This window comes from Lissotriton vulgaris, chromosome 6, assembly GCF_964263255.1.
Source record: "Lissotriton vulgaris chromosome 6, aLisVul1.2, whole genome shotgun sequence".
NCBI classification, from domain to species: domain Eukaryota; kingdom Metazoa; phylum Chordata; class Amphibia; order Caudata; family Salamandridae; genus Lissotriton; species Lissotriton vulgaris.
This window is the reverse complement of record NC_141694.1, coordinates 1,840,258,086-1,840,330,174: the sequence shown is the minus strand read 5'-3', so window position 1 is coordinate 1,840,330,174 and position 72,089 is coordinate 1,840,258,086. Positions and strand designations below refer to the sequence as shown.

At 47.3% G+C, this 72,089-nt stretch overlaps 1 protein-coding gene across 1 annotated transcript; it reads left to right on the top strand.

The window, feature by feature from the left end:
- The first annotated feature begins 43,354 nt into the window (after window positions 1–43,354).
- On the top strand, window positions 43,355–47,797 carry LOC147709610 (uncharacterized). Its single transcript, XM_086925516.1, has 2 exons — window positions 43,355–43,646; window positions 47,184–47,797. Exons 1-2 carry the CDS (start codon window positions 43,355–43,357, stop codon window positions 47,795–47,797), a joined length of 906 nt encoding a protein of 301 aa, XP_086781642.1.
- Window positions 47,798–72,089: the final 24,292 nt, after the last annotated feature.

The window sequence follows — 72,089 nt, the reverse complement described above, 5'->3', positions numbered from 1 at the left end:
TCTCCCTGGTGCCTTAGCTTTTATCAGTCTTCCTCTTGATATCTCTTCATTAAAAACCACCCTAGCACTCACAAGAGGATTGAGACTTATTTGTTCTCTGCAAACTGCTCATTTTACCTCATTAGCCTTTGACCAAGAAGAGAGTGACAAGGGGAGAAAGCAGGATACAAAAAGATCCCTAGTGAAAAAAAAGACAAACAGTGTAGGGTGGTAGAAGAAGGATACATGAGGTGCAATCGAGCCTAAGCAGATATAGCATTCTCCAAAACTGCATGCAACAGTTTCCGCGGTAGGCACAAAAGAAATATTTGGGGCACAGCACTTATGGTTTTTAACAAGTTAAGTGCCACCCATCCTTGTGTCTTGTACTTCGGGGGTCATTTTGATTGTGGAAGGACTGCCACCGCCGGGCCAGCGGTGTTGGTCCTTCCGCCATCACCAAGCCTATTACCCACCACCAAATCAGGATGGCGGTGGGTACCGTGGCGGACACAAAGTTCATCTGCCGCTTGACCACCAACGACAATGGCACCGATTTTGTGGCAGACAGTTCAGGGCTCCTAAAATTGTGGCGATGCAGCCATGGAAAGGCTGGCAGGGATTGGGGTTTGGGGCATGTCGCGGGCCCCTTGTTTAGGGAGGTTGCTGCACTGGGGAGTACCCATAGTACCCACCTGCATTTCCACGCATGAAGTGGCAGGCACCGCGTGGTGCCTGCCACGTAGTGCAGGGAAATGCAGTGCAAGCATTTTTAACATTGCGTACGGTGCTGCAGCCAGTAGCACCACCCGCAATGTTAAAAGCCCAGAATGTGCCCGCTAGTATGGCAGGCGCATCCTAATTTGTGTGGTGAGGCCGCCGCACGTCTGGCGGGCAGTCCCAGCACCACAACGATGGCGGGCGGACTGATGTCAGGCCGCCATCGTAATGAGCCCCTTAGCTTGGGCCAATATAGTCTACCATGCCCCATCCTAGCCCGGTCAATGGAGTCTACCATGCCCCATCCAAGAGTCTACCATGCCCCATCCTAGCTCGGTCAATGGAGTCTACCATGCCCCATCCTAGAGTCTACCATGCCCCATCCTAGCTCGGTCAATGGAGTCTACCATGCCCCATCCTAGCTCGGTCAATAGAGTCTACCATGTCCCATCCTAGCTCGGTCAATGGAGTCTACCATGCCCCATCCTAGCTCGGTCAATGGAGTCTACCATGCCCCATCCTAGCTCGGTCAATGGAGTCTACCATGTCCCATCCTAGCTCGGTCAATGGAGTCTACCATGCCCCATCCTAGCTCGGTCAATGGAGTCTACCATGTCCCATCCTAGCTCGGTCAATGGAGTCTACCATGTCCCATCCTAGCTCGGTCAATGGAGTCTACCATGCCCCATCCTAGCTCGGTCAATGGAGTCTACCATGCCCCATCCTAGCTCAGTCAATGGAGTCTACCATGCCCCATCCTAGCTCGGTCAATGGAGCCTACCATGTCCCATCCTAGCTCGGTCAATGGAGCCTACCATGCCCCATCCTAGCTCGGTCAATGGAGTCTACCATGTCCCATCCTAGCTCAGTCAATGGAGTCTACCATGCCCCATCCTAGCTCGGTCAATGGAGTCTACCATGTCCCATCCTAGCTCGGTCAATGGAGTCTACATGTCCCATCCTAGCTCGGTCAATGGAGTCCACCATGGCCCATCCTAGCTCAGTCAATGAAGTCTACCATGTCCCATCCTAGCTCTGTCAATGGAGTCTACCATGTCCCATCCTAGCTCAGTCAATGAAGTCTACCATGTCCCATCCTAGCTCTGTCAATGGAGTCTACCATGTCCCATCCTAGCTCAGTCAATGGAGTCTACCATGCCCCATCCTAGCTCGGTCAATGGAGTCTACCATGCCCCATCCTAGCTCAGTCAATGGAGTCTACCATGTCCCATCCTAGCTCGGTCAATGGAGTCTACCATGCCCCATCCTAGCTCGGTCAATGGAGCCTACCATGTCCCATCCTAGCTCGGTCAATGGAGTCTACCATGTCCCATCCTAGCTCGGTCAATGGAGTCTACCATGTCCCATCCTAGCTCGGTCAATGGAGTCTACCATGGCCCAGCTCGGTCAATGGAGTATACCATGCCCCATGCCCCATCCTAGCTCGGTCAATGGAGTCTACCATGTCCCATCCTAGCTCTGTCAATGGAGTCTACCATGCCCCATCCTAGCTCGGTCAATGGAGTCTACCATGTCCCATCCTAGCTCGGTCAATGGAGTCTACCATGCCCCATCCTAGCTCGGTCAATGGAGTCTACCATGTCCCATCCTAGCTCGGTCAATGGAGCCTACCATGGCCTCCAGGACTCCTGTTTAAATAATTCTCGATGCATCTATGTTCAATTATATGTTTTATTTTTTTAGAATTGTTTGCTCTTTGTCTCCATTGCTCCCTTATTTTGCTTTGTATCTTCTCTCTTCCTGTACACCTCTTTCTTCAGTCCTGCCATTCTGCTCTCTTCCTTCAGTCTTTTCTTTACAGATGTAATGCATGCTGAGCATCATGTATTTGTAATGGCCGCAGTGTCCTGGAGGGACCTGCCAGCCTCCTCTTCAAACCCTCTGTCATCCGCCTCTGCCTCCCTCGCCTCCCCATCTTCCTTCCACCCCATGCCCGTCCCGCTGCGCCCCTATCCTGCACCCTAAGTGCTCATAAAGACTTTACGAGCGCGGCTTGGCCCTCTCGCCATGTTTACAGGAAATGATTAGGTTCAGAAGTCTGGGATTTCCACACGTGCTGATATAAGTCACTGCACAGCATGGCCGCGAGAGCTCCTGATTGGTCAGAAGACCTGGAGCCGGGATGAGGCGGGAAATTCCCCTACCTCCGCGTGGCATTAACAACAGTATTTACAAGACACTTTTCAGTTCACAAGTGTTTTTTTTACAGAAATTAAATTATAAAGGATTGGCAATTTTGTGAATCGTAGAGATGCGCCAAGAGCTGCGCTGGTCTTGCAGCGTTCTGTAGACGCGGAACTTGAAACTGGACCCAGCGGCTCCAGGGCACCACTGCTGTGCTCCTAGCCAGATACAGCTGGCCACTCTCCCTAAACCGAGCCCAAGATGTACGAATCCTGCCCCCCCCCTTCCCCCCCCCCCCCAGGTGCATTGACATGCCGGCTCAAGGCGCTTAAGGGAGGCCTGGCCTTCTGGTCACCATTTCCTCGTTGCGCTCCAAGCGCCTGATGCCTGCTCCTTGGCACCGCCGTCCTGGCTGCAGGTGCGAATATGCCGGGTCCAGTGTACCCCTCCCGTGATGAGACTCTGCTCGTGGGCACCGCTGTCCTGGCTGCAGGTGCTGGAATGTTGGCACAGGTGGGCTCCTCCTGTGCTCTTAGGTAACCGGGTTAAAGATAAGGCGCTCGACTGAATATCTGCGTCACAGTATCTATGCAATAATTATTCTAAACCGGTGCTCTAAGTGGCAGAAGAGTTAGTTACCTAGCAGCTCTGCCTCTACCTGCATGTGCAGCCAACAAATTAAAAAGAAAACCCTCCCCGAGCACACAAATAAATAGATTTTTTTCCATAAATTTCAATGTCCAGAAGTTTTATTCCACTTCTCGAGGTGAACATTCTTCAGTTGGTACAGCTCCCTGGTCCCTACATCCAAATCAAACAATATGTTGTATTCATCCAATATAAATCATATCATTAGCAGCCAACACGTGTTTCGTCATGCTACATCTAGCATCTTTTGACTTCTTCAGGGCTGCAAACCCTGAAGAAACCTCAAAAACATATGGACATTGAAATTTATGGAAAAAAATCTATTTATTTGTGTGTTCGGAGAGGGCTTTCTTTGTAATGTGCTCCTCCTGTGATTCTGTGTTCATGGAGCCTCTTTGTCCTCTGCCCCTCACGTTTCTAGAATGCCCGTACTTTCGAGCCGGCTGCTGAAGGTCACCTCCTGCTCTCCTGGCTGACTGGTTGCCCTCAAGTCCTCTGCCAGTGGACACCGTCTTTGGGAGAAATGGTGTTCTTCTAGCAAGGCGTCTAAGGTGGTCCCAATCTTCGTACTTCCGGCCCTATAGCTGGAGGACTCAAGTGACCACCGCCAAGGCTGGACTGGCTGTAGCGGGCGCCGGGCATTTCCCCGGTGGGCCGACAGGTTTAAGGCCGGTTTTGGACCCCTGGGGGCCGTTTTTGTTACCAGGGGCCTGCAAAACCACCCCTAGAAAACAGCTGGGCCACACCCCTCCTCACCCTCCCATGGGGGGCCGTGCGATCAGTTTGCCAGGTTCGGTTTCTGTGCCCTGTCCGGCCCTTACCACCACCTGCTATTGGGCCCACCGACACACCACGTCCATGCTTCTTTGTGAGGGTGCCCTCCCCCCACCCCGGGGCCAAGCCTCCATCCATGGCTTGCTGACCGCACTCAAATACCGCTACCTGGTAGTTACTGTCTTTCAGGAGAAGCATTGCATTTGATGTATTTTATATTTATTTTTATAAAGCGAGTTATTTGCCCAAGGGCGCCTTGGCGCTAGCTTCTGCAAAACAGAGATGTATCATCTTCTTTTAGAAGACGTGTTGTTCTTCTAGTGCCGCAGCACGTGCTTAAGTCACTGATCCATCTTGGGCGTAGGGTCAGCAGTATGTCTGTGGTAGCGGCAGCAATTTCCTCCAACAACAACGCTGGGGACTGCTTGTCCTGGTCGCCGTATAGGCCATGCTTGTGACCACGTCCCTCTTTCTTGATTGGACCCTTTGAACCTAAACTCACCTGCTCACTTGCTGACCGTTCCTTGGCGCGCTCTCAGGTCCCTCCGTGGCCGTGCCCTTTGTCTCCCGCAAAAGCTGCCCCTCCCGGTCGGCTCTAAATCTCAGAGACCTTCCATTCTGGCCTTTCTGGACTTCTGTCGCTTAGACAGTTCAGTATACAACATTCATGATGCCCCTGGCTCAGGGACTGCAGTGCTTCTACCCTCCTTAGTGACATCCCACAAATATCTTCTCCCCTCACTTTAGACCATGTGAACTATGCTCAGTGAGGTGGAGCAAGAGTCTGTCCATCCAGCCTTCCTTGAGGCTCCACCAAAATCTTGGATGAGCCTAGAGTCCCTGGCAGGAACACCTGTGGCTGGTTCTACCTGAGGGCAAAATGAGGGGCGCAACCCATCCTTGGACCATGCAGCGGAGAGGCCCGCATTATTCTACCTCACGCGCAGGGGCTGGTGGCACTCACAAGTGGTGAAACACAGCATGTCACACATGTACTGACCCTTACAGGTCCTGGGTCCTCTGAAGCTCATCTACGTCCTCTCCTCCGCTGTGCCTCATGTGCACTGTCCGGGGATTAAGATGAACCAGAGGAATCTGCCTGGTGCCAGCTCCCCCAGGCCTACTGCACATAAGTCAAAAGAATAGTCAAAGAATATATAAGAATGTATAATATATTAATATATTATATATATATATATATATATCTCTGTATATATATAAATAATATATATAATATAATATATAATATATAAGAATAGTCAAAGAAAGTCTAAAGAATAGTACCCTTTGGGTAACACTGCAAATCATACACTCAACCACATAAACATATCACCAGAAAATAACACCCCCACCATCAAGGGGTTAAGTGCTCAAAAGCTATAAATACAAATATGTTATTAAAAATAACCAAGTATGTGGTCGCGCATTGGAAATATTTATCCATACAATATTAAAAACATTGCATCAAAAATAAAAACTATTGCTACATAATTCAGCCTTTGACTTCACCTTCCAATATTGTAATATTAATTTCCGCTCTGCATGTGTCCAGTCCTGGTGGTGGCTAGGATCATGATGGTCTTGGATTAAGGAGACAGTGTGTGGGGAAAGAGAAAAGGCCAACGCTGACTGCCACAGGAAGTTAGAGTCCAGTATGCAAAGAAGGATGTTTCTAAAACTGGGCAAACTATTATTATGCTTTTATTTATGAGAGCGATGGAATCATTTGGAGAGACATGAAGGTCAGGGCCAGCAGGCTACCAAAACAAAAGTGATTTGAACTCTTCAAACTGATTCAAAATATTTTGATTCTTCAAACTGGTTTGTGGGCGGCTGTCACAGGTTATTTTGGGGCCTTTGCTACACAATGAGGTGGAGCCCATTTTCTCTGAACTAGATCTGCCATTACCACCTCACCGCCACCCTGTTCTTCTGCCTGATCCTCTGACAACAAATTTGCACACTGAAAAAACAATAGGCTTTGGGATTGGATACTGTCTTTTGGCATTGTAAATGCTTGTTTTGTTTTGTCATGGTTTTGTTTTACTTTATTCTTGGAAAAGCTGCTGGGTCCTCATCAATTTAAAAGGAAATTGACTTAAAGCAAAAATACTTTGGGTCCCAAAATGCACACATTGCCATAGTAGTCCCTAGCACTGAAGGCCACTACTTTTTGTGAGTCTGTGCTCCTTGAAACAAGCATTTGCAATCCAATAGGACACGCATTTACGAGAGACCTATTGCATTGGAAACAGGAGTGCAGGGGGAGCGAGAAGGCACAAACGGGGGCGGGGAGGTCGAGAAGTCACGGACTGCGGGACGGGGGCACGAGAAGAAAATAGTGTTTGAAGTAAAGGGGCCAGTAGCCATGGAAGGATACAAATGAGGACATGGCCGTCATGAGGAGGGACTAGCAAGCCTAAAACTAATCGGAAGGCAGCATTTAGGACCAAAGCCAATGAAAAAGATGGGTGGAGAGTGGGCGGAGCTTCCACAAAGCTTCCATGGAATACTGCATGCCTCGCAAGGGGGAGGAGAGCATGCGCTGCAACGCAAGGCTCAACCTAAACAGGGCAGAATGCCGTCACTCAGAAAAGTTAGCCAATGGCTGAAGTGGGCTGACCCATTGCCTCATTCTGTAGTGGGCAGAATAAAATGTGAATGGCACAACAACAGATCCAGGACGAAGAAGGATGGCTGAAAACCCTTAAAACGATGTCATGCATAGAATTTTAATGAAATCAAGAGGTCTTAAGTGACCGCCAGAGCTAAAAATAACAATATGGGGAAAGAGTCTCTAAGGCGGGCTGGGACGTTTGTGAGGATCTCAATGTTCCTCGTAAATGAGTGAGTGCCTTTCGTGGGTTGCAGATCCTGACAGCGACAACGTACCAATGGGGGTGTTTCGGCAGAGCCCAACAGAAATATGTCCTGCCAGTGCAGGTCTGGAGCCAGTGGCGTAGCGAGGCACTTTGTCGACAGTGGCGGTCCCCCTGGCTTTGCCGCCCCCGGCGGCCGTGCTCAAGAGCGGGGCGGGGGGTGCTGGCGATGATTCCTGAGTTTGATGCCCCACGGCTAACTCATGTAAAAGCGGGGGTGTGAAGCCGCTGCCCCCCAAAACTCGTGCCCCCCCCCCCACCCACCTTGCTAAGCCACTACCTCTGTGTAAGAGGAAAAAAGAAAGTGTGCATGTCAATTTGTGTTTTTTTTGTTGGATGTGTGCACCATGGCTCTGTTAGAGAGCCGGCACTTTAGCTCATGCCCTACAGGCCTCTGGCAGACAGGGGGCGCTGGAATCATGGGTGTGGCGGCTGCTGCAGCATCTCCGGACCTGCAGGCAGATAAGAAAGATAGTGGGAAACAATGAGGCCTCTCAGTTCGTTTTCGTTCCAGGCAGCCTCAGCTGTTTGCTCCAAAGCAGCAAAAGGCCAATGGTAATTAAGAAGAGCACAGAAACCAACTTTCAAGGAAGGATGAAGCACGTGACGGGCAGCACTGTCAGAACAGCTTCTTTTGAAAGCTTACAAGTATTACAATGCCAATGAGCCTCATTTTCACGTGGGTCTTTTAATCCTGAAATGTGGTGCCAGACAAATATCAAAGTGCAATGAGAAAAGACATCTGTATATATGTATTTTATCCTTGTGTGCACACATGACTAAAGCACCAGGAATTATTGTCTCATATAAATATCTGCTGTTGTGAATAAATATTGACAGTCTTCATATATTAAAGAATATTGCATTATAACACACCATTGAACCACATGTTTGCAAAACATATTTTGAACTATAATCTCGCCGCCTCTTTCCGTCACACACACCCCACTTGGAGTTAATTACTCATTTGATGCACATACAAGTATTTCAAGGATATTTTTAGAATTCCTGTAATTTAAACTCTCACCTCTACAATATTAGTGAGCTGATGCCCCTGTCCAGCAGTGAGTGTGCAGTGTCCAGCGAGTGTGGCTTCCTGCCTGGAGATGGTAACACCTCTTCCAGTGGCAGGCTTCTATTGTCACCTCCTCCAGGGGCAGGCTTCTATTGTCACCTCCTCCAGGGGAAGGCTTCTATTGTCACCTCCTCCAGGGGCAGGCTTCTATTGTCACCTCCTCCAGGGGCAGGCTTCTATTGTCACCTCCTCCAGGGGAAGGCTTCTATTGTCACCTCCTCCAGGGGAAGGCTTCTATTGTCACCTCCTCCAGGGGAAGGCTTCTATTGTCACCTCCTCCAGGGGAAGGCTTCTATTGTCACCTCCTCCAGTGGCAGGCTTCTATTGTCACCTCCTCCAGGGGAAGGCTTCTATTGTCACCTCCTCCAGGGGAAGGCTTCTATTGTCACCTCCTCCAGGGGAAGGCTTCTATTGTCACCTCCTCCAGGGGAAGGCTTCTATTGTCACCTCCTCCAGGGGAAGGCTTCTATTGTCACCTCCTCCAGGGGAAGGCTTCTATTGTCACCTCCTCCAGGGGAAGGCTTCTATTGTCACCTCCTCCAGGGGAAGGCTTCTATTGTCACCTCCTCCAGGGGAAGGCTTCTATTGTCACCTCCTCCAGGGGAAGGCTTCTATTGTCACCTCCTCCAGGGGAAGGCTTCTATTGTCACCTCCTCCAGGGGAAGGCTTCTATTGTCACCTCCTCCAGGGGAAGGCTTCTATTGTCACCTCCTCCAGGGGAAGGCTTCTATTGTCACCTCCTCCAGTGGCAGGCTTCTATTGTTACCTTTCCTGGGAGTCCTTCACAGGAGAGCAGTAGATTGTCTGGAAGGAAGGCCTTTGTGTGATCGAACAAACAAACACACTTTCATAGCACAAAAAAGCTGTAGACTCAATCAAATTCTTTTCAACCTGTGTGACACCTTGTAACATTTCTCTGATTTTTTTTGGTTGATTTTGTAATTCATCACACTGAAAATCTTTAATGAGCATTTGTATTTTCAGCTTTTGCAACCTTAAATATACTATTTATTTTAATTGTAAAGGTTGTGTTTTTATTGTCGTGGCCTATCTTGGCTGAGCACGATAAAGTTTTGTTTGTTTGCTTTGGGTAATCAGGAACAGACACTGGAGACATGGGGCAGCTAAAGTGGCAGCTTACTAAAGTTGCACTTTGCTCATCAGTTACATTAAATTTGATACAACCATTAAATCGAATGTAATGCACTCTTTTGATACCTTGAAGTACCCACCTCAGAAGGTCCAGTCAGAAGGTAGCAGGCCTGAAGTGTCAGCGTGTAACTATGTACTTTCCCACAGTGAAAACAACTGTGTGTTTTTACTGTTAGAACATGTAAAACCCGTGATCTCCTCTTTACTTATTTTTCATGCATGAGTATTTCCTACATAGTCTCTCTGTATACAGATGGTTGTGGTTGTGTAAATTAGTGTTGTGGTACAATGAATCTTTATTTGTTGACAGGAAGAAGACAAGCTTCTCCCACGCCAGTGGACGTTTAAAGCGTTGAAGTTCCTGGTAGATATTTAACTGTCTATTAGTAAACTCACTATTATTATTTTTTACAAACATTTTTTGTCACACATTACCTGTAGTAATGGTTGCAGTAGCTAGTTGATACTGAAGGTCCTGAAGAAAGCCGGGGCAAATCCCCGTTGGCTGAAACATGTCGACCGTTCTACACAGCGCCAGTGGGCAGTCACCATACTGGCGTGTTTTTACTCTTGACACACAGATTCCTCCATGTATGTCCTCATAGAATCAGCGTAGTCAATTTTAATCATCACCACCACTTGAGCACTGCACATACTCTAGTCCACTTCATGGTAAACATCATGGCTAGATTTCTGACATCCACTCTCCACGCCGGCACTACTTGGTCGGATGAGGTATGGACTGTACAGTAATTCCCACGTGACGTTAACTCCACCGTGAAGGTGGTCTGATGGGAATCATTCTAGCTTTGGGTTACCTACAACTCTCAACAACTTTTGTTCACATACACATCCTACTGTTTCAGAGTCACTTTTATGGTCATACATTATTTCCAGACCTGTTCTGCTCTTTGGTGTGTTTCATGTTGACAATAGGGGAGCGAGCAGTCAGGTCGTAAAATATTCCCCTTGACCCCCCCACACAGGTTTTGTATTTAGTATTTAGAGCAACTGTATAGTTGCGGGTCTATTGAAAATGGTTGCGAACAATGCTTATTTGCATCCTTAAGCTCACCCAACCAAATTGTGTGTGTTACCCTTCTGTCCGCTTGATCACTGTCACGGCCCTTCCCAAATGACGCAGTTTACTATAACAACAATTTTTTTTCCCTCACTTAACATGCAAAGACCTAACTGTGTATATATAACTATCCTTATGGGGTAAAAAATTTTGCACTGCCACTAAGTGATTCCTGCCCGTTTAAACATGCTTTTCAAACCACCATTGTTTGTAAATTACCAACGGCGTTTTGCAGTGCTGTCCCTTCGGTGCTTATTTTCATGTGGACACTGTGTCCATTCTAGCGCTACACTCTAGACGCATGCTTAAGGGAAAAGTATCCCCTGGTTTACTCTTGCACGAAATTTCAGGGGCAGCTGTCAACCCATAATCTAAATAGAAACACAATTTGAAAACCCAGGCAGGGGGTAGACAACGTTGCAGATATAAAAGGATCTTGCCATATTAACGCGCGAATGTGTGCTTAATGAAAACATTGCCCTTGCTTGTAAGCATTTGCACATGCGCGAAGGACTAGTGTTCCCGCCTCGCGCCTGTCAACCCATAATCTGAATAGAAACATAATTTAAAAACACAGACAGGGGGTAGACTACGTTGCAGATACAAAAGAGACTGGCATGGTAATCTGGCCATGCTAACGCGCGATTATGTGCTTAATAAAAACATTGCCTTTGCTTGTAAGCATTTGCGCATGCGCGAAGGACTAGTGTTCCTCCCTCGCGCCTGCATTCACAGCTAGGGCGGAGGCTCCTAGCCTTATCATCAAACAATCGGCGGTTACTTAAGGGCGACGGGCGGCCCCTCAACCACCTCCACTTCCGCTCTACTTATGGTCGGAGGCACCGACGGACAGGTGGGTGTCCCTTTGGGCTCTCCCCCGTTTTTTAAGTGATTTCCTGTAGATCAGATCATTTTATCTAATAATACCAGCGGTTTGGTCCCGAGTCCTTGTAGGAATGGGATGCTGTTAGAGGACTATACAGTAGTTTTGAACAGTGGGCAGCCATATTGGCCACTTATTGTTCACTTATTGGTCACTTCTGGGCCTTTTCCAGTCACTTCATTAGATCTAATAAGACTAATGGTTTGGTCCCGCGTCTCTGTAGAAATGGGATGTTGTTAGGGGACTACACAGTAGTTTTGAACAGTGGTCAGCCATAATGGTCACTTATTGGTCACCTCTGGGCCTTTTTCCAGTTACTCCTACTAATGTTAGGTGACTGGTCTATGTATTAATCTTCCAGCTTGTATAAGTAAATGAGAAACTAAAGTTTTTTGTCAACAGACAGCTTAGAGACACTATCAAAGGTCTAGACTAAGCCTTGCGAAATGGGATATATCGCACTAATTGTGTCACAGGGTAGGTTGTGCGGGGACTTTGGTGGGTCAGTTAGGTACCTATCACACGTTCGTTGGGTTAGATGGGTAGAGCGATTAGCTGGGACACTACAGAGCAGTATGCTAATGGTGTCCTCTTTTTCTACACCACAGAGCGGGGCCTCATACTCCCGAGCGGTTGCCGGGTGAGGTGAGGCCTTCACCCACACAAGGCTGGGTGAGTATCACTTGGAGGAAATGCCTCTTGGTGGTTTAGCTATTATGCTGTTCTTTATATGCTGAACGTAAATTTTTCATGCATGAGTATTTCCTACATAGTCTCTCTGTATACAGATGGTTGTGGTTGTGTAAATTAGTGTTGTGGTACAATGAATCTTTATTTGTTGACAGGAAGAAGACAAGCTTCTCCCACGCCAGTGGACGTTTAAAGCGTTGAAGTTCCTGGTAGATATTTAACTGTCTATTAGTAAACTCACTATTATTATTTTTTACAAACATTTTTTGTCACACATTACCTGTAGTAATGGTTGCAGCAGCTAGTTGATACTGAAGGTCCTGAAGAAAGCCGGGGCAAATCCCCGTTGGCTGCAACATGTCGACCGTTCTACACAGCGCCAGTGGGCAGTCACCATACTGGCGTGTTTTTACTCTTGACACACAGATTCCTCCATGTATGTCCTCATAGAATCAGCGTAGTCAATTTTAATCATCACCACCACTTGAGCACTGCACATACTCTAGTCCACTTCATGGTAAACATCATGGCTAGATTTCTGACATCCACTCTCCACGCCGGCACTACTTGGTCGGATGAGGTATGGACTGTACAGTAATTCCCACGTGACGTTAACTCCACCGTGAAGGTGGTCTGATGGGAATCATTCTAGCTTTGGGTTACCTACAACTCTCAACAACTTTTGTTCACATACACATCCTACTGTTTCAGAGTCACTTTTATGGTCATACATTATTTCCAGACCTGTTCTGCTCTTTGGTGTGTTTCATGTTGACAATAGGGGAGCGAGCAGTCAGGTCGTAAAATATTCCCCTTGACCCCCCCACACAGGTTTTGTATTTACTATGTACTTTCCCACAGTGAAAACAACTGTGTGTTTTTACTGTTAGAACATGTAAAACCCGTGATCTCCTCTTTACTGTGCTGCACCTTGCCTGCTGTAGGGGTGAATTATACATATTATAATGGGAGGTTTGGGCTTTGCCGTTGCATTAAATGGTAACGTTGATTTCGCAGTGTAAAACTGCTCTACCAGTCCGCTGTGGCAGTCTGGGAGACTTGTTTTATTTGTCATTCTCTTGGTGGCACAACTTATTCTCTATTCCATGAGTGGCACTTTAACTTACACGTCCCAGGTACTCCTGTCACCATATTCTAGGGACTTACTAGTAAGTTAAGACATGCCAACTGGGTATAAGCCAATCAACCGTGAACCTTTTTAGGGGACAAAGTACATATACTGAGCACTGATTACCAGAGCTCAAGGCTTCTCAGAGTAATTCCACCATTGCCTTTTAGTCAAAACGGGGGTAAAAAGTGAGATGAAACCTGCAAAAAGCTTGTTTTCTCACAGCGTGCATGGTAAGTGCATGTGTCGAGTGTGTGTGGGCCTATGAGAGGTAAAGTGCATGAAGGATGTAGTGCTGTGCAGTGCATACATGTTAAATGTATGTGGTGGATGTATGCATGCCTATGAGTGGTACAGTACACGATGGATACAGTTCTGTGCAGTGCATTCATGTTAAATGTATGTGTGCCTTTGAGAGGTTCAGTACATTAAGGACACAGTGATGTGAAACATGTATAGGTTGTATACATGCATTGGGAGTACGTGTGACTGTAGATGGTACATAACAATACATGGATGGTCTTGAGTTCCATTTTGGGAGACACAGGCCTGCATTGTGAACCATGGAGCGAAGGAAGAGAGATCCCCCAGACAGATGTGTGTATTGCTGGGAAGGGAAGAGCCAAGCTTTCCCTCCACATTTCAAAGGGTGCTTTTTGATTCATTGAGATAGCAGAAGAAAGGGTCTGGGCAGATCTCAGGAAGGAAATGGGGCTGATAACAGAATCATAAAGATTAGGGCTGGGAGCCGTGGGCTAAAGTTTTGAAACACAAATCAATGTGTGAATTGTGTGAACTCTAGTAACTCCCCTGGGCTGTGTTGTGGGGCTATCACTCCTGCTGGGACAATCTGCCTTTCAAGCAGAAGGGCAGAGGAGTGGGGCACTTCAAAAGAAGCAGCCTCCAACATAAACTTCAAAGTAACAGACTCTAAAATAATTATTTGGTGTCTGGAAATGGACTATACGAAGGGAAGGTTGAGGGCCCCAACTTTGTCATCTGCCAAGCAGTCAGACGGGCTGTGAGAGGAGGGGAAGCTCTGAAAGAATTCTGCTTGTGATCAGGACTGGGGGCCAAGTCTCCCTCCTGGATAAGCCATCACCCAGGGAATCCAAGATCCCTTCCCCGGAGCCTGGAGCACCAGCACCTGCCGCCAAGCCCAGTGTGCCCTGTGAGGAACAGGAGTGCATTGGACGGAGAAAGGCCCAGTGGGGAGCTCTGTCAAATGGACTCCCTCTGGAAGGTGTGAGGAGAATGCTGCTGCACAGATCAGGTTGTTGCTCACCTACAGAACAAAGTAGGTGACCTACCTATATACCAGAAGAGGATCCCCGCGGGTTGATCCTTGTTCATCGATGCGCCGATCAGCCCAGAGCCCATGTATAGTGGGAAAGCGACAACCTATGTGTCAGGAGGGGCCGCTGTGAGAAGACTGAAATTTGGTAAGAGCTGTAGCTTGTGTGTGGTAGTCGGCTGTGACCCTGTATGCCAGGAGAGGCCGCCACAAAGGACTTCACTGTGCCAATTGGGCATGATCCCGGCACTGTGAGGATACGGTGAACCCGCATCCCAGAGGGGATCACCGGGACGGCAAGTCATATGACCTGGTCGGAGTCGTCGCCAAGAGGATTGAGATTGCTACGGACCCTGCGCACCTGCCCGGGATAAAGGACTTGCACCCAGAGCTATGAATCATCACCCTTCCATGGAAGAAACCATAGACTTATCCGGTGGAGAGGAACCACTGAGAACTTCCGGTTGATGCGGAAGTGCAACCCCGTGGGAAGACTCTACGACCACTGAGTGCATTTTGCCTGGGGACATGTGCAGGAAACTGACCTGAATTGACCGCTGCCACTCCAGCCCAAGTAGGAGGGAGCACTCAGGAACTCTGTTTGCACCATGTCCCCTGCCTGTCCTACGCAAGCCTCCCTCTCCAACGTGCAGGGGAAACTTCCCCAGTAATGTTTCTTGCATCTGGCGGTGGTGGCCCCAATCTTTCTAGGCTCCTGCTTCTTGCCCACCAGTTGTATGTGCCTTCCACCCTGGTCCCTCAGGAGGGTCCCCGTACTGTTCCTCATTTAAATCATGGTCCCAACTTTCAAGCCCCCTGAGGTGTGGGTCCAGGAACCTCCACTTCATCACAGAGAATACGCAGGCCAGATTTACTGCTGCCTCTTCTGCCAATGCTGCTCATTTCATGGGGTGGCTCTTTAGAGTATTGTCGGGGCTGCACCCCTACCTGAATATGCCTGGGTTCCCCCTCCTGCCCTGCCTGACGGAGCTCTGATGACCTCCGTGACCTCAGATGTGACTGGACCTTGCTTCCATTCAGCCATTTTGATTTCATGATAGTGAAAAAAAACCTAAATCATTCACGTAGGCAGAAGACGTCATTGGATGCCTGTTGACCAGTCAGATGCCTAATTGGCTGACATGTGATTTGTAATCCCGCCCTCATCCCAGCCCATCCTACACAGAAGAGCGAGGTTCTCCACCCCTCTGCTCCCCAAGGGTCCTTTTCCTGCCAGGCCCACGTAAAGGCATCAAGTGCCATGGCCTCTGGGCTTCAGATGAGCCTCTTCCCAGTGGTGGAGGGGGAGGGGAAGGAAGCTCTCTAGCTTTGCTAAGAGTGACAGAAATAAGACAGTGATACAGTCAAGAAAAGCCCTGGGGCAGATTTACAAGCCCATTGCGCCACTTTTGCGTCACTTTTCCCATGTTAAAAGTGATGCAAAAAAGGCTCAAGGGGCTTGTAAATCTGCCTCCAGGTTTCTAAGACTCCATTAATTTAGGGGCAGATTTACAAGCCCCTAGTGACAATTTTGCCTCACTTTTAACATTGGAAAAGTGACGCAAAAATGGCGCAAGGGGCTTGTAAATCTGCCCCTAAGTTAGTGGAGGCTTAGAAACCTGGAGGCAAATTTACAAGCCCCTTGCGCCATTTTTGCGTCACTTTTCCCATGTTAAAAGTGAGGCAAAAGTGTCACTAAATCTGCCCCTTCATTTCTAGATTCACTTTATCGTTAAAATGCCCCCAATACAAATGTCAGGAGTAGTACATTTTCAAACCTCCATTCAGTGTTTTGCCAAAAAGTAAATGTACTCAGCAAAGGGCTGGAAGGGAAGGGGAACTCCAGGGGAGGGGGCTGAGAGCGAGCACAGGGAAAAGGAGGGAGGAAGGGCCCAGGGGTCAGAACACTTATGTCCAAGCAGTTTATCAGATGAAACACAGCACATTGACCAGCTCTGCCAATGAAACAGCCTGGAACATGATTCAGCAGTAGTTTGGTTGTTTATGCTGTTTACATTGGCAATCCATCCAACCTATCAGGCTAAGAAAGAACTCTGTAGTGTGCTGTCCTGAGGGGGAGAGAGAGGGGTCAAGATATGTCATTGAAACATGCACCTATAAACAAGCCACTCACTTTTCATCAGTGTCCTGCAAGAGCAGTAAATACAGCACTGTCAAAGAGAGTGTTATCTAAATAGTATTAGGGATGAACGGCAGCGACGCGGTTTGGCAATAGATGATGTGAAGTGAACCTTTAGAGCAAAAAAGCACTGTGCACAAATTGTGTGTTTTAGACACGAAGTGCTTGTGAGCGCCAAAACACCATGATCAAATTCAAAAACAGTCCAAGGATTTTCGGCAGTCCCAACGAAATGGCATTTAGCCTAGTGGAGTTTGTCGCAGTCAATAATACAACCAAGCATTGGCAAAGCCCATAGGGCTGTTCATTTTATTAGTCAAAGTTCATGTTTATTGGCGAATTTGGGTGTATGGTTGTGTGACTGAGTGAGTGGGTACATGTGAGAAAGAATTGGCAGGGATGAGTGAGTGCATTGATGGATGAATGGATGGGTGAATGCATGAATGGAGCAGTACAAGGAGAGATGACTGGATGAAAGGGTGAGTGTGAGCTTGAATGGACGCAGAGTGGTTACAGCAATCCTACAGGCTGAGGCTCAGACAGCAGGAGTCACAGTGTTCCACCAACGTCAAAAAGCACCGCTATTTAATGCCAATTTAAGCACGGCGCTAGAGTTTCGCACATCACAGCGTGTAATTCCCCAGGCAAAACATTCTCTGAAACAATACAGAAATTGTGCTACTGAGCCAGTGCAAGTTAGAAGCTATAACAAACTTTAAAAACAAGCACTGCAAAACCAATAAGTCTTTCCTATGCGAGAGCCATTAGTCTTGTCAATATTTTGTTAGCCGTGTTGTACAGCAGTGCGGCGGCAGTGCAGAATGGCTGAAAGTTAGACAAAGAAAAGCATTATGATTAGGGCTCCCGGTTTTATGGTATTTATTTTTTGCCTTTTCCGTCTGTATTTATCCATATTTATTTTTGGCCATTTTATCTGTATTTATCCACATTTATTTTTGCGTCAAGCAAAAGACGATGCAACAGCTAGTATTTTTCCACATTTATTTAAATTGACACAGGAAGGAGGCTGTAGGACATAAAAACCGGTTGTGACAGGGCGCGCCCCATGCTAAACGTTCACTCTAATGTGGCTTCAAGTCAGCCCAATTGTTTTAACTGGCAGGCCCGGACTGGCCATTGAGGGCACCGGGCAATCCCCCGGTGGGCCGCATGGTTGGGGGCCGGTTTTGGGCCCCTGGGGCCGTTTTTGTTACAGGGCCGTTATGCTGCAAAAACGGCCCTGTAACAAAAACGGCCGAAAACCGGCCCTGTCACAGTGCGCGGTCCCACCTCTCCCCCCTCCCCTCTCCTCCCGAGGGGGGAGAGGGGGCCGGCCGAGCACTTTGCCAGGGCCGGTTCTGGTTCCCAGTCCGGCCCTGTTAACTGGAAATAGAGTGGACTAACCCATAGCTGCCAAGGTTTCAGATTGACATGTGTGACATTTTCATAATTTCAGTGAAATTATGAGACTTTTTTATGACTAAGAGTGGCTTTGTTACGAGCAAAATCAAGCAGGCACACTTACTAATCCAACTCAACAATGGTGCTGATTTAACCCGTGCTCAGAAGTATGAAATTAACAGCCAGGCCTGCTGTAACCTCAACCAAAACCTGATCTGCGATCAATTATGTGAAATTTGTAGCACACAGATGAATAGTGACTCAGGGCAGCCTTTGAGATCACACATTGTGGGAGCTGCAGACGTCGGTGCATGGCAGAGGCGCAACTACAGTCAAATTTCGGGGGGGCTAAGAACAAATTTTGGGGGTGGGCTGAATCTTTAGGCAATTGGCAGAGTCGAGCTGCAGGGGCTCTTAGAAGGGGTGAAACAACAACAAAGCCCCATTAACATGCACAAGGTCTTTTAAAGACCTGTGAAGTGCTCAGGTGCGGCTGTGAGCGGGCCCGGGAAGTGTCTCATCCCGGGCTGCCACACAAAACGGGGGGGGGCTGAAGCCCTTTGAGGCCAATGGGTGTTGCGTGCCTGGTGCATGGCCATGTGCCAAGAGGTCACTCGGTGTGGCGCTGTACTCGTCTGTCCGCACTCACTCTCCTGAGTGCTGCTGCATGTGCAGTCTCACTGCCTCTGGTATGCGGCGAGTCCCCCCTGCACACCCCACTTCCAAAATACATATCTTCCGGTCGGATTAAAGTAATACTCCCAAAACACGAACATACCTGAGTACGGACTCAAATGGTTGGCGATAACTTAAATTCCATACAGTGAAGTTCAAGCTATTGAATATGAAAGTACGAACGTTTGTGGGCATCGCACAATATTACCTCTGAATGAAGATTTTCTCTAAATAAATGTATGCCGACAAATCTAGTCATTTCTGCTCTGGTTCAGCCGTCAATTGTTCATGTGCAATAGAGCTCAAGGAGCACTTTCAGCCAAAGAGGCATGGGAGCCTCGGTGGGGCAGCCCGCAACGAGTCACCCTCTGCCCAGACTGGGAGACCCCACTCTCCCGAGGGCTCAGCTGGAGCTCTCACTCGCCCACGAGTTCTGGGGTGGTGTGAAGAATTAGTGCCCATTCTCCCTACTCCCCCACAGTAGAAGGGGGGCTCCATTGCTGCCATTAACTGGGGGTGGGGGAGGGTATCCCGAAATTAAGGTTGTTTCACGTGATAACATGCTCGCTGCGTCCCCTACCCAACTGGTGTGCGATGGGGGTTCACCCCAAATGAAGGTGCATTACACGTGACAACAGACTCACTGTAGCCCTTACCAGCCTGGGGAGGTGGGTGAGTGGTGTGTTGGGTGGGGGAGGGGTTTCAGGCATTCGATTGGGGTTCACTCTGAAATCAAGGTGAATTTCCAGTGACAGTAGACACTTTGGAGACCAACGCCGGAGCTTCTGTTCAAAGTCCATGTGTGTTTCACATGAAAACAAACAATTAGCGCCATTTACTGATAGATTTTGCTCCAAAATCGGGTACATTTCCTGCGATAAATACACGTCCTTTCCGCGGTGGCCTACCGAGAGATTCACCGCAAAATGAAAAAGCATTGGACGTGATAAATGGACTCGCTGTCGATTTTTATGAGGGATGTCACCCCAACGTTAGGTTGCACTTCACATGATATTCAATCAATCGGAATTCATTGATGAATGTGTCTTTAAAAGTGCATGTGAATTTTGTATAGCCATATGGTGATATTTAGCCACATGCCGATAAACATCTCAAAGTGTGATTGACCGCCAGCCACACCGAGTACTTCACAGTTCTTTAAAAGACCATTCACTAGTTAACGAGGCTTTGTTGTTTTTTTCACCCCATCTTACCAGACTGCAGGCAGTATCTACAGGACCCCCCTGTGCTCAGTGGCTTAAACACCGAAACATGCTTTTTACACGGGACAGCAGAATTGTTTATTTGGAACGTTGGTAGCAAAACACCCGACAGCAGCGTGGCAAAATTTGCTAGTATTTTGCTGTTTCTAAATATAAATATAGTCAAAGGAAATATAGATTTCCGTCTGTATTTATATGTAAAAATCCGTAAAATGGAAAACCGGGATCACTAGTTATGATAGTTATGATGCAGTCAATGCTGGATGGGAAATAGCATTTACAACTCTGTTAACACAACGTGCTTACATTAAAACAAGGTATTTACAACGACCGCGTTGTTTCCACGAGATCCATTACATCGCAAGTCGTTTCAACGACTTGCTGTAGGGGGCATGCTAACCTAAGAAATAGTATAATTTATTATTCCAACTCCTTCCCTACTGTTGCACACGCTGGAGTTGGAATAGTAAATTATACTATTCCTAAGTCCAGTGCGCCCCCTACAGTAAGTCGTTGAAATGGCTTGCAATGTAATGGATCGCGTAGAAACAACCTGGTCGTTGTAACGACCGTGTTGTAATGAAATGCGTAGTGAAAGCATTTGTTGCAAAGGGCCATATTCACGCTGGATGCGTCATATAGGTTTTTTGTTTGTTTTGCTTTCAACCATGCTGCCCAGCAGCCCCACTGCTGTGCAACATAACTAAAAAACACACATTGGTAAAGTCAAATAGCTCCTGCGTATGCAAGAGCTATTTGTCTTTGTTAATTTGTTTGTTTGAGACAGCAGGGGTGGAACAAGATAAGCACACCATGCAACGATGGGTGGGAGGTGGGACAGGGTGGGTGGTATGGAGCTAGCAACAAGGGGTGGGAGGGAAATGGTTGTGGGTGTCATAGGGCAAGCAGCAATGGGGAAGGGGAGAACGGAGGAAGGAACAACGGCAAAAACAAATGGGTAAACAACGACGTGGGGCACAGTGCAAGCAAAAACAATGGGTAAGCGAAGACGCAGGAAGAGAGGGAAGCAACAGCGACAAAGTGAAGAACGATGCTGGCGGGGCAAACAATGACGTACAAGGTGGGCAGAAGAACAAGCAACAGCGATGATGGGAAAAGAAGAAAAATTGAAACCTCAATCCTAGCATGAGCAGCGGACGGACCCTAATCAAAAAGAAGTAGCAGTACTTGGTCCATTCTCCAGGAAAGGGAGAAAAGAAGGAAGAAAAAAGTGAAACTGGCATCCACTGACCAACCAGTAGCTAGCAAATAAGAGTGGCAATGAATCCAATGAATAGTAAGCAGTGGGCGGGCTCCAAGCTCCTATTAGTCAACAAAATGTCTCACAAGCGACAGAATGGTTCCACTCTTCAATTTGACTAAGGCTGAGCTACTAAGTCAAAACAGTGTAGTGCCTACTTTTCGCTAAGTGATCACAAGCTGCACTTGGTATTTCAGCAAATACAGCAAGGCCTTTATAACAGAAAATTGCACATGATCGATTCAACACCAAAAACAACATTTTAGTTGAGAAATGAGCAATATAACATTTTGAAACTAATTAGGATAAAACAGTTTAATGAGTAAAAAAATGAAGTAAATATGATTGTATGGATCTGGAGTTGTCACAAAAACAACTGCATGGCTTTTAAGTCTCAAGCAGTTTTAGGAAGAATAAATATCATTCAATTATGTATCCTGTGAACACAAGATGCATTTCCTCCATGCACTCCTTTCCAAACTTTCATGAATGTTCGTACAAAAAGTTTTTTATGTTTGTTGGATGATTTATTATTTTTTCATTTTATACGTTGTATATTATTAAATTCATAATTATTCAACATATTCCATGTCTCAGAAAAGTTTATCACAATGTCATTGCCCAATGCATTTCAAGCGTAACGCCCTTCCTCAGGGGACTTCGTATACTCTAGAAACAATAATCATAAGTCACAATCAGTATAGTAACAATGGTCCTTCAATGAAAACAAATTCTCATATTAACATTGCACATCAGTAATGCCCCCCGTGCTGTAGTAAAAAACTTGTGATCAGTATTCATGATACTTCTATACAATGGTACTAATGTCCAAATAACGGAAAAAACGAATAACATACAATGAAGACCCATTCACTGGGTACTGACCTTAATTCATGGAATAATTCGTGCCTTGCACTTAACTGTAATGAGGAAAATAAAATCCGGGTGTAAGTATATAACGTGACGCATGTGTCTGGTTTCTGTGGGAAAATATATATGTTAGTAGTCTCTTACCGAGGTGTTGTAAACGTGGAGTCCTCCTCGCTAGTATTGGCGTGCAGCGCTCTGTACGTGAATACTCTATGGTTTTAACGGCTTAGCGTTCTACGTTGTCAGGGTTACCGTGACGTGTGTTATACTCTATGATAGTAACTTGCGCTAGGAAACAGCGCTCTGTACACGAGTACTCTATGGTTCTCAATTGTCAGGGTTACCGCCCATGGGCGAGTGACGTATGCTGGACTCTCTAGCTTGCCCTAGGTAACTGCGCGTGCTCTAGATGGTAAACATAAGAAAAGGACTGTGCCGCTGTTAATGCGATGTGCGGTTGCTAGGGTGAATTAAAAAAATGTAAATAAAGAAGCAGACTATGCCGCTGTGTGGAAAAACGGTAGAATCGTTATGCACTGGGGGGATGCATGGAATAAAAGATGGTATATACTTGATAGGTGTGCATGTGTAATTCGATGTATTATATGTACATAACAAAGCATAACGTAAAAACACAATTTCCATATTGTCCAATGACAAAATTAAAATGGTAAAGTGAGCTGAACTACAGAGTATCAAAGTTCATAGATAACAGTGAAAGTCCAATCTTTCATTGAGCCCTTTCGGCTGGAGGGTGCACAAAAAGTCTATCCAGAAAATTTCTCTGCGAAGTAAGTGGCTATTGTTGTCTCGACCTGGTAGGGTTGCCACTTTTTCAAGTATGCAAAATTTTAATTGGCTTGCGTTGTGTTTTACTTCATTGAAGTGTACCGCTATAGTGGATTTTTCGTTTTTCAATCGAATGTTACTTTTATGTTCCACTATTCTGGTCTTGATTTTCCTTTGTGTTTTACCTACGTATGAGAGACCACAAGGGCATCGTAGTAAGTAGATTACGTTGGAGGTGTCGCATGTTCCAGATACCTTCAATTTTATGGCTGAACCCTTTGTGGGATGGTTTATGGTGTTTCCTTTTATAATGGCAGTACAATTGCCACAATTGTGGCATGGTAGAGTTCCTTTGTAAGTGCCATGTTCTGTTGTTTTTGATTCCTTTACTAATTCTTTCAAATTCTTGGTTCTTTCATACGCAAAGATTGGTGAGTGTCTGAATATGTTTTTGAAATCATCTTCCAGTGCTAGCATGGGCCAGTGTGTTTTAATTGATTTTTTAATCATAGAACTGCTTGTAGAATATTTTGATACAAATACAGATCTGTGTTCATCAGACTTCTCTTTAGGTTTTAGTAGGTGTTCTCTTTGTAACGTTTCAGCTCTCTGAGAGGCTGAATCCAAGATGGCTTGGGGGTATCCTCGTTTTCTGAATTTTTCCAGCATGTTTTCTTTGTGTGTTTGGTACAATTCTTTAGTGGATGTTATTCTTTTTATCCTTAGGAGTTGTGAAAAAGGTAAATGCTGTTTGAGCGGAGTTTGGTGGAAACTTTTGAAATGCAGTAAATTGTTTCTGTCTGTTTTTTTGGTAAATATTGATGTGGTAATGTTGCCATTTCTGTTAAGTAATTGCACATCCAGGAATGATAGAGACTCTTTGTCTATGGTGAAGGTAAATTGGATTCTCCCATCCACTTGATTGAGTGAATTAAGTTCTTTGATCAATTTTTCTTTACTCCCTTTCCACAATACAAAGATATCATCGATGTATCTTTTGTAAAGGATTAGATTGTTGGTCCATTCTTCTTTGTTCAATATATGGTCAAGCTCATAACGGTGCATAAACATGTTAGCATAAGTAGGCGCGGCACAATTGCCCATGGAAGTACCAGACATCTGTATATAAAAGTAGTTCTCCCATTCAAAATAGCTGTGGTATAGCGTGAAGTGTAATAACTCCATTAGTAATATTTTGAATTTTTCCGGTTTGTTCTCATGTATGAGAAAGCTTTCCACGGCTGATAAGCCAGAATCGTGCGGTATAGATGTGTATAATGATTTCACATCTATGCTTGCCATAATCATGTCTGTTGTGAAATTACTTTTTTCTGACTCCAAGATGTTCAAGAAGTGTGTGGTGTCCTTGATGTAGGTCGAACTATTTTGTACCATATTTTGAAAATGTTTATCCAAGTATTTTCCAACTGGCTCATGGATAGATCCTACTGTAGATACGATGGGTCTTAGTGGTGGTAATGTTTCATGTTTGTGGATCTTAGGTGTCATATATATGTAGGGAATTGCTGGGTTGTTTTTTATGAGATATTCTTTCTCTTTAAGGCCTATAGTGCCTTCATCAACTGCATTCTGAATGATGTTGGTAAGAATTTTGATGAATTCTTTTGTGGGATCCGATATGATGCGTGTGTACATGTTTGAATCTTGCACATGTGTCTGTACATTTTCCTTATAGTAACTTGTGTCCATTATCACCAAGGCTCCGCCTTTATCAGCTTGTCTGATGGTAATTTCTTGATTGTTTGCTAGTTTTCTCAAAGTTTGTTTTTCTTTTAGTGACATGTTGGAATGTTTTGATCTTGGTTTTTTGAATATTTCTTCGAGTTCCGTTAGTATAACTTTTTCAAACGCATCCAGTACTTTATGGCTCACTGGAGCTATGAATTTGCTTTTAGATCTTAAACCCATGAGGGTATTTTCTTGATTTTGTGTGGTTGTTACTGTGGATTCAATCACATTGGTGAAAAAATGTCTTAACCTTAATGTTCTGAGAAATTTGTATACGCAAACCTTTGTCTCCAGTAGGTTAGAATGGTATGTGGGGACGTATGAGGATCCTTTTTGTAATATTTGTAATTCTTGATTACTCATATGGTACTGAGATATGTTTATGACAAGGCTTTCTGACTCCTTGTGCTTTTGGCCACCGGAGCACTTTCTGATTGTGCGTTTACTCCTCCTGGTTCTGTTTCCTGTCCAGTGCTTACCTCTAAAAAAGGAACTGGTGTTTGTTGAACACTAGATGTGCTAGCTATTTGGTTGTCAATTGTTGAGCTAGTTTGAGCAGTACGTGAATCTTTTGGTTGCCCTGGTTTGGGTCTCCTATTGTCCCACTGGGGACGTCTTTGTTGCGAGTCGTCAGATGATGTGTCGTCAGTGGATTTGTCAGTATTAGGTCTCTGTTGTCGCCTTTTTGAATATATCTCTGCCCATGAGTATACTTCTCCCAATCGGTAATCTGTTGTGTCTCTTTTGAATTTTCTTAATTTTCTCTCGTTTATTTCCTTGGTATATTCCTCCAATTTTTTGTTAGTATCTATCAATATTTGATCCCATTCCTCCTTTGTTACTAATTTGTTTAGTTCATCTTTGGTTTGTGCAACTTCTTTAGACAATTCCTCTATTAGTTTTGCTAACTCTTCAATGATCAGCAAGATTAAATCCAAAGAACATTTATTCAAGATAGCATGCTATCGTTCTGTGAACCTTGCGTTATTTTTACATAATGTAGATTTTAAGGATATTCTCAAGCCTCTCGGTATTCTTTGTGCCTTATGGTATTTTATCAAAGTACTCGCATGAAGTTTTTGATTTACAATACGCTTTGATATGTACAGTAGTTGTTTCAAATTTGTTTCTTTAGAACCAATACTTGGACTTATGTCTTCTGTTTCCTCTATGAGGGAGTAAATCCGACTGGTGTCGTCATCCGTGAATGCTAGGGTTTCTGCCCTTTGTTCAGTGGTATGTGCTATATCCGCAAATTGCATTTCTGGTGGTGCCGGGAACCTGATAGCTCAGAAGGTTATATCTACAAAATTATTGGTTGAGGGTCCCGCACTCCCTTTAAATGATTGTTTTGAAAATTGTTAGATAAATGTAATACTTTCGCTGGTGCAATGGATGGTGATCTTGCTGGGCTCCCAAGATCGGGAAGTATATCATTCAATTATGTATCCTGTGAACACAAGATGCATTTCCTCCATGCACTCCTTTCCAAACTTTCATGAATGTTCGTACAAAAAGTTTTTTATGTTTGTTGGATGATTTATTATTTTTTCATTTTATACGTTGTATATTATTAAATTCATAATTATTCAACATATTCCATGTCTCAGAAAAGTTTATCACAATGTCATTGCCCAATGCATTTCAAGCGTAACGCCCTTCCTCAGGGGACTTCGTATACTCTAGAAACAATAATCATAAGTCACAATCAGTATAGTAACAATGGTCCTTCAATGAAAACAAATTCTCATATTAACATTGCACATCAGTAATGCCCCCCGTGCTGTAGTAAAAAACTTGTGATCAGTATTCATGATACTTCTATACAATGGTACTAATGTCCAAATAACGGAAAAAACGAATAACATACAATGAAGACCCATTCACTGGGTACTGACCTTAATTCATGGAATAATTCGTGCCTTGCACTTAACTGTAATGAGGAAAATAAAATCCGGGTGTAAGTATATAACGTGACGCATGTGTCTGGTTTCTGTGGGAAAATATATATGTTAGTAGTCTCTTACCGAGGTGTTGTAAACGTGGAGTCCTCCTCGCTAGTATTGGCGTGCAGCGCTCTGTACGTGAATACTCTATGGTTTTAACGGCTTAGCGTTCTACGTTGTCAGGGTTACCGTGACGTGTGTTATACTCTATGATAGTAACTTGCGCTAGGAAACAGCGCTCTGTACACGAGTACTCTATGGTTCTCAATTGTCAGGGTTACCGCCCATGGGCGAGTGACGTATGCTGGACTCTCTAGCTTGCCCTAGGTAACTGCGCGTGCTCTAGATGGTAAACATAAGAAAAGGACTGTGCCGCTGTTAATGCGATGTGCGGTTGCTAGGGTGAATTAAAAAAATGTAAATAAAGAAGCAGACTATGCCGCTGTGTGGAAAAACGGTAGAATCGTTATGCACTGGGGGGATGCATGGAATAAAAGGTTTGCGTATACAAATTTCTCAGAACATTAAGGTTAAGACATTTTTTCACCAATGTGATTGAATCCACAGTAACAACCACACAAAATCAAGAAAATACCCTCATGGGTTTAAGATCTAAAAGCAAATTCATAGCTCCAGTGAGCCATAAAGTACTGGATGCGTTTGAAAAAGTTATACTAACGGAACTCGAAGAAATATTCAAAAAACCAAGATCAAAACATTCCAACATGTCACTAAAAGAAAAACAAACTTTGAGAAAACTAGCAAACAATCAAGAAATTACCATCAGACAAGCTGATAAAGGCGGAGCCTTGGTGATAATGGACACAAGTTACTATAAGGAAAATGTACAGACACATGTGCAAGATTCAAACATGTACACACGCATCATATCGGATCCCACAAAAGAATTCATCAAAATTCTTACCAACATCATTCAGAATGCAGTTGATGAAGGCACTATAGGCCTTAAAGAGAAAGAATATCTCATAAAAAACAACCCAGCAATTCCCTACATATATATGACACCTAAGATCCACAAACATGAAACATTACCACCACTAAGACCCATCGTATCTACAGTAGGATCTATCCATGAGCCAGTTGGAAAATACTTGGATAAACATTTTCAAAATATGGTACAAAATAGTTCGACCTACATCAAGGACACCACACACTTCTTGAACATCTTGGAGTCAGAAAAAAGTAATTTCACAACAGACATGATTATGGCAAGCATAGATGTGAAATCATTATACACATCTATACCGCACGATTCTGGCTTATCAGCCGTGGAAAGCTTTCTCATACATGAGAACAAACCGGAAAAATTCAAAATATTACTAATGGAGTTATTACACTTCACGCTATACCACAGCTATTTTGAATGGGAGAACTACTTTTATATACAGATGTCTGGTACTTCCATGGGCAATTGTGCCGCGCCTACTTATGCTAACATGTTTATGCACCGTTATGAGCTTGACCATATATTGAACAAAGAAGAATGGACCAACAATCTAATCCTTTACAAAAGATACATCGATGATATCTTTGTATTGTGGAAAGGGAGTAAAGAAAAATTGATCAAAGAACTTAATTCACTCAATCAAGTGGATGGGAGAATCCAATTTACCTTCACCATAGACAAAGAGTCTCTATCATTCCTGGATGTGCAATTACTTAACAGAAATGGCAACATTACCACATCAATATTTACCAAAAAAACAGACAGAAACAATTTACTGCATTTCAAAAGTTTCCACCAAACTCCGCTCAAACAGCATTTACCTTTTTCACAACTCCTAAGGATAAAAAGAATAACATCCACTAAAGAATTGTACCAAACACACAAAGAAAACATGCTGGAAAAATTCAGAAAACGAGGATACCCCCAAGCCATCTTGGATTCAGCCTCTCAGAGAGCTGAAACGTTACAAAGAGAACACCTACTAAAACCTAAAGAGAAGTCTGATGAACACAGATCTGTATTTGTATCAAAATATTCTACAAGCAGTTCTATGATTAAAAAATCAATTAAAACACACTGGCCCATGCTAGCACTGGAAGATGATTTCAAAAACATATTCAGACACTCACCAATCTTTGCGTATGAAAGAACCAAGAATTTGAAAGAATTAGTAAAGGAATCAAAAACAACAGAACATGGCACTTACAAAGGAACTCTACCATGCCACAATTGTGGCAATTGTACTGCCATTATAAAAGGAAACACCATAAACCATCCCACAAAGGGTTCAGCCATAAAATTGAAGGTATCTGGAACATGCGACACCTCCAACGTAATCTACTTACTACGATGCCCTTGTGGTCTCTCATACGTAGGTAAAACACAAAGGAAAATCAAGACCAGAATAGTGGAACATAAAAGTAACATTCGATTGAAAAACGAAAAATCCACTATAGCGGTACACTTCAATGAAGTAAAACACAACGCAAGCCAATTAAAATTTTGCATACTTGAAAAAGTGGCAACCCTACCAGGTCGAGACAACAATAGCCACTTACTTCGCAGAGAAATTTTCTGGATAGACTTTTTGTGCACCCTCCAGCCGAAAGGGCTCAATGAAAGATTGGACTTTCACTGTTATCTATGAACTTTGATACTCTGTAGTTCAGCTCACTTTACCATTTTAATTTTGTCATTGGACAATATGGAAATTGTGTTTTTACGTTATGCTTTGTTATGTACATATAATACATCGAATTACACATGCACACCTATCAAGTATATACCATCTTTTATTCCATGCATCCCCCCAGTGCATAACGATTCTACCGTTTTTCCACACAGCGGCATAGTCTGCTTCTTTATTTACATTTTTTTAATTCACCCTAGCAACCGCACATCGCATTAACAGCGGCACAGTCCTTTTCTTATGTTTACCATCTAGAGCACGCGCAGTTACCTAGGGCAAGCTAGAGAGTCCAGCATACGTCACTCGCCCATGGGCGGTAACCCTGACAATTGAGAACCATAGAGTACTCGTGTACAGAGCGCTGTTTCCTAGCGCAAGTTACTATCATAGAGTATAACACACGTCACGGTAACCCTGACAACGTAGAACGCTAAGCCGTTAAAACCATAGAGTATTCACGTACAGAGCGCTGCACGCCAATACTAGCGAGGAGGACTCCACGTTTACAACACCTCGGTAAGAGACTACTAACATATATATTTTCCCACAGAAACCAGACACATGCGTCACGTTATATACTTACACCCGGATTTTATTTTCCTCATTACAGTTAAGTGCAAGGCACGAATTATTCCATGAATTAAGGTCAGTACCCAGTGAATGGGTCTTCATTGTATGTTATTCGTTTTTTCCGTTATTTGGACATTAGTACCATTGTATAGAAGTATCATGAATACTGATCACAAGTTTTTTACTACAGCACGGGGGGCATTACTGATGTGCAATGTTAATATGAGAATTTGTTTTCATTGAAGGACCATTGTTACTATACTGATTGTGACTTATGATTATTGTTTCTAGAGTATACGAAGTCCCCTGAGGAAGGGCGTTACGCTTGAAATGCATTGGGCAATGACATTGTGATAAACTTTTCTGAGACATGGAATATGTTGAATAATTATGAATTTAATAAGATACAACGTATAAAATGAAAAAATAATAAATCATCCAACAAACATAAAAAACTTTTTGTACGAACATTCATGAAAGTTTGGAAAGGAGTGCATGGAGGAAATGCATCTTGTGTTCACAGGATACATAATTGAATGATATACTTCCCGATCTTGGGAGCCCAGCAAGATCACCATCCATTGCACCAGCGAAAGTATTACATTTATCTAACAATTTTCAAAACAATCATTTAAAGGGAGTGCGGGACCCTCAACCAATAATTTTGTAGATATAACCTTCTGAGCTATCAGGTTCCCGGCACCACCAGAAATGCAATTTGCGGATATAGCACATACCACTGAACAAAGGGCAGAAACCCTAGCATTCACGGATGACGACACCAGTCGGATTTACTCCCTCATAGAGGAAACAGAAGACATAAGTCCAAGTATTGGTTCTAAAGAAACAAATTTGAAACAACTACTGTACATATCAAAGCGTATTGTAAATCAAAAACTTCATGCGAGTACTTTGATAAAATACCATAAGGCACAAAGAATACCGAGAGGCTTGAGAATATCCTTAAAATCTACATTATGTAAAAATAACGCAAGGTTCACAGAACGATGGCATGCTATCTTGAATAAATGTTCTTTGGATTTAATCTTGCTGATCATTGAAGAGTTAGCAAAACTAATAGAGGAATTGTCTAAAGAAGTTGCACAAACCAAAGATGAACTAAACAAATTAGTAACAAAGGAGGAATGGGATCAAATATTGATAGATACTAACAAAAAATTGGAGGAATATACCAAGGAAATAAACGAGAGAAAATTAAGAAAATTCAAAAGAGACACAACAGATTACCGATTGGGAGAAGTATACTCATGGGCAGAGATATATGCAAAAAGGCGACAACAGAGACCTAATACTGACAAATCCACTGACGACACATCATCTGACGACTCGCAACAAAGACGTCCCCAGTGGGACAATAGGAGACCCAAACCAGGGCAACCAAAAGATTCACGTACTGCTCAAACTAGCTCAACAATTGACAACCAAATAGCTAGCACATCTAGTGTTCAACAAACACCAGTTCCTTTTTTAGAGGTAAGCACTGGACAGGAAACAGAACCAGGAGGAGTAAACGCACAATCAGAAAGTGCTCCGGTGGCCAAAAGCACAAGGAGTCAGAAAGCCTTGTCATAAACATATCTCAGTACCATATGAGTAATCAAGAATTACAAATATTACAAAAAGGATCCTCATACGTCCCCACATACCATTCTAACCTACTGGAGACAAAGGTTTGCGTATACAAATTTCTCAGAACATTAAGGTTAAGACATTTTTTCACCAATGTGATTGAATCCACAGTAACAACCACACAAAATCAAGAAAATACCCTCATGGGTTTAAGATCTAAAAGCAAATTCATAGCTCCAGTGAGCCATAAAGTACTGGATGCGTTTGAAAAAGTTATACTAACGGAACTCGAAGAAATATTCAAAAAACCAAGATCAAAACATTCCAACATGTCACTAAAAGAAAAACAAACTTTGAGAAAACTAGCAAACAATCAAGAAATTACCATCAGACAAGCTGATAAAGGCGGAGCCTTGGTGATAATGGACACAAGTTACTATAAGGAAAATGTACAGACACATGTGCAAGATTCAAACATGTACACACGCATCATATCGGATCCCACAAAAGAATTCATCAAAATTCTTACCAACATCATTCAGAATGCAGTTGATGAAGGCACTATAGGCCTTAAAGAGAAAGAATATCTCATAAAAAACAACCCAGCAATTCCCTACATATATATGACACCTAAGATCCACAAACATGAAACATTACCACCACTAAGACCCATCGTATCTACAGTAGGATCTATCCATGAGCCAGTTGGAAAATACTTGGATAAACATTTTCAAAATATGGTACAAAATAGTTCGACCTACATCAAGGACACCACACACTTCTTGAACATCTTGGAGTCAGAAAAAAGTAATTTCACAACAGACATGATTATGGCAAGCATAGATGTGAAATCATTATACACATCTATACCGCACGATTCTGGCTTATCAGCCGTGGAAAGCTTTCTCATACATGAGAACAAACCGGAAAAATTCAAAATATTACTAATGGAGTTATTACACTTCACGCTATACCACAGCTATTTTGAATGGGAGAACTACTTTTATATACAGATGTCTGGTACTTCCATGGGCAATTGTGCCGCGCCTACTTATGCTAACATGTTTATGCACCGTTATGAGCTTGACCATATATTGAACAAAGAAGAATGGACCAACAATCTAATCCTTTACAAAAGATACATCGATGATATCTTTGTATTGTGGAAAGGGAGTAAAGAAAAATTGATCAAAGAACTTAATTCACTCAATCAAGTGGATGGGAGAATCCAATTTACCTTCACCATAGACAAAGAGTCTCTATCATTCCTGGATGTGCAATTACTTAACAGAAATGGCAACATTACCACATCAATATTTACCAAAAAAACAGACAGAAACAATTTACTGCATTTCAAAAGTTTCCACCAAACTCCGCTCAAACAGCATTTACCTTTTTCACAACTCCTAAGGATAAAAAGAATAACATCCACTAAAGAATTGTACCAAACACACAAAGAAAACATGCTGGAAAAATTCAGAAAACGAGGATACCCCCAAGCCATCTTGGATTCAGCCTCTCAGAGAGCTGAAACGTTACAAAGAGAACACCTACTAAAACCTAAAGAGAAGTCTGATGAACACAGATCTGTATTTGTATCAAAATATTCTACAAGCAGTTCTATGATTAAAAAATCAATTAAAACACACTGGCCCATGCTAGCACTGGAAGATGATTTCAAAAACATATTCAGACACTCACCAATCTTTGCGTATGAAAGAACCAAGAATTTGAAAGAATTAGTAAAGGAATCAAAAACAACAGAACATGGCACTTACAAAGGAACTCTACCATGCCACAATTGTGGCAATTGTACTGCCATTATAAAAGGAAACACCATAAACCATCCCACAAAGGGTTCAGCCATAAAATTGAAGGTATCTGGAACATGCGACACCTCCAACGTAATCTACTTACTACGATGCCCTTGTGGTCTCTCATACGTAGGTAAAACACAAAGGAAAATCAAGACCAGAATAGTGGAACATAAAAGTAACATTCGATTGAAAAACGAAAAATCCACTATAGCGGTACACTTCAATGAAGTAAAACACAACGCAAGCCAATTAAAATTTTGCATACTTGAAAAAGTGGCAACCCTACCAGGTCGAGACAACAATAGCCACTTACTTCGCAGAGAAATTTTCTGGATAGACTTTTTGTGCACCCTCCAGCCGAAAGGGCTCAATGAAAGATTGGACTTTCACTGTTATCTATGAACTTTGATACTCTGTAGTTCAGCTCACTTTACCATTTTAATTTTGTCATTGGACAATATGGAAATTGTGTTTTTACGTTATGCTTTGTTATGTACATATAATACATCGAATTACACATGCACACCTATCAAGTATATACCATCTTTTATTCCATGCATCCCCCCAGTGCATAACGATTCTACCGTTTTTCCACACAGCGGCATAGTCTGCTTCTTTATTTACATTTTTTTAATTCACCCTAGCAACCGCACATCGCATTAACAGCGGCACAGTCCTTTTCTTATGTTTACCATCTAGAGCACGCGCAGTTACCTAGGGCAAGCTAGAGAGTCCAGCATACGTCACTCGCCCATGGGCGGTAACCCTGACAATTGAGAACCATAGAGTACTCGTGTACAGAGCGCTGTTTCCTAGCGCAAGTTACTATCATAGAGTATAACACACGTCACGGTAACCCTGACAACGTAGAACGCTAAGCCGTTAAAACCATAGAGTATTCACGTACAGAGCGCTGCACGCCAATACTAGCGAGGAGGACTCCACGTTTACAACACCTCGGTAAGAGACTACTAACATATATATTTTCCCACAGAAACCAGACACATGCGTCACGTTATATACTTACACCCGGATTTTATTTTCCTCATTACAGTTAAGTGCAAGGCACGAATTATTCCATGAATTAAGGTCAGTACCCAGTGAATGGGTCTTCATTGTATGTTATTCGTTTTTTCCGTTATTTGGACATTAGTACCATTGTATAGAAGTATCATGAATACTGATCACAAGTTTTTTACTACAGCACGGGGGGCATTACTGATGTGCAATGTTAATATGAGAATTTGTTTTCATTGAAGGACCATTGTTACTATACTGATTGTGACTTATGATTATTGTTTCTAGAGTATACGAAGTCCCCTGAGGAAGGGCGTTACGCTTGAAATGCATTGGGCAATGACATTGTGATAAACTTTTCTGAGACATGGAATATGTTGAATAATTATGAATTTAATAATATACAACGTATAAAATGAAAAAATAATAAATCATCCAACAAACATAAAAAACTTTTTGTACGAACATTCATGAAAGTTTGGAAAGGAGTGCATGGAGGAAATGCATCTTGTGTTCACAGGATACATAATTGAATGATATACTTCCCGATCTTGGGAGCCCAGCAAGATCACCATCCATTGCACCAGCGAAAGTATTACATTTATCTAACAATTTTCAAAACAATCATTTAAAGGGAGTGCGGGACCCTCAACCAATAATTTTGTAGGAAGAATAAATAAACACATTAATGAGATTCATCTTGCTGGTTTGTCCCTCTGAAAAGCAGATTCCAGAAAAGTCTGCAAGTTCCATTGTGGAGGAATTCAATTGGACCAACGCCGAGCAGCACCTAACTCTCATTGAGCCCTCCGTCGTATCCAGCAGGCAGCCTACCCAACCAACGAGATAATTCCTCCTGAAAAAAAGACCAAGGGGTAGATTTACAAACATTTTGCACTGGGTTACTGTCACAAAAGTGACATAGGAGTAAGAGGATGGGGAGGGTGTTCCAGGTTTTGGCGGCGAGGTGGGAGAGCGATCTGCCACCGGAGGTGGCTCTTCGGATGCGGGGGACTGTGGCGAGGGTGAGGTAGGCAGAGCAGAGCAGGCGGTTTGGGGTGTAGAAGCTGAGTCATCTGTTGAGGTATGCTGATTCATTGTTGTGGAGTCCCTTGTGTGCTTGGGTGTGGAGCTTGAAGGTGATCCTCTTGTTGACGGGGAGCCAGTGCAGGTCTCTCAGGTGGGGTGTGATGTGGTTGCAGCAAGGAGCGTCGAGGATCAGGCCTGCAGAGGCGTTTTGGATGTGTTGAAGTTGTTTCAGGGGTTTGGCCGAGGCTCCCGCGTAGAGGGCGTTTCCGTATCCAGCCTGCTGCTGACGAGAGCCTGGGTGACCTTTCTTCTTGTTTCGGTCGGGATCCACCTGTAGATCTTGCGGAGCATGCAGAGGGTGTTGAAGCAGGAGGACGAGACGGTGTTGACCTGCTTTGTCATGGAGAGAGTAGAGTCGAGGATGAACCCCAGGTTGCGTGCGTGGTTGGTGGGTGTTGAAGCTGTTCCCAGTGCGGTCAGCCACCAGGAGTCATCCCAGGCCAAGGGGGTGGAACCGAGGATGAGGACTTCCGTCTTGTTCGGATTTAGCTTCAGTCGGCTGTTCTTCATCCAGTTGGCGACGGCCTTCATTCCTTCGTGGAGGTTGGTTTTGGTGGTGAGGGGGTCCTAGGTGAGGGAGAAGATCAGCTGGGTGTCGTCGGCATAGATGATGTTGTAGTCGTGCAGTCGGGCGACGTGGGCGATGAGGTTCCGTAATTCTGAACCCATTTCATAAAGGTCGTTGTATCGTGACGATTTTGGTAACAGCGAACCGCAAATGACGAGTGCGGCATGTACGAGTGTTTTCGTCATGTTCGATTGATGGATTCACTATGTATTCAGGGATTTCGTTCTGAAACTACGGGTTCCATTTTGTGTACGGCAGCCATTTTGTGGTTGCCCTCACATAGGCCGATGACTACGGCCGAGCGAGTCTTTGGGACACGTACACCTTTAGTTGACTTTTGGATGACCTGAGCGAACTGACTCCATAGCCCGAAGCTTACCTTGTTGAGCCAGTTCCTTGTTCGGCAGCTGGTCAAGATAGAGATCAAAGAGCAGGACATTGCTGAGTTTATGGTACACGCACACACCCTTCTATCTTGCTTCTCAACTGTTTCTGTTCCTTCTTTTATGGCCTATTTATGGTTTGGGTTTGTGGTCTTTTATTATGGGTTCGTCCGGCCTGTCCGAGCAAGAATGTTGGATTTTCCCGTGTAATTGATGGTGGGCTGGTCAACTGAAAAGTGGGCTTGTCGTCATGCGATACCTTTTGCAATGTCACTTGTGATTGGATAGTTTGTAAATAATTGTTGTTTGTTAGGAACGTGATTTTTGGCATAAAAGATGATGTCTCGCAATACGAAAATTGTGCAGTCTCTAGCGAACCACCCGTGTCGTGCTTCGTAGACTTCTGTTCCTAGTTGCAGCCAATAAATTTGATCTTTGACGTCACCGAGAAGTATCCTGTGTCTCTGTATTCTAAGACAGGTGTATCCGAAGACATTGGGCTTGCCCCTGGCGCCGCTGGATTCTAAAACCCGGTTCTTCAGTGAGCGGTGCCATGTAGATGTTAAACAATGTCCGGCTGAAGGATGAGCCCTGGGGTACGCCACAGATGATCTCGTGGCTTCGGAGCGGAAAGGGGGGAGGCGGACGCTCTGGTTCGGACGGAGAGGAAGGAGGAGGTCCATTCCAGGCCCTTTTCTCCCCTTTATCAATAAATTATCCTATAGAAGTCACATTTGTATTTTTTAGGATTTACACGTGCTTCATCATGGGGCCCCCTTCACTAGCACCCTAATGGTGCAAGGTGGGCTCACCTTGAGCTCTTTAAAGAATGCGTTCCTAGATTGTTTTTGTATAATTTGGGTGAAGTGTGTTGAAACTGTAATGGACAGGGATATTTGACAGATTTTTTATTGAGTGTTGTTAGTATATAAAACCTACTTCAAATAACATTTTTTATAAATGATAAATATAATATAAAATAATATAAGCCTCATGTCAAATACATCTTTCACAATATTTTCCTGTTATAATTTTCCCTGTTTTTCCCAATTGTGATTTTTTTGGCTTGATTATTTTCCTTGGGAGAGTGTAACTCCAGCGTAACTGTAATTACACCCAGGCCCCCCTTAACTGCTCCCATTTAGTTGAACGTATTCCTCGTTTTCCAGCCACTCTACCTTGTCCCTCCCACAATTACTATGAAATCCTACATGCATGTGTGCAGAGATCTCCACACAGAAAAGATAGAAGTGGCGGAGGTCTCAGCCCCTAGGGTTGTGAATAGCATGTCGTAGGACGTGAGAAGTTCTGCTGTTGTACTATTTAACCCACTGAAAAATGCATTGTGTGAATAGGCCCCTTATCTTTAGGTGCTGGAACTATAAGCGGCTGCTGGGGAGTATCTGTGGTGGATATTGTTGTTTACTTTTGGTGTTTCAAGACTTACATCTATTTTATCCCGTTTGAGGTTTCACCTGCACAGAGCTTACACTGTGCTAGAGAAATCTTTTGTAATGAAACATAAGAAAATCTTGAAGGGGGCTTAAAGCCCATCCGATTTTCTACCATTTATAGGCTTCGTGGTCACTCTCCTTTTCTTGCTTCTCACTGGTCAGCAGCAGCTTCTCATGTCATCAAGTTTCAATTCCACTCTTTCTTCAGCTGTTTTCAGCTGTTCTCTGGAGCCTGGCCCAAGTACTGTTTCTGGCTGTCCGCCACTGTCCATCCACTGGCTGCGAGCATCTCAGGTACTTTTTTTTATTTCTTCCCTGCACTCCATACTAGTGCATGTGTTCCATGATCTTCCTGCACAGAATTGCTGGAGTTTTCTTTGGCTTGGACTCTTTCTTCCCCCCTCCGGCACCCTCATGTTGCTTTGCACTTCTCCCTGTCCATAGTTTGTGCTCTCTATCACCTCTCGATGTTGCTTCTCACAAGTCCCTTGTGTTTATTTACCACCCCCACCCGCTGTAAATTTTTTATTTTATTTTATGGTTTTAACATTTTAGATAGCGCAAACTCGTCCTGGAGGTATCGAAGCACTTTACATGAGCTCCAGTTGCAGGACAGATGGACACATTCATTTTCAGGTACAGAGGCAATAAGTGATTTGCTCAGATTCACAGGATATTGAGCCTCCCGCCGAGGCTTGAACGCAGTTCCCCAACTTCAAAGTCGGCCCCTCTAGCCCTTACGCCTCATCCTTTCCTCCTCCATGTTTGTTAGAAAGATTTCAGCATCCCGAATTACATCAGTCGGCTGACTTAAAGGTCTGGTTGTGCACTCCTGCAGATTGCTCTGCAGCAAACGTGCAACAAACTTCGGTTTACAGTTTGCATCAGCCTTGAAAAGTAAAAGAAACAATATTCACAGACCCAATAGATTTCGAATAGGGGAAACCTATTGGTTTCGCCAATGCTTGCTGTAAACTTGCCTCTGCACAGTTGCCAATAACGAACAGTCTCGGGCAGAGGCGCAACTAGAGGCAAATTTTGGGGGGGCCACTACAAATATCGGGGGGGAGGGGGTAATTCTTTCAGCAATAGGTAGAGTGGGGATGCAGGGGTTGTATGAATGGGTGAAAAACAACAGCGCCTTGTTAACAAGTAAATGGTCTTTTAAAGTCCTGTGAAATACTCAGGTGCAACTGTGATAAGATGGTCGCCAGACCAGCCAGTCCACAACAGCTCAAAAACTGTCTGTGTGTGCGCATGGGAAGCTGTCTCAGCCCTGGCTGACACACACGACGGGGAGTGGGGGGGGTGTTTGAAGCCCTTTGAGCCCTATGGGAGTTGCGCGCCTGGTCATAGGTTACCCCAGTAGGTGATAAAGGGTCTGGATCTCAAAAATAGTGTGACTCCCCAGTCTGACTCAGGCGAAGCAACTGATTTAGAAAAGGGTATTGTGGAATTAAACCCAGAGGGGCAGATTTACAAGAAAGTGATGCATCTATAGAGATGCGTCGCTTTCCTTGCGCCACCCTAAAAAATGCTTGCGCCACCATGGATGCGCCGTATTTACAATACAGTGCACCATGGCGGAAGGATTGACAGATGCGTCAGAAATTCTGACGCATCTGTTGGGGCAAAAGTCACGTATTGCTGGAGTCGTGTCACAAGCAAGGACCCAACTCCAGCAATACATTTTGTGGCCTATTCTCACTACAATGTGTCACTCCTTACGCCTGTTTCAAGCAGGCGTGAGGTTTTGAGGCAGTGGCATCCTAATAGTGACGCAGTGAAATCTTGTAGATTTCACTGCATCACTTTTACAAGGCTTTCCAGTGTATCAACGCCACCCTGTATACATTATACCTGACGTAGGTATAATGTGACGCAGGGCTTTCCAACGTGACTCATCTCCCTAGATTCGTCACTTTGTAAATAGGACGCATTGTTTCCGCCGCCGTTGCATCACAAAAAGTGACGCAATGGCTGTGCAAAGAGGCGCTAGGGGCTTGTAAATCTACCCCGATATGTGGAATACATGACTTATAACACCCCCCACCACCATTTTTCCCCAGGAAACGTCTTCTGAAGTGCCCCTGCACAGGCAGTGTGCCCTTGTTCATGCAGTGTGCTCCTGTGCATGCAGTGTGCCCGTGTGCATGCAGTGTGCCTCTTAGCATGCAGTGTGCCCCTGTGCATGCAGTGTGCCCCATGGGCATGCAATGTGATCCTGTGTATGCAGTGTGCCCTTGTTCATGCAGTGTGCCCCTGCGCATGCAGTGTGCCCCTGTGCATGCAGTGTGCCCATGTGCATGCAGTGTGCCCCTGAGCATGCAGTGTGCCCCTGCGCATGCAGTGTGCTCCTGTGCATGCAGTGTGCCCTTGTTCATGCAGTGTGCCCCTCCGCATGCAGTGTTCTCCTGTGCATGCAGTGTGCCCTTGTTCATGCAGTGTGCCCCTGCGCATGCAGTGTGCCCCTGTGCATGCAGTGTGCCCGTGTGCATGCAGTGTGCCCCTAAGCATGCAGTGTGCCCCTGTGCATGCAGTGTGTCCCTGCGCATGCAGTGTGCTCCTGTGCATGCAGTGTGCCCTTGTTCATGCAGTGTGCCCCTGCGCATGCATTGTGCCCCTGCACATGCAGTGTGCCCCTGCGCATGCAGTGTGCCGTGTGCATGCAGTGTGCCCCATAGCATGCAGTGTGCCCCTGTGCATGCAGTGTGCCCCTGCGTATGCAGTGTGCTCCTGTGCATGCAGTGTGCCCTTGTTCATGCAGTGTGCCCCTGTGCATGCAGTGTGCCCTTATTCATGCAGTGTGCCCCTGCACATGCAGTGTGCCCCTGTGCATGCAGTGTGCCCGTGTGCATGCAGTGTGCCCCTGCGCATGCAGTCTGCCCCTGTGCATGCAGTGTGCCCGTGTGCATGCAGTGTGCTCTTGTTCATGCAGTGTGCCCCTGTGCATGCAGTGTGCCCCTGAGCATGCAGTGTGCCTGTGTGCATGCAGTGTGCCCCTAAGCATGCAGTGTGCCCCTGTGCATGCAGTGTGCCCCTGCGCATGCAGTGTGCTCCTGTGCATGCAGTGTGCCCTTGTTCATGCAGTGTGCCCCTGCGCATGCAGTGTGCCCGTGTGCATGCAGTGTGCCCCTGTGCATGCAGTGTGCCCGTGTGCATGCAGTGTGCCCCTGAGCATGCAGTGTGCCCCTGTGCATGCAGTGTGCCCCTGCGCATGCAGTGTGCTCCTGTGCATGCAGTGTGCCCTTGTTCATGCCGTGAGCCCCTGCGCATGCAGTGTGCCCCTGTGCCCCTGCGCATGCAGTGTGCTCCTGTGCATACAGTGTGCCCTTGTTTCTTGCAGTGTGCCCCTGCACATGCAGTGTGCCCCAGCGCATGCAGTGTGCCCGTGTGCATGCAGTGTGCCCCTGAGCATGCAGTGTGCCACTGTGCATGCAGTGTGCCCCTGCGCATGCAGTGTGCCGCTGTGCATGCAGTGTGCTCCTGCGCATGCAGTGTGCTCCTGTGCATGCAGTGTGCCCTTGTTCATGCAGTGTGCCCCTGTGCATGCATTGTGCCCCTGCACATGCAGCGTGCCCCTGCGAATGCAGTATGCCCATGTGCATGCAGTGTGCCCCTGAGCATGCAGTGTGCCCCTGTGCATGCAGTGTGCCCCTGCGCCTGCAGTGTGCTCCTGTGCATGCAGTGTGCCCTTGTTCATGCAGTGTGCCCCTGTGCATGCAGGTTGCCCGTGTGCATGCAGTGTGCCCATGTGAATGCCATGTGTTCCTGTGCATGCAGTGTGCCCGTGTGAATGCCGTGTGTTCCTGTGCATGGCATGCAGTGTGCTCGTGTGCATGCTGTGTCTTCATGTGCATGCAGTGTGCCCGTGAGCACACATCCTGAGAAGTGACAATGAAAAGCGGGCCACCGTACCAGTGTGTCTGAATAAACGCCTGCATTCCTCTGTGTGTACATAAATGATTTTCTTTTTCACCGTGAACGTGAGACCAGTTGTACATGCAAATGTTAGTGTCTGTTTATGTTGTGTGTATCGTTTGTGCATGTTTTTGTGAACTTGAGCACTTCTAAATGTGTGTGTCCTCTTATCTGTGTGCTGGTGCGGCCCCCGGGGGAATGCAGGTCGGCAGACTAGTCTTCCCCCGGGGTGTTCGCGCGAGGACACGGCAGGCGGAAGTTAGGTCAGGGGTTTAGGTAGGAGGCTATTTTAGGGGGGACAGGAGAGGAACAACTTCCTTTTCCTGTCCCCGGTGCCTCAGGGAAGAGTTAGGTTTTTGGAGCTTAGGCGGAGTGCTATTTTAGGTAGGTGGTGTGTGAATTAGTGTTGGGTTCGTCGTTTTGGTGTCCCAGGACGACGATTAGGCTAGTTTATACGGCGCAATTAGGCGGAGTGTGATTTAGCAATTATCAACTTATATCGGAGCGGGAGCTCCGGGCGGCAAGCGAAGGGTGCTAAACGTCACGCATCTCGCGGACGTTACGAGCGGGTGCCGATCCTCACGCATCTTCCGGAGGGCTATTTTGTCGATTTTCCAATGGCTGTCCCTGACGCTGAGGCGGTGAGGGCTGCATTACTAGTACTTGGCCGGGCTTGGAGGGCAGATCTCCTCCAGCCCGGTGTCCTGGACCAGGCTTGGGTCGGCATGACCCGCCCGACCAGGTCTGCGTCAGCAGGGGTGGCGGCTGTGGTGGCTGCATGCAAGGATGAGCCTTCTGGGTCACGGGATGGGGGGCCCAGGAAGGGGAGAGCCAAGAAGACGCAGGAGCCCCCCAAGAAGGGGGGGAGGAGGTTGAGTCTCCCTGCCAAGGTGGGGGCAGGGGGGGAGGTGGTCCCGGAGGAGGATGGGGGGGCTGTGGGTGGGGGGCCTGAGGGCCCCGAGCTGGCAATTGAGGAGCACGTGCAGGGCCAGGCTCCACTGGCGTCACAGGCCAGGCTGTCCAGGAGCTTGAGCCAGTAGGCGGGGTACGGGGAGAGCAGCGATGGGAGTGGGGGGAGGACTCTGATGAGTGGGAGGTGGCGGCTGGGGATGATTTTGCCCTCATGCTGTCGGGGGAGGAGTCTGGGGGGGAGGCTAGTTTCACCGCCATTGAGCAGCCGGTCGACCTGTCTGGGGGCCGGAAGGGGGTGGTGAAGTCCCAGGGTTCCAAGGGCAAGGCCCCCATGAAGGCACAGCAGCGTGGAGGGGCAGGGCAGGGGGCAGGAGGTGCTGCGGCATCCTTGCCCGGGAAAGGGGGCCCCGGGGGGACTGGGCAGTCATCGATGTTAGACCGGTGGGCCCAGATGACTGAGGAGGAGAGAGCGAGGGACCAGCGGCGTGTCATTGAGGAGTATGAGAGGGAGTGGCAGCGCCTTTGTGCCGCCAGGGAGGAGAAGGCGGGAGGGGTGCCCATGGGTGATGGGGCCCAGGCACCAGGGCGAGGAAGGTTGTCGGCCGGTGGCCGAGGTAGGGGGGTCCCGGGGGCACAAGGACAGTGGGTCTGGGTGGAGAGTGCAGGGACAGCCTTGACGGATCAGAGACCTGGTGGCACCGGGGCCTCCCCGAGCGCATACGGCTCGGGGGGGGGGGGGGGGTCAGGCCAGCAGGGTCAGCTGGCAGAGGCCGGGGTGGGCCGGCGGGGCGCAAAACGGCCTCCAAACGCTGGGACGAAGATGCAGGGGGGTCCGCGGCGGCCTGCCCTCCACCGAGGGAGCGGGCACCGACCATGTTGGAGTGTGAATTTACGCCTGGTGTGAAAGGGAAGGGTGCTAAGAGAGTCGTGACTGAAGTGGTACCATTGGATGTTCAGGATGAATGGTTGGATTATGAGGATGATGAGGATGAGTTGGAAGAGGGTGAGTTGCGTGAGCCTGGACGTGTGTGTAAGGCTAAGGGGGCAGCTACCAAGGTTGGTGCTTCTCAAGAGGCACGGGATGGCGCCAGTCGGGCCAGCAGAGGGATGTCGAGGCCGGCGGACGCACGGCGACAGGAGCGGGAGGCTCCTGCAACGTTGTCAGGTGAGGGCTCTTGGTGGGACGCCTGGTTGGATGGGGGGAGAAAGAAGCCCTGCCGGTCGGTGGGGGTGGGGGATGGGTCTGTGCGGGCAGGAGCCCAAGGGGGTGTGGAGCCTGTGAAGGCTAGTGGGGGCAAGCAGGTCGCGACGGCCAGCGCGCAGACGGACAAGGTGGAAGACCTGGAAGGGAAGGAGGAGGGTGTGAGTGGGGTGGAGAAACTGAGAAAGAAGTTGCCGTACATGGGGCTGGGGATGCCCCTGGGGGCTCATTTGTCGGAGAAGACTAAGGCCAGGATTTGGAGGCCCGAGTATGTGGATGTGTTTAAGCTTTTGCACAGGGAGATTCAGGCGAAAGAAGGGTCTAAGGAAGAGGAATGGGAATTGACCAGGCGACCGAGGGTGCCAGTTACTATGGAGAATTGGACATCTGCATTTCTGATTTATGCGAGTATATATTGTGAGAAGCATGGGGATCGGGCTATCGCATTGTTTAAATATATGGACGTGATAAGGAAGGCGCAGCTTCATTTTGGGGGTTTCGCCTGGTTGAGTTACGACGAGGAGTTTAGGGCTAGGGTCAGTGTTAACCCTGATAAGCCGTGGGGGGATGTGGATCAGGAGCTTGGATCCAGTGGATGTCCTCGACGCAGGCGGCGGCGTCTACTCATACGGCCAGCGGTCTTCCGGTCACGTATCGATCCTTTCAGCCGCGTCCCGCCCAATCTGGGGCGGGTAACCAGAGAACACCTAGTGGCCATGGGAGCCAGCCTGTGTGGTCTGGCTCAGCAGGACAACAGTACAAGCCGGTCGCTTCGGGGGCCTGCTGGGGGTTTAACAAAGGTTTCTGCAACCGCCCCTCTTGTAAATTCAAGCATGAGTGTTCTAAGTGTGGGGGTCGCCACCCGGTCACGCAGTGCCTCACCTTGGCTACGCCATCAGAGCAGTGGAAATTTGCCAAGGGTAGGGGGCAGCCTGGGCCGAAGGGCCCGTACTCCGGTTAAAGTGGAGGCCATGGGTCCATGGCTCTCCCGGTACCCTGATAAGGAGGCGGCGTTGCGTTTGTATTGGGGGTTTGTGGAAGGTTTTTGGATTGGCTATCAGGGGCCCAGGGAGAGGCGTTGGGCTGAGAATTTGCGGTCTGCTAAGGAGTTGCCGGGGGTAGTGGCGCGTAAATTGGAGAAGGAGGTTTCGGAGGGCAGGATTGCAGGTCCGTTCTCGGAGTGGCCACTGTCAGATCTCATCGTGTCACCGTTGGGGGTTGTGCCCAAGAAGGAGCAAGGGGAATACTGGTTGATCCATCACTTGTCCTGGCCGGAAGGTGGGTCGGTGAATGATTTCATTGCCGAGAAGGACTCGAGGGTGTTGTACGCTTCGGTGGACGATGCCATTGGGCTGGTGCGGTCGTGTGGGAGGGGGGCGGAGATGGCCAAGTGTGACATCAAGTCGGCCTTTCGGCTTCTTCCCATTCATCCGGCGGATTTTCCTCTCTTGGGTATGCAGTTTGATGGGGCCATTTTTGTGGACATGGTGTTGCCAATGGGTTGTGCGATTTCCTGCGCGCTCTTCGAGACTTTTAGCTCCTTTTTGCAGTGGGCTTTTGTGGACCGGAGTGGGCACCGGCTGGTGTCTCACTATTTGGATGACTTTCTGTTTGTGGGATCTGGACGTTCTGGCGACTGTGGTCGGGCTCTGCAGCAGTTTCAGTTGTTGGCTCAAGATTTTGGGGTGCCTTTGGCACCAGAAAAAACGGAAGGTCCCAGTTGTTGTCTGACGTTCCTCGGACTTGAACTGGATTCGGTGGCCTGGCAGGCGCGTTTACCGGTGGCGAAGGTGGCTGAGATGCAAGATTCTTTGAAGGGCGCAATCGCGGTTCAGAAGCTGGAGTTGAGGTCTGTGCAGCGCTTGCTGGGGTTGTTGAACTTTGCCTGCAGAGTGGTGAGGGCTGGGAGGACTTTTTGTAGGCGGCTCGGCATGGCCATGTCGGGCGTGGCCCTCCCACATCACAGGGTCAGGATTACGCTGGGGGTCCGGTCGGACTTGCGAGTATGGCTGGTCTTTCTCGAGGATTTCAATGGCGTGTCTTTTGATTTTGTGCGGGACAGGATGGTGTGGCAGGTTCAACTTTACTCGGACGCGGCTGGGACGGCTGGTTTCGGAATTTTCTGGGACGGTCGCTGGTGCACGGAAAGGTGGCCGGATCATTGGCTGCGTCAGGGCAGAAGCATTGCGTTCTTGGAGTTCTTTCCCTTGTTGGTGGCATTGCTGGTGTGGGGCCCGGAGTTCAAGAACAGGTCTGTGTTGTTCCACGTGGACAATATGACGGTGCTGGACTTGGTCAACAATCAGAAAGCGAGAGATCTGAGGGTGCTGCGCTTGCTGCGAAGCTTCATGCTGCTATGTCTGCGTTACAATGTGCTGTTTCGCGTGCAACATGTGCCTGGCGCAAGTAACGAAATTGCGGATGCGTTATCTCGTTCGCAGTGGCTGCGCTTCAGGGAGCTGGCGCCGGGAGCGGAGGCTTGCAAAACCAAGGTGCCGGAGGGTATCTGGGCGTGGGGGGAGTGAGAGTGGTTGGTCTGGTGGAAAGGTCGTTGGCGGAGTCTACTAGGCGAGCATACAGACTGGCTTGGAGTGAGTTTGGGAAATTTGTGGGCCTGGGGACAGGGGTGCTGTGTTTACCAAAGGAGGAGTGCGAAAGGCGGGTGGTGCACTTTGTGTTGGATTGCATGGATAGGGGGCTGTCACAGACAACGATTGCTGGCAAGTTGGCGGGTGTGTCTTTCTACTGCATGGTGTATTTGGGTTTTGATCCGGCTAGTTCGGATCTGCTGAGCCGAATGTTGAAGGGTTGGGGGAGGGTGCGGGCAGAGTTGGGGGGCGGGGAGTTGCCTAGAGAGGCGGTCACGTTTGACTTATTGAAGTTGATTTTGCAGGAGTTGGTTTTTTGTTGTTACGACGGGGGGGGGAGGTGGCGCTTTTTCGCTTATGCATGATCTGGATGTTTTTTGGAGCGTTTCGGGTGTCGGAGCTGCTGGGGGCGCGGGGGGCGCCGGGTAGGTTGTTTGCTGATGTGCGGGTGGACGCGCTCCGTTTGGGCATTTGGTTGGGGCGGTCCAAGACTGACCAGGTGGGACGGGGTAAATGGGTGTGGTTGTCGGTGAGTGGGTGTGCAGGTGTGTGTCCGGTGCGAGAGTGGCTGAGCTTTGGGCAGAAAGTGCGGCCGACGGAAGGGGAAATCTTTGTGCATGCTTCACGGAAGCGTTTGACGTCGGGTCAGTTGTTAGCAGTGCTACGGATGGCTTTGAGGAGGCTGGGTAGGGACCCGGCTCGGTTTGGCACGCATTCCTTTCGGATTGGGGCGGCTACGGCGGCGGCGGGTTTGGGTTGGTCATGGGAGGAGATCAGGAGGATTGGTCGCTGGAGGTCGCGGTGCTGTGAGCGCTATGTGCGCAAGTGAGGGCGGGGGCGCAACGCTTGGACGGCGGCGCTGCTTGGCGTATTTTCTTGTCATGCCTTGGTCCTAATATCTTTTTCTTCGTAGGTTGTGTTCGTGGACCGGGGGCCAAGACGGTCACTTGGGTCGTGGGGCAGTCTTTTGTGCATTGGGCTTCGAACTATGCTTACAGGCAGGTGTACGGTCGTAGCCTGGGCCTGAGGAGCAGCCATCATGAAGTTCACTGGTGGGGTAAGAGCGGAATGAGATGGGGTGAACTGTTACCGTGGCTGACAAAGAAAGTGTCGCAGCTGGGCTGCCCGGACATGATCATCGTCCACCTGGGGGAAAATGACTTAGTAAAGCAATCGGGGGTGTCACTGTTGCACTTGATGCAGAGGGACTTGGAGGTGATGAAGAACAATCTGGCTGGCGCCTGCATTGTATGGACTGAATTTGTACCAAGGAGGATTTGGAGGGGTGCACTTAAGCCTGCGGCCGTGGAAAGGGCCCGCAGGAAACTGAATAGGGCTATGAGACTCTTTTGCGCGGATCGGGGGATTAAAGTGCTGGCTCATGTTGGGCTCCAGCTGGAACAACCTCTTCTTTTCAGGGACGACGGCGTGCACCTTTCTCACATGGGAAATGCATTTTACCTCATGGAGCTGCGGGACTTGATTAGTTGTCTGTGGAACGAGTCAATTTGGTGTAGGCGAGTCTGAGTTCGAAAGGTGCACGCTTGGTGGGGCAGATAACCGCCCTCCCGGGGTTCCCTGGGTGGCGGGAACTGGGAGGGGTGGGGAGTCCATGACGGGCAGAATCACCCTTACAGGGAGGGGGTTACAGGCGCAGGATGGGAGAGAGTGGTAGACGGGAGTGCAATGGATGGAAATGACCGAGGAGTCGGAAAGTGGAAAGGGGAAGCCGTGCATGCAGCAGGTTACAGCAAAAGAAGAAACATCCTCAGCCCTGTCCCCTCCGAACCGGCATGACAACGGAGTCCAGTTCTAAAACAGTCCACATGGATGGAGAGGGTAACCGTGGAATCCATTGCAGAAGTCGAGGCGCTTGGGATGAATCAAACTGGCTTGTAGGTTGGCCACAAAAGTCAAAAGAAGTCACCACTGCCTGTCCGAGGAGAGTACAGTAGGGAGCAAGACGAGGCGAGAGTTCCAGCGTATCAGCCGGCCGATGCGCGAACAGCAAGTCCAGAAGGACGCAAAGAGACATGCCATCAGAGGACAAAGGAGATGAACAACATGGCGTCCGAAGTAGAAGCACCGGCCATCGCGAAGGATCATTATCGCCAAACTCCTTCAAGGCAAATCCGGAGAGTGCTGCAGCGGAAACTGAGGCTCGCCCATCCGTCGCCTCCACATACTCCAGGGCAGGTAATTCACCGTGAGCAGGTTAAGGATGTGGCGTAGTGTGCAGCACTGAAGGACCATCATGGCCGGCTGGAGAAATCGCAGCAAGCCGGGCCCCCAAACCATTGGCAGTGTCACGAAAGGCCAACCGCAGGTCTTCCAGAGCCTCCAGGACATCCCGCAGCCCCAGCGGTGTATCCAGAATGGAGGATGCAGCATTGACCCCCGTCCAAGGCGAGCGGCAGCAGAGCGCCTCAGAAAGCAAGTCTCCCTTGTCAGTCATCGACACTCGAAGATTCTGTAGAAGATCTGCAGGGCTCAGCTGGGGCAGAGACATGAAGGCAGCCGATCGTAAGGAAGCTCCAAATGTGAAGATGCCGGCAAACAACGAGCCCCCGAGATGAGCAGGGAACTCCACTGGCAGGCGCAGGGTTCCCAATGCGGAAAATGGCGTCCGCTACGGAGGAGAGGTAACAAAGAAGCAGTCCAGGCCACCTCCCAGCCAGGCAGGGATACAATGTATAAGCGCCGGTACAATGTTTCCAGGCGCTGTGGGCTGCCGAGCGGAGGGAAGCGCTGCGGCGAAAAGCCCAGCGCCACACTGAAGATCCAGCCAACCGGCTCCTCCTCCACCGCGATGGCCGCTGTTGTTGTGGTCGTTTCCGGCCGTCTCCCACAGGCAATGGCCCGGCTGCGGTCACTCGAAAGGCCGGGAAGTACACAGGGACTCCTCACCGCCGGAACCGCTCCGTTTTCGCCGAGAGTCACAGCAACGTGATCAGGAGCCTCTCACGAGTAAACGTGGCGCATTGAAGTACAGGATGTGCGGCAGGATAATGAAGAAGGGCATAAGGGTCGGCGGAGCCGAGAGACTAGGCGGCCATCTCGGCTGCAGGCTACGCTCCTCCCCTCGGGGGGATTGTTAAAGTTGATAATGTTATGTTTTGTAAGCTGTCATGCCTGTCCTAATAAATGGCCTTTTACGCAAACTGATGCGTGGAGTGGTTATTGTGCGATGCAGCCCCCGGGGGAATGCAGGTCGGCAGACTAGTCTTCCCCCGGGGTGTTCGCGCGAGGACACGGCAGGCGGAAGTTAGGTCAGGGGTTTAGGTCAGGGGTGGGAGGGGTTAGGTAGGAGGCTAGTTTAGGGGGGACAGGAGAGGAACAACTTCCTTTTCCGGTCCCCGGTGCCTCAGGGAAGAGTTAGGTTTTGCCACCCGCCCACCCTACATGAAAAGGGAGTTTGGGTGCGGTGTTGTTGTGGTTGCCATGTTGGGCAACATGCCAGTTTAGGACAGGATGGCAAGGGGGGATACGTTCCGGGAACTGGGAGGGGTGGGGAGTTCATGACGGGCAGAATCACCCTTACAGGGAGGGGGTTACAGGCGCAGGATGGGAGAGAGTGGTAGACGGGAGTGCGATGGATGGAAATGACCGAGGAGTCGGAAAGTGGAAAGGGGAAGTGAATGGGATGCAAAGAGGTTGTGGTGTGATTTGGGAATGGCTGGTGGAGCACGTGAGTGGATGACGGTTGAAAGGCAGGATGTTGGGGGGATTGTTAAAGTTGATAATGTTATGTTTTGTAAGCTGTCATGCCTGTCCTAATAAATGGCCTTTTACGCAAACTGATGCGTGGAGTGGTTATTGCGCGATGCCCCTTGTGCAATGTTTGCCAGCTTGTATGAGGCATTTGTGAGTGTATCCTATTCTTTACCTGACTGTGGGTGTGTGTCTGTATGTGTTTATGCTTTTTTTGTACCAGCATCGTTAAGCGTCTGGTGCATGCGTGCATACCGTGTGCGTGTGGTTCTTGTGATTGATGCGCGTTGGTAAGTGCACATGTGGTTTGCTTTATGTTTATATTTCTGAGAGAGGGAGCCTTTAAACCCAGGGTTAATAATGTGGCGCGCTGCCCTCTGGGACAAAGGCGTGTAAACACAACCCCCTCCTGCAGTGTCACATCACAGCCACACCAGCCGCTCAGAACCAGAGATGGAATTTTAATTATGGAGTCAAAGGCTCCAGCTGGTTATGAGCTGAAGTCGGCTTGTTCAGGTCATGTAACAAGCTCTAATAAAACAAGCAGTGGCAAAGCCAATGTGTCTTTCCTTTTAAAGTTGTTGGCGAGGCGATTGCCTTTTGGTTATACTGTACAGCACTGGCAAGATACAGCGAATGGTTAAAAGAAAAGAAAAAAAAGGGGGGGATGACAAGTTCGCAGACAAGGGCACCATTTGTTTTATTTACTGATCCGAGACGAAAAATACTATTGCTTCATTATTTTGACATTTTTACACATGTAAACCCTGTATGGCCAAATGTTTCACATGAATGTATGACGTTACAATGCATACATTTACAACGCATGCCTTTATAACACAGTCTTTACAGCGCAACATCCTTTACAAAGCACTCCATTACATCGCATGACACTATATCGCATTTTTAGAAACTACCTTTACAACGCATTCCATTACATCACATTATACCTTTACAAAGCATACCATTACATTTCATTTAAGGTAAGTATTGGATGGTAGGGGTAAAAATTACTATTCTAACTCCAGGGGGTGCAAGAGTAGGGTAAGTTTTGGATAGTGTAGGGGTACTATGTGTAGTAATGGTATGCGTTGTAGTGGTATGCATTGTAATACCTGCGTTGCAGTGACATACGATGTAGTGTCATGCGATGTAGTGTCATGGGTTGTAATGCCTGCGTTGTAGTGATATGCGTTGTAAAGGATGATGCGATGTAAAGACTGCGTTGTAAGTGTAGTGTGATGTAATGGTTGCGTTGTGAAGGATGTTTCCCGTTTCACATCACTAGTAGGGGTGGGAGTTACTTGCGTAGTTCAGTGTAGGGTAATCTTGTGAAATTACCTGAGAATCCTGCGAGATTACGCTTAATTACACGAGAAGAGTAATTCTGAGTTTAGCACTATTTCTTAGTGCAACAATGTCTCCTCACATACAGAATGGGGGCGATAATGCATTCAGTGCCAACACATAGTGCTAACTGCAACAGAATACGAATAGCGGGAGCAAGAAGTTATGCAAACTCACTAAATTTACTCTTGGGGTAGGATTGTTTCCCCCAATATACTCCCGGCATTTAGTACTATTTTCTTAGCGCAAAATGCACCCTTGCACCCAAAATGGGCATTAGATTGCATTATGTGCTCAGAAAGAGTGCAAAATGTGCTCTTAGGGTAGGATTCTCACCCAACTTTCTCTCAGCATTTAGAACTATGTTCTTAGTGCAAAATGTTCCTGTGGTTTAGTTCCTATGAAGAGCATTTTACCCTAACATAGAGCCTTCTCACAACCAGGGCTCATTAGACATGGTATCAGTTTGCTATTGTTTGCATATTTGCTTTTTTGCATCTTACTTAATTGGCATTTATTTATATTATATATTTGTAATTTATTTGTACATTGCACAAACTATTACTGGTGTATTCATTTCTTTATCTATTTTACTATGTATTATTTATGTTTGTATTTGATTCATATCGCTCAGCATGCCATGAAAGCAGTTTTGAAGTCCCAAGAATGGTTTCAATATGCTAAGTCTCGGATGAACGGTGAAGGAGGAAAGAGAGGACGGAGAAATGGAGAATGCAATAGGAGGTAGTAGACCCTTAGATGTGCTTCTTTCTTACTGCGCAACGTACACATCACACATTAGCGAATTTATATCGGAAATAGATTGGCAATGGTTCCTGCGCTGCGCAGGTTGTTCAGCCTTAAGCTCTGTGGGATGCCTTCAAGCACTGCTTTGTGATTCTGTAATTAGTTTATATTACACGGTATCATCCTTTAATATCTATGGGAGTGACGTGTACACCCTGCTATATCCTGAACCAATCAGAGAAGACAAGTGTCTCACCTTAGATCTTAGCATGAGGCAATCTTTTATAAGAGCATGTGAGAGAGAGATTTCTAGATAAAGGACAAAAAATTGTTAAATGGTTACATTCTTTAAACATTCCTGCCCTGCTGGATTCTTCACCCTTGTGTTATATGGTGTTTCTTGAATTGGCAGCAGTGAATATTCCTCCTGACAGCTCACTCAGCATCACTTGAGAGCCAAAACAGCTCCGGCTGTTCTAATTTGGGCTTGGTTGTTGTGATGGCGTGTTCCAAGAGAGGTCGAATCTCTTCCCACAGTCGGTTCTGGAACTGGTCCACATGGGAACATGGCCGCCGCTGACACCAGAGATCTGTGTCACGAATCATGATGCAGGGTGATCCCTTCTCACAAGCATTGTCAGTTGCACGAATGAAAAGCATGCGCCTGGAGGCGAATAAATATTACTCATACATTGTTGTGTTTGTAAGCCGCTGACAGATGCACAAACAGCAAGGCCTTCCGTTGATCAACGCCGGCATTGAGTTGACCCTTCAGTGGTACCCAAGCTGTCTCTGCAGCATTAGTTATGTGGGAGTGTAGAACCCATGTGTGCATCCTCTGTCTGATATAACACCACTAGCAGCAAGAAACACTCTAGTTTGCTTGTCACGTGAGAGAAACAAGGATGGCATACTCTTTGACTGACGGCTAAGAAGTTACTGCAAGAGAGCCCGTGGGGAGCCACAGAAACGACTTCCACGAGCAGGCGTGTTTATTCAAAGGTCCTACCTCAAGCCTGGCTCTGCCTCCAGATACTGTGTGATTTTTGTCAAAGTAACTCTTGTCATATCGCCATCAACCTACGGAGATATCTCGATGGACTTAGTACGTGTCCAGCAGCTTACACTAAGCTCTCTGTAGGGTTGTCACAAGGAATAACAGACACACACAGACACAGTGATGGACACGCACAGCTCTACTGTTAACTTCTTATCATGGGCTCCAGAGAAGCGTGCTACTCGCAGCAAAGTGCTTTAATGCCTTATCATGGGTATTAAGTGCTATATACACTTATTCCCATTACAAATACTCTACAGGGAATGTCAGATGTGGTTAATTAGAACTGAGACAGCACCCCATGGATAGCATTCTAATCTGCAGGATACCCCATAGCCAGTTGGAATGCAGCAATGCAGCCTTCCGACAGCCCACATTAGTACAAGATGGCACCCATGCCAGAACAATGCCCAGTTCTGGGAAATGCAAGTGGTATTTTTTCCAGCTGAGAGAAAACACAAAGGCTTTTCCACCAATCATTTGCAAGCCAGAGAACATTAGACATTTTTACACCATCTGAGTGCACTGTTAGCAAGCTGTGATAGGTTTGTTAAATATTATGCTTGAAATTTCCAAATTACCCTGCAGATGAGTTGGCGTACATAATTACGCAGAATTGAGCATGCAGATTTTCAAAAAAATGCAATACAAAATTCCAGGTCGCCTGAAATGTACTGAGCAGTTGAGCTGTAATTGACCCTTGCCAGGAGAGCCCTTACATCAAGGAGGATGACCCCGTTGCCTTCAGACTACAAATTGCAACCATGCCGCATCGTTTGTTGAGGGCGCTAATCAGGAGGCCACCGCAGCTTGCACCACCCTTTACCACTGCCAGTGCTGTCAATGACAGTACCAACACAACTATCTGCCATCGCAGTGCTACAAGTGTTACAATTCAGATTGCTCGAGGTCCCCAAAGCAATAAGAATGGTTTGGGCAGCAGGTATTGGTTGTTTTTGATGTATATTGAATTAATAACAATAATTATTGTGATTTTCTCTATATTAGACAAACAGCACCACCATGTGGCAGCTGTCATAAGTACTGGTGTTGACAATTAAGTGCTGGTGCAGAGAACTGGAAACCACTGGCTCAAATTAAGGACTGAGTATGGTCTATCTATGCAAACAATAAACTGACTGTGTAGGAGAGTAGGATCTGCTTCTTATAGTTACCCTCACTTGTTGCTGATGTATCACTGTTTTCGACTTAGACTGGCTGAAATCCTGCTATCCAGGACCCCAGCCTAGCTGCTTTCTCCTCTAAATTGATTGCATGTACTTTAGGTACACTCCAGATTGGATTCTGGGGTACCCTTATAAGTCCCTAGTATATGGTATACTATGCACCCAGGGCATAGGTACCCCCGAGGCCTCCCAGGGGCTACAGCATATATGTCACCCCTGAGAGGCCACTCAAATTGACACCACAGGTCTGCTACTGCAACCTGTGTAAGGTGGTGCATGCACCCCTTACTTAGATATAGGTTCACTATATCTACCTTATCACTGCACATATAAACCTATCACGCCTATGGAAGGCCTTATCAATCCTGAAGGCAGGGTGCTGGGTTTTATGTGAGAGGGTGCTCCTGCGTGAGCAGAGCCCCTCTGCAGCTTTCAGAACCTATTTTCCGGAGTTGTTTGTGATGCAGCCAACCATATATACTTAAGTGCATTATAACCTTGCGGTAAATGCTAACTTTAAAACGGCTGCATGGAAACATGTTGTGTTTGGTGTCAAACAACTTGGAATAATGCCTCCCCACCAGTAACTGGCGGGGGAGGTATGATTCCAACCTACTAGAGGGACGAATGTGACATACCGGGCTACCCGGTACCAGCTTTCTCGACCTCTGCATCACAAAATGGATGCTGCCAGCCACAGACACGAATCTTCCCTCCTGCTGCTGAGCCAAGCTCGAGCAGGGGAAGGCTTGACAATAGGCTTCCTGTCACAGGGAGGTGTGACCACCTCCCAGACAGGCTTTTGTGTATTTGTGTATTGGGGCTGGATGGGTGCACTCTGAGAGTGCTTTGATGTCTGCACTGGGGGTACATTTGGTGTCCCTGTGCATAGTCCAGCTCAAACCAGTTACAGGAGCCATGTGCTCCTGCTCTGACGTGAAATTGGACAAGGGGCATGGGTGTAGCCACCCCTCTGTCCTGACCCTCCCATAGGTGGGTCCCCAGATTTTGTCCCACCCCTTCCTTGGGTATAAAGTAGGAACCCCTGACTACAGGACTTTAGATTTACCAGAACTAAACTCTGCTACAGAAGCCAAGTACTTCAATGATCTGCACGACGCTGGATGACTGAAGAATATCTCTTGGAGTAAAGGAGTTACTCCCCTGCAAGGCAGGCACCTAAATGCATCTAACCAGTTTGCATCTCCAAAGTTCCTGAAGACTCCGAAGAGTTCTGCAACACAGAAGGTGGGTTCTCGTGGTCTCTGAGGTTGATATGCGCTCTCAGCAATTCTGAGGCCCTTATCCCTCATGGGACCTGTGCAACTCGAACCCCTGTGCACCACGTACATTTGCAACAGCATATGGTTTTTGGTGACCCCTGAGGCTGTGCTTTGGGTGACTTGTAGTCCTGACCTCAAGCAGTGAGTACACTGAAGATTTCCGGCCTACACTCCACGAGTGTTCCGTGGGCTGGTATTTTGTGATTCAGCTCAAGGTCCCTTCGTGATCCCTGGTCCTTTGGCCTGTGGGTCCCTGTGAAGGCAACTTTGACTTTCCATGGGCTTTCCTGGTTACTCCAGACGTGCCCTGACTCTCCATAGCTTGGAGAGTCCCCAGAACCTTGCTGGTCCTCACCAAAGCATCTTTCTTCTGCTCAGGTGGGTTGCAGTTGCCAAGGCTTGTTGCTGTTCAATCTGGACACTGACCCCCCAGCACTCGTGGGACAGCTCACCTCTGGACTTTGGTCATCATCAACGTCTCCTGGTCCCGGTGGCTATAGAGTCAAGCTTCACCTCTTCTCACCTGAAGCACCCAACATCAGTGGGCATGCGTCTACCGAGCCCCTGGTCACCCTGAAGTGACCCCGACTCTGTCCCCTCTGCTTTCAGGTTCTTCTCATCTCTGATCCAGGCTTGTGTCACACCGGGCACTTTTAATCTTCATGGCAGCAGCACTTTTCGCATCACGCCATTGAAAACTATGAAGGTTTCCGACATCACTTTACCCCTATGCATCCGGCTCCTCTGGGATAGGTAACACGGGTATCTCCATACTCTCAAGGGTGCTGGCCTTAGAACCTTCTATGTTTAACTGGGTTTGCTTAAAGTCCTCTCCTAAGTGTCCTTAATCTTTAAAATTCCAACCGTAACTTTCCCATAGAGTTGTACGGTGCCCGTGTCTGTGTTCTCGCACTGCACCCATCCTCTGTGGGTCCCCTGTGTCACTACCTTGGGTGTACCAGCGATTCTACGTACTCTAGGCACTGTGTCTAGTCAAGTTGTGGTTGTTATACCACTTTCTTAGTATATGGTGTGGTCTCCCCCGAAGCCCACTGTGTATTGTGCTATTTACTGTCGTTCTAGTGATTTAATATTGTGTTCTTTGTTCTCTAATCTCATAAAGAGGTTAGTTGAGAGTGTTTAGTAATAAATACATATATTTCATATATTCCTTGTGTGGTTCTCCTTTCATTTGGTCATTCAGGAGGTTCTGATCTGGTAAAACAAGCTGCTTTATATTCCTTCGAGTCTTAGCCTGAAGGCTGCTCTCCATAGCTACCACTAGGATAGCTTTCAATAAAGGTTCCCTTTAACCTATTCATCAATAAGGGTTGTTTGGGCTGGTACAAGGTGCCCACTTTAATTAGTGGTCAGCATATACCAGGCCAACTTCTCACAGACAGGATTAGTACACAACACAAATTTGACAAAACATGGGCACCTTTCCCAGGGGCGGCTCCTCTGTGTGGGGGAGGAGCATCGCCCCACTGCTTTCCCCATGTAGGCTGCATGGAAAAATGGACTCCCCATAGATGCCTGTGTGGTTGGCGTCCCAACTAATCACAACGCTACCATTGCAGCATTGTGATTGGCTTATTGGAGGGAGGTTGCCTACTTTCGGAGAAGAGCAGAAAAGCAGAGACCAAGCGGGACTGAAACGGGCTGAGGAAGGTAAGTGATGGATGTGGTGGTGGGGGTGGTGGTGGGTGTAGTGGTGGTGAATGTGGTGGACGTGGTGGTGGATGTGGTGGTGGTGGATGTGGTGGTGGTGGACATGGTGGCGGTGGACGTGGTGGTGGTGGTGGACGTGGTGGTGGTGGATGTGGTGATGGTGGACATTGTGGTGCCGGGCATGCTGGTGGTAGACATGGTGGTGGTGGACATGGTGGTGGTGGACGTGGCGGTGATCGTGGTGGTGGACGTAGTGGTGGACATTGCGGTGGTGGTGGACGTGGTGGTGGACATGGTGGTGGTGGACGTGGTGGTGGCGGTGGACCTGGGGGTGGTGTTAGTGGACATGGTGGTGGTGGACGTGCTGGTGGATGTGGTAGTGGTGGATGTGGTGGTGGTGGACATAGTAGTGGATGTGGTGGACATTGTGGTGGTGGACGTGGTGGTGGATGTGGTAGTGGTGGACGTGCTGGTGGTAGACGTAGTGGTGGTGGACATGGTGGTGGATGGTGTGGTGGTCGTGGTGGTGGACGTAGTTGTGGACATTGTGGTGGTGGTGGACGTGGTGGTGGTGGTGAACATGGTGTTGGTGGACGTGGTGGTGGTGGGTATGGTGGTGGATGCGGTAGTGGTGGACGTGGTGGTGGTGGACATGGTGTTGGATGTGGTGGTGGTGGACATGGTTGTGGACGTGGTGGTGGTGGAGGACGTGGTGGTGGTGGATGTGGTAGTGGTGGATGTGGTGGTGGTGGACGTGGTGGTGGTGGACATGGTGGTGGTGGATGTGGTGGTGGTGGATGTGGTCATGGACATAGTGGAAGACGTGGTGGTGGTGGTGAAAGACATGGTGGTGGTGGACATGGTGGTGGATGTGGCGTTGAACATGGTGGTGGTGGTGGATGTGGTGTTGGACATGGTGGTGGTGGTGGATGTGGTGGTGGACGTGGTGGTGGAGGATGTGGGGGTGGTGGACGTGGTGGTGGTGGACATGGTGGTGGTGGACGTGATTGTCATGGTGATGGTGGTGGACATGGTGGTGAATGTTGTGGTGGTGGACGTGGTGGTGGACATGGTGGTGGTGGATGTGGTGGTGATGGATGTGGTGGTGGACATGGTGGACATGGTGGTGGTGAACATGATTGTCATGGTGGTGGTAGTGGACGTGGTGGTGGTGGATGTTGTGGTGGTGGAAGTGGTGGTGGGGGTAGACATGGTGGTGGTGGTGGGCGTGGTGGTGGTGGACGTGGTGGTGGTGGAAGTGGTGGATGTGGTGGTGGTGGTGAACGTGGTGGTGGTGGACATGGTGGTGATGGTGGACGTGGTGGTGGTGCACCTGGTGAACATGGTGGTGGTGGGCATGGTGGTGGTGGACATGGTGGTGGTGGATGTGGTGGTGGTGGTGGACGTGGTGGTGGTGGATGTGGTGGTGGACGTGGTAGTGGTGGACGTGGTGGTGGTGGATGTGGTGGTGGTGGTGGACATGGTGGTGGTGGATGTGGTGGACAAGGTGGTGGTGGACGTGGTGGTGGTGGATGTGGTGGTGGGAGTGGTGGTGGATGTGGTGGTGGATGTGGTGGTGGTGGACGTGGTGGTGGTGGTGGACATGGTGGTGGTGGACGTGGTGGTGGTGGTGGACATGGTGGTGATGGATGTGGTGGTGGTGGTGGTGGACGTGGTGGTGGTGGATGTGGTGGTGGTGGACGTGGTGGACATGGTGGTGGTGGATCTGGTGGTGGTGGACGTGGTGGTGGTGGTGAACATGGTGGACGTGGTGGTGGTGGTAGATGTGGTGGTGGTGGAGGTGGTGGTAGTGGTAGACGTGGGGGACGTGGTGGTGGACGTGGTGGTGGTGGTGGACAGGGTGGTGGATGACTATTGGGTAGAAGGGTGCTGGCAGTATGCAGGAGGAGAGGATGATATCGAAGTAGGCACATAGGAGAGCAGAAAGAGGCTGAATATTAGAAACAAGCAAGGGCATCGCACTGGTTGATGTTTGGGAGGTGGGGGGGGGTGTTCTGTGCAGAAAGGCATTACGGCGCTCTAGTAAATAAATAAATAAAACAAGCGCGGTATGCGAAAGTGAAAGCGACCGTGTTTGGAGCTGAAAGTGCAAGCTGCGCTTAATGAGCCATGACGAGGGAGGAAAGCCGCGCTCGCTCCCGCGGACCCTAGGCCTGGGCAGAGAGAAGGTGGGACATGCACCCGCCTTTGGCCAATTGCATGCTGTCTTTCTTAGAAAGATGCATGCAAAGGCCAATAGGGGGTGAAGAAAACAATACCACAAGCATGAACGTGTGTTCCAAAGTTTAAAGCCCTTACTAAATGTCTCGCAGAGCAGCACATGCGCGCTGGCTCAGGCAAGACCTAAAAAGGACCTCTTGCAATTGAGGCCCTCGATATTGGGGACCTGTCTTAGCGCGCACCGGACCTAAAGTTAAAATTAATAATATGATGCATTTGATTGTATTATACATCATTAGTGCTATGTTTTTACCATGCTGTGAGTTGATATCACAGTCACTAATGTAGGTAAACGAGAAATGATGCAGCTGCACCACTGTAGCAGGTTATTACAGATAGTACAGTTAACTTCTAATGCCACATGGTGATAGGCAGGTCACAGAGCATCATAACAGCTGCACTTTAAACAAGGAAAACGATTTTCCTTCTTCTGATAACTTTTTCTAAAAATAAATGACGAGCAGAAAGAAGGTATTTATAGCAACATGTTTATTTTTCCACCCTATTTGTCATTGCAGCAAATATGGAATCTCAGCATGTTTCCACACATTGTGAGCCGCAGCATTTTTTTTAACCTGACCTACATTTAACTGATACTAATATCTTTTTGCAAAAAATACTGATTGCTTTTTGGTGCGCTAAATTTCACACTGCAGTTTCTGCTGTTGTTCTTCTTGTCTGTAATGAACATAAAAGTGCAAGACACCAAGGATTTAAGAGATCTGAGAGAACAGTGATGATGTGACCATGTATTACAGGGAATAAAGTACCCTCTGCTGCACATTGTAAGGATATTGTAAGTCACCTCAGAGTTCTATGACCTTATAAAGGAACTCGCTCCATTCGTCTACATGGTCATGGGACTCCAAGGTGAGTTGCAATATCCTTACATGTACAGCAGGGGATACTTTATCCTATATATCATCCTAGACGTACTGATCTGTTGCATTTTGTTTCTTTTCTCCATTGTTTGTGGCTGAAACTTGTTTTTTGGAGACGTTGTAGATAGAGAGGACTGCATTCTCTCCCCCAGTGGTATGATGCACATCTTACTACTACACTGATTGACAGGGAAGGTTACACCACTGCTGACATACCTTTTTTGTCTTAAAAGATCAAAACTAACCCTAAGAATAAAAAGAGATGAAATTGCTGTGCCACCCCTATTATGCATTAGCTTCTCAGTTGGTGAATAAACCAACTAATTTTACTCATGTGACTTATTCTTGGGATGGTGACTCTTGTCTTGGGAAATGCATTGACACACTAAGAGGCAACTCAACTCCAACAGCCTGCAAACAATTTGATCATTTGACAGATTGGAAATGGAGGTTAAGATCATCTCAGTTCAGTGCTTAATTTGAGCTGGTGGTTTCCAGTGTTCAGCGCAGGCACTTAAACACCTGGACTTATGACAGTCTGCCACATGGTGGCGCAGTATAGCTAATTTAGGGATGAGGACCACAGCAGTTGTTTATTAATTCAATATCCAGCAAAAATAAATAATACCTGCAGTTCAAGCCATTCTTACAGCGTTCGGGGCATGGAATAACATGATTTGTCGGACTTGTAGGAGTGCGATGGTTAGTAGTTGTGCTGGGACTGTCAGGGGCAGCGCTGGCAGGGGCAATGGGTGTTGCAAGTTGCAGTTGCTACCTGACAAGGGCCCTGGTGCTTATTTTTTTTACAAATTAAGCACTGGCTCAGTGTTCAAAGGGATGACAGGTTCACAACACAGAGATCATTCACACTGTCCATTCTGCCAACTGCCTATCAAAATTAGCAAAATCTATCTTTGGCTCATGAATTGAGCGAAATGTAAACAAAAACATCCACAACCACTGGTCAAAACATAGTAGGCAGGCACACAGGCGCTCTCCTCATTGTAGCAGGGTGATCTGATGTACTGTCTTAGACCCCACCTACAACCCTGAAATAACCCAAGGGGGTGAACAATATACACAAATGTCCTGAGCACCCAAAGTAGAAAAAAATTCCAAATAAGAGTTGAATATTTTCTGCAGTCTTTTATTGGATTTTCGTTCACAGATCATATAGCCTTATAGCCCGCTATTAAAGGCCCGCTGATTCGGCTCGGGACTTTAACGAAACAGCTGGACTTTAATAGCGGTATAGCCCTGCTATGAAGGGCTATAAGGCTATTAGAACATTCTGCCACTAGAGGGCAGAATGTTCTAACAAATTAAACAAAGGGTTCTCGAAGGTCGAGGAGATATAAATCCCCTCGTACTTCGAGAAACCTTTGTAGAACATTGGAATGTTGCTCTGCGGGCCTTTACCAGCCCGTAGAAGCAGGGAGCTCTCCATTGTCTGCAATGGAGCTCCCAACATTCCAATGTTCTAATATTCCTTAACATCAGTTCATGCACAGAGGTAAAGTTTCTTAGTACCGCAGAAGGCGTGCACATTCAGAAAGAAGACAGAGGGCCTGATTTAGATCTTGGTGGATGGGTTGTTCTGTCACAATAGTGACAGATATCTAGTCCGCCGAACTATAAACCCCATAGGATATAATTGGATTTATTTATTTTGGCGGACGGGAAATCCATCATTGGCGCGATGGAGTAACCCGTGAGATCTAACTCAGGGACAGAGTGGGAGAGCACCCTGGGGTGACTTCAGTGCTGGTCAATGGAGAAATATTAAGACATTTAATCTTCCACCCTTCACTCCTTATCTCTTAACCCCTCCCTATGGCTAGTCTGATGTTGTGAAGCAAGAAGAATCCAGGAGAAAGTTCTCTGCTCTCCCCTATGAATTGAACTCTTTCAAAAATGTACTTGGCAGTGACCCAAGCTGTGATTGGGCGAGAGCCCAGATGTCACTTTTGGAAATTCTATGAAACTGTCACAAAGTCCATCCAGCCGCACAATGTTCACTAGTGTGAGGAACATATCTGTGGGGGATAGACATGGTGGGAACCTTTTCGGAAGCCCCTAGGGTAATCAGGGGTCACTTGCTCAAATTGTGACAAAGAGACCCTTTTACCTCTGGCTCCCAGGGTCTAACCTCAAACCTGAGCACTGAGTACCCCCTTTTAGGACTTGCCTTTGTGAGCACCTACACAACGCGCCCCAAGGCTTACTCAGGGAGGAGGCGCGGGCAGAGACTCAAAAATTAGTCCGCAGATAAAAACAATTAGTGAATTGTCCACCCAGTGCATTGACCTGAAAAGAAAATGTACTTTAATTACATCAGACAGCTAAATACCAAACTTGAAATGTAGCTAGCAAAAAATACACAATATTATTTTTATGGAAACACAGGAAGTAAGCCTCTTCCAATGTTAGGCTGCAGTCAGAGCCTTTATAGGTATATCGGGCTTAACTCGGTCTGGTTTACACAAAAGAAGCCTTACAGAACCTGGAGCACAATCTCCTTTTAACTGGTGGCACCCTGTGCGACAATGTTTGTTGGCGCACCCCCCAATGACCACCTCCACCATAGATTCCCTCACTACCACCATTTGACAATGCCCCCCAAGTCTCCATAACCACTGTCTCTTAGATTCATTTCATTTTATAGTGCCACTCATGCCAGTTTAAAATGTCAGAAACCTGTACATCACACACGCATTGCACAGGGATGTATGATGTTACAACGCATACTTTTACAACGCCTACCTTTACAACGCAATTTTTACACCGCAACATCCATTACAACGCATACCATTACAACGCAGGCCATTACAACGAATTCTTTTAAACTACCTTTACAACGTATTCCACTACAACGCATACTACCTTTACAATGCATACCATTACAACGCATAACATTACATTGCATGTACGGTAAGTGTTGGATAGTGTAGGGGTTAAAATAACTATTCTAACTCCAGGGGGTGCAACAGTAGGGTAAGTGTTGGATAGTGTAGGGGTAAAAATTACTATTCTAACTCCAGGGGGTAAAACAGTAGGGTAAGTGTTGGATAGTGTAAGGGTACTATGTGTTGTAATGCTATGCGCTGTAATGGTATGCGTTGTAATGACTGCGTTGTAATGTCATGCGTTGTAGTGGTGTGCGTTGTAGTGTTATGCGTTGTAATGGTTGCGTTGTAACTGTATGCGTTGTAATGGATGTTGCGTTGTAAAAGTTTTGTTGTACTGGTAGCGCGGTGTAAAAGTTGCATTGTAAAGGTTGTTTCCCATTGCACAGAGACAATCAATCATCGCTGGGAAAATCAATATATAGGAAATGTTCCATAAGATAGAGGCCTACAAGGGGTAGAAGTCACATTTCATCCACACTGGTAGGCAGCATAGTTTAAGAGTCCTTGGACTGGAAAATCACAAACTCAGAATTTAAAACGTAACACCGATGTTAGGGGTTTTCTTTAATAATAAGAATTGATTTCTACCCAAATTATCCCCTTTTTCAATATTAGGACAACGAAAGTCTGGGCAAAAAATATATAGCTCTAATATTTTCCTTGCAGTTTGCATGCAGCTCTTTGATGGCAGGTAATATCTCATTGCTCTACATCAAGATATTAACTTATAAACTGCAAGTAAAAAAGAATCTCTGACAAAACCGGTAACCCATTGGCCTATTTATATTATATGCGCTGTGTGATGTTAATGGGACACATTCTTTGCAGCAGGCATGTTAACCCTCTGCGCTAGACAAAGCTCCGGACTCTCTCGAAGAAGAGCATTAATCTCTGGAGTTGTCATTCTTATTGCGGGGACAAAGTACGCTGCATCAGGTGCTTTTAAGGCGCTGAACATAGCACCCCACCTCAAGTCAGCGCCCTGTGCGGTGGCACCGATTGCACCGCCCTAGAGCCAGCCCTGCCTTTTAGGGTGGTAGCCCCAGCAAGAATGAGACTGCATCGCTCTGATTGTCTCTGTACTATGAAGGGTGTGGCCCTGATGCCTGTGAAAGTTATTAGAGTCCCAGCACTCTTGGTCCACACTTAGGTTCTGAGTTAGACATTGGCGGACGGGTCACCCATTATATTCTATGGGATGTATATTTCGGGGGACGGGATATCCATCACCGTTGTGATGTAGTAACCAGTCCCAGCTGTACCGACCACAATGATATCGTCCAAGGAGCATAAAGTGCCTCCAACCAATGCAAATATGGCTTTTGTCGGTGACCAAGGCATCACAGGCGCTTCTGTTTCTTAGGGCTGATACCATTGGTCTCAGTTGCAATTTTTCCTTAGCACCCAGCCATCGCAAGCATTTCTTAGTGGAATCCATCTTTCGCAGTCACACTTACCATTTTTGGTCGCCACCATCCACTCTCTGTGGACCAATAAGGTGGAGGTGAAAGTGACCTCACTCAAGCGCAGGGTTGAGGAGCAAGCTGCCTCATTCCAGGGTCCGATGCAGGGTGATCGTAGCCTCACCAGTTCTCCCGGCAGTGCAGATGCTGTCCTGGGCAACAAGGGGCCAAGTTTCAGTTCTTCCTGCAGAGTTACTCGGACTCCTCCTCTTCTAGACAGACTCTCTTTCATGCAAGGATGGCTCTGGTACCCCTCTCCAGCAGTCAATGGGCTCCTTCTTTCACTGTGGTTCAAGACAGCTCCGCCTAGCAGAGTGGAGAACTTCCAAATTCCTGTTCCTGAACCGGAAGGAGGGAACCTGGCAGTCTGCACCCCACCCCTGGAGCTCAGATGTCTTTCTCAGTCTCCTCTGATGTGGAACCCATGCACTGGTCAACGAAAAGTCTGGGCACACTAACTGAGAGTTTCTGCCCAATACATATGGTCAGTTATAGACAGAGACTGTGGATTGCGTAGATCCAGCTTTGGGACAGGTTTCAGGCAGTTCCGACCTTTTTCTGCATTCCCCACAGACTAGTGAAACCACAGTCTCTGCCCTCTAGTATCAGCAGGAAGTAGAAGTGGTGCTGAGGGAAGAAGCGATGTCCTCACGGAGGTACCTCACAACCTGTTGGGGCTAACACCAATGTGGAAGAATGGAGCAGGAAGGGGCAAATAAGTGATCCTGCAGCTCACAAGACCCCTGTGTCTCTTACAATCCACAATCTTAAGTCTGATCTATTGGAAAGGACCTAAGAAGTGCTGTGAAGGAGCCCTGCAGTTCTCATCACTATCCTCAGTCTGCCTCCACGATAAGTACCAGTCACAAACACCGATTGGCAAAGCCAATAATTCACCTTTGGAACCTGCTGACTTTGCCAATTGTTTAGGTCTCACCTGAGCCAGCGTATGCGTTGCTCTGGCGAGACATTTAGTAAGCGGGTTTTCAAAGTGCTACTCACAGGCATTTGCGGGCCACCAGCTTGCTATTACGCGCACAAGCGTGCGCGACGTGCACAGCTGCCATTTGGCTTTCTTGTGTGAATCCCCTTCCCTACCCCCTCCCTTCTCCCACTTCCTCCTCCTCAGTTTCATGCGCTCGGAGCGCTGCCTACTTTCACTTTTCCCATTGCGCGTGCACCACTCGTGTCCACTTTTTGCTTGCGCTTCTTGTATAACTTTAAGCGTGAGGCGCGCGCGCTTGTGTTTAACTTCTTTAAATTCCTTTTAGAGAGTGCACGCGTGCGCACCACTCCCAGACTTGTTAGCTATGTCACATATTTATAACTATGCCCATGCACCCTATACGACTCTTGCTTGCTACTTGAATGCTGGCAAATGTGCAACAACTTTAACTTTAACTTTGTTGATTTTGACTTCCGAGTTATGTCTCATTCATTCTTTTTATTCTCTCCTGGCAGAAGTCGGCTCAAATGTAATGATCGGACAATAGACGGTTTACAGGAGCAGCAGTTACGTTACAAATGGTTACATAATTTTTCAGACAATAGGAGTCAAAACATGTTTTGCCCAGAATCCCAGGATGCTGCGCCGGCGCCAAAACAGGAACCTGGTTCCATAATTCCAAAGTCGGCATCTATAGTCATAATGCAACATCCTCTTGCTTCGCGTCCGGGTCAACTCTCCCTTACTTCGTCATCGGGATCTCCCCACCTCAGAGAAGTTCTGACTTCGAGTGAGTTTCCTGAGACTCCTCATACCCCTCCTCATACCCTCATACCAGCTAGGTGGAGCAAGGTTAAATCTGGCTCCCCCAGTCCCTGGTATGATGAATCCCTTAGGGCACTGAAAGCATCATGTAAAAAAGCAGAACGCGCTTGGCGCAGAAACTATGATACTGATCTTAAAGCAGCCTATAGATCTTGCATCAGGATGTATCATAAGGCCATATGTTCAGCTAGGGCTGCTTTTTACTCACAAGAAATAAAAAACAGTACTAACCCTACCAAGACCATTTTTAGGGTGTGTAAGGACCTCACCAACAAAAGAACTGCCTCCACGTTCACTGCCTCTATGACACACTGCGAAGATCTGGCCTCGTTTTTCATCGAAAAAGTGGAGGCCATATATAGGTCGTTTGCTATGCCTTTTGTCAGTGAAATTAATAGTGCCCCTCCGGTCTCTAAATCCCTATTAGCCATTCCAGGTCCTACCCAAGAGGAGTTCCTAAATCTGACGGTTAAAGTTAAATCAGGTTCTCCGGAGGACCCTATGAGACCCATGCAATTTCGTGATTTCGCCGATTGCTGTTATCCGGCGATGCAGAGCGTAATTGATCTTTCCTTCAGAACTGGTAGTGTTCCCACTGCTTGGAAGCAGGCCACTATTATACCAATCCTAAAAAAACCGTCTCTTGACCCTTCCAAATCAGAGCATTACCGACCTATTTCCCTCCTTCCTTGGATGGCTAAATTAGCTGAAGCTCACGCCAATAGGATCTTATCCCTCCACCTGCAAGAAGCAAACATACTGGACAACTCCCAGAATGGGTTTCGAGCCGGTCATAGTACCGAGACCGCTCTCTTGGCGGTGGTGGAACACATCAGGAATATACTTGACCAAGGTCAGACGGCGGCACTGATCCTATTGGATCTAAGTGCCGCGTTCGACACGGTCTCCCACCACATCCTTTTACACCGCCTCGTGGAGGCAGGAGTTGGAGAACAAGCGCTTGAATGGTTTCGATCATTTCTTACGGGTCGAACCTTTAAAGTTTCTACTCCTCCCTACATCTCTGCCCCACGCCCCATTCTGCAGAGAGTTCCACAGGGTTCGGCCCTCAGCCCCACCCTTTTTAATTTGTATGTTGCACCGCTGGCGCAGGTAGCTGCCAGTTTTGGTCTTACAATAGTGTCATACGCCGATGACACACAATTGGCGGTGTCACTCAATGGCGATTCCAGCATGAACGCCCCCACCTTTCAGGCAGCCCTCAAAGCTGTCGCCGGCTGGATGGCGAACAATCGCTTACAACTCAATGCCACCAAGACGGAGGTCATTCTTTTCGGTAGAGACAGCGAGCTCTGGGGAGACCAATGGTGGCCTTCTGAATTGGGCCCTGTTCCTACTCCTGTAGCCGAAGTCAGAAATCTGGGCGTATGGCTTGACGATCAATTGTCTTTTATTCCCCACATCAAACGTGTTGCGGGAACTTGTTTCGGCGCTCTACAAAGCCTACGGCCTATTTTTAAATTTTTTGACGCGGACACCAGGCAGATCATAGTCCAAGCTCTGGTGCTGACCAGATTGGACTACGCCAGTTCCCTGTTTCTGGGTGTTAATCAAGCTGAGCTTGCCCGTCTTCAGCGGGTACAAAATTCGGCGGCTAGGATGCTGGTCGGCCTCCCCAAATTTGTTTCGGCTCGCAGCACTATCTGTGACCTTCACTGGCTCCCAGTAGGCCAAAGAATTAAGTTCAAGGCTTTGTGCCTTACTTTTAAAATTCTCAATTTGGCCTCCCCTCCTATTCTCACCCAGACCATCCTCCACTATGTCCCCTCAAGAGCTCTTCGGTCTGCAGGGTCTAATTTGGCCATTGTTCCTCGTTTTAAAAAGTCCAGAATGGGTGGACGCTCTTTCTCGGTGATGGCGGCTACACTATGGAACTCTTTGCCTGCTTCACTTCGTTCCATCCACGATTTGTTTCAGTTCAGGAAACAATTAAAAACCCATTTATTCTCCGCTGTATAGCTCTGTGTTCTAGTCATCATTGTTGTGTTGTGTCTTTTATCTCCAAAAGCGCCGGGACGCCTCTTGGCTGCGGCATCTGCGCGCTATACAAAATTCAATAACATAACATAACATAACATAACATTGGTCAATCACTCTCATCCGCCTTTTCACTCTCCTCCACCCGCGTTTTATTCAAAACAAAAATCAATTTTCTGTAATGTTTGTGGCCCCGTCTTCCATTTCCTCCCCTGTGCTTCCTTATGTAGTCCTTTGTTTCTTTCTTCCTTTTCTTATGCTGTCCTCTTTCTATTTTGAGCTTCGGGCGTTGAGAGGCAGCCGACGGGGGACCGGTTTCAGGTAAGTGACTTCTTATTCGTTCCGCCTCTCCCTCACCATTACTTTTCCTAATTTCTAAACACTATGTACAATTACAGTTGGATGCTGTCCGTTCCCAACCAGCAGTCTGCGTATCGGGTGCAGCAATTAACTTTTACCTCTGGGACGTTGTCTTAGAGAAATTAAAAGGTGAATGTGAGATTGGCGCCTCCCATTAAATTTGGGTAAACCTGATTGTTAAGAAGTATGCTACGGCAAATTAGGCTTTAGAATATTATTTATCCTCAAATAAGATACAACCACCGGCTGGAGCAGGGCGTAAGCAAGCAGTATGCCTGACAGGCTACTGTGGGGTGGGTTTGGTTTAATGGGACATACGTTCCGGGTTTTAACAAGTACTGTTCCTCTTTAAATTACTTTACCATAGTGTGCAAAAATAAGGGCCCTAGAGCAAATTAAGAAACTGAGCCTACTAACTCCTGGAAGGGGGATATTATACAGCATTAATCAGTTCTTCCTCTGCCCCCCAGGTTCCTGGGCATCAGTGCCACTGCACCTAATTTCTCGGGCTCTTTCTCAGTGGGCCCACTGGCTTGCCATCATACCTAACAGAGTTAAGCCCGGTACTCAGTGCGTTGTTAGTGCCACAGCACTGTAATCCACATTTCAAATGCACTCTGTTTGACTGACCCATGACCCTCTGCTCACACTATCCCAATGCAGCCTTGCTGTGGTGGTGCAGCCAAATGGAGTCTGCAAAAGGTCTCTAACTCCTTCCTGTCCTGCTTTGGCCTTGAGTCAGGACTAACCTGTTAAGCAGGTCTGCCACTGCACTTCTCTACTCAACTAGGCTTCAGGTGGCGCTGTGGCCTGCACTGTACTTTTGGACTTACTCAGGGCACAAGTACTAAACAAGCATTTGCAATGCAATAGGTCTTGCATTTACATGAGTTTAAGCTGTTGGCATTGTAAATGACAATGCCTTTTATTTGTTTTAGAAACTAAAACAAACTGGGCATTTAAGCCCGGTTTCCCCCAAGAACAAAAAATAACAGGCATTAGCATAGCCAGTAGGTCTCGCCTTGGGGACCTTGTAAGTGTTTAGCCATGCAACGGTTGATGTTGTTGCACCAAGGATATTGTGCGGCATAACTAAATACTTATACGGTCCCAAAAGTGAGACCTATTGGCTATGCCAATGCTTGTTTTATTGATGCTGTACTGCATCCCCAATGCTATGCACCATGTTAAAAGACGGGGATAAAAACATGACGTATCCAGACACGTCATTTTGTAAATGAGCGTATCATGCATGTGTGCTCCTTCAAAATGATGCAAGCACTTTTTTAAAATATTATGTACAGATCCGAGTTGGATCAGTAGAGAAAAAATGTGCACAAAAGCCATTTTTTGTTTTATTTAAACAGGCAGGGTAAGCAACATGGAGGGTGCATGCAGGCAAAAGCAAAACAGAGGGTGGTGGGGGAAGCAACATAGTCGGAAACAACATGGAGAGTGTGGATAGGGGAAGCAACACGAGGGGGGTCGAAGCAACACGGATGGCAGAGGAGAGCAATGTGGAGTGCGAGGGAGCAAAACACATGGGTGAGACAGAACAATGTGGATTGTGAGAAAGCAAAACATATGGGCGAGACAGAACAATGTGGAGTGTGAGGAAACAAGGTAAACAAGCGAGAGAGAGCAATGTGCAGTGCGAGGTAGCAAAGTACGCGGGCAAGCCAGAGCAATGCGGAGTGCAAGGGAGTGAAGCACACAGGCGAGACAGCAATGTGGAGTGTGAGGGATCAAAGCAAACAGGTGAGAGAGAGCAATGTGCAGTGCGAGGGGGCAAAGCACGCGGGCGAGACAGAGCAATGCGGAGTGCAAGGGAGCAAAGCACGCAGGCGAGCCAGAGCAATGCGGAGTGCGAGGGAGCAAAGCACACGGGCGAGCCATAGCAATGCAGATTGCAAGGGAATGAAGCACACAGGTGAGAGAGCAATGTGGAGTGTGAGAGAGGAAAGCACACCGGCAAGAGCGAGCAATGTGGAGTGCGTGGAAGCAAAGCATGCGAGCGAGACAGAGCAATGTGGAGTGTGAGGGAGCTAAGCACACCGGCGAGAGAGAGCAATGTGGAGTGCGTGGGAGCAAAGCACACCGGTGAGCAGAGCAATGTGGAGTGCGAGGGAGCTAAGCACACCGGCGAGAGAGAGCAATGTGAAGTATGAGGGAGTAAAGCACGCGGGTGAGCAGAGCAATGTGGAGTGCGAGGGAGCAAAAGATGCGGGCGAGAAAGAGCAATGTGGAATGTGAGGGAGTGAAGCACACTGGTGAGAGAGAGCAATGTGGAGTGCAAGGGAGCAAAGCACGCAGGCCAGACAGAGCAATGTGGAGTGCAAGGGAGCGAAGCACGCGGGCGAGAGAGAGCAATGTGGAGTGCGAGGGAGTGAAGCACGCGGGTGTAAATGTATAGGCATTTATATAACGCACTACTTACCCGTAGGGTCCCAAGGCGCTTCGACCGCTGCGAAACCCTTCCTGGCTTCCCTGAGAGATGGTCCCTTGATGGGTATCTCCAGGGTGAGACCAGGCATCCCCGGTGGTCTGGTGGGGCCGTTAGTGAAGATGAGGCAAGCTAATGCCCAGAGTTGCCGAGTGTGATCGCTGATCAGAGTGGGCACCGAGGCGAGAGAATTATCGAGTCCGCTGACCCTGGTCCAGAAACCTGCCGCGCCGGGAATCGAACCCTGGTCCCGGGCCGTCCTCTGCTCTCGGGTCTGCCGCCTCTAACCAGTGGGCCACACTACTTCACTCGCGGGTGAGAAAGCAATGTGGAGTGCAAGGAAGCAAAGCAAGCAGGTGAGATGGTGCAATGTGGAGTGCGAGGGAGCAAAGCACGCAGGCGAGACAGAGCAATGTGGAGTGTGAGGGAGCAAAGCACTCAGGCGAGCAGAGCAATGTGGAGTGCAAGGGAGCAAAGCACGTGGGTGAGAGAGCAATGTGGAGTGCGAGGGAGCAAAGCACGCGGGTGAGAGAGAGCAATGTGGAGTGCGAGAAAACAAAGCACGCAGGGGAGCAGAGCAATGTGTAGTGCGAGGGAGCAAAGCATGCGGGTGAGACAGAACAATGTGGAGTGCGAGAAAACAAAGCACGCAGGGGAGCAGAGCAATGTGGAGTGCGAGGGAGCAAAGCATGCGGGTGAGACAGAGCAATGTGGAGTGCGAGAAAGCAAAGCACGCAGGGGAGCAGAGCA

Bases quoted from the DNA above. Each gene is read 5' to 3' on its own strand.
- LOC147709610 (XM_086925516.1), top strand. From the start codon at position 43,355: ATGTTGGAGTGTGAATTTACGCCTGGTGTGAAAGGGAAGGGTGCTAAG. The intron at 43,647-47,183 runs GTGAGGGCTCTT...TTTTCTTCGTAG, and splicing joins GGCTCCTGCAACGTTGTCAG to GTTGTGTTCGTGGACCGGGG.